Here is a 69336-nt window from a genome sequence, read left to right as displayed (position 1 = left end):
AACCAGTTACATAATGGCTTTGCCAAGAACGTGTGCTCCCCCCTCCCGTCACAGGTGAAACTTGAACACTGCCCCTTTGATATTTTCTCCCAATGAGCCTTCCCAGGCTTCTTGTCTTTTTAGGATGGAAACAAGCGCTCTGCTGTTATCCTCTTCATATTTATCAGCTCGGTTTACTGGCAGAGTGGAAGAGTGAACGGGCATTGTATACATAAATATCATAAAATCCACAGAGGGCTGGTGAGCCCCAGTTCTTAATCCGGGCTCTGTCACTAACAATTTGCAACTCAAAGAAGTCACTCTCTCTCTGTTTTCTCTGTCTCTAAAGTAAATAAAGGATAACCCATTAGAAAAAAAATCAATTGGTGCTCTGAAGAAAGGAGGGGGTTTAGACAACACTCTAAGTTGGGCTGAAAATATGTTTCCCAAGTTTTTGCTAATGTTGGAAATGGACAAAGCCCTGTCTCCACCTCACCCCATCAGTTCTCAGCCAGAGTACTGTGATGTCTCTTACCTGATCTCCAAGCTCCATGTTCTTGTTTGTCCTTCTCCCCAGCTGTCACCTGCTGGGCGCCCCTCACTCCTTGCCTTACCCTGCATGCACAGTTTCTAAGAGGGGCCCCAGCCATGCGCCTCAGGGCCTTTGCTTATGCTCTTCCCTTTGTCTGGAATGCTCTTCCCCAGCTACCATCAGGTATTTCCCTGTAAGGTCCCTGGAAACCCTCCCTGCCCAGCAGACCTGAGCTCCTCGAGGGCACACCCTCAGTTATCTCCAGGATACAGCCGGCCCTGCGCAGACACGGATGGGAACGGGGCGGGCAAGGGCAAAACCGAAGGCTTCTCTCTACGTCTCCAGGATGGGCAAAACCTGTCCCACAGATTTAGGTTAGAAGAGTACTGTTTCCATCCTGGGCTCCCTTGAATCTGCGTTTACTGCCACCCCAGTTTGAGACAAGAAGTTTTTCCAATATTCTCTTTTAAAAACACAACATTTAAGCACCCAAATGAATGCATTTTTATATAGACACTGACTGCAGGAGGTTACCTCTTGCCCCTGAGCCCTTGCAGAAGATGGTCTAACCAAAGCACCTGTCTCAGCCTGGAAAACTGCGGGGCTGCCTCTTAGGGCAGAAGCGTCATGGCGATCCAATGCGTCCGGGGACCACCTGCCTGGGGGCTGCCTCCCACACCACCCACATAGAAACGAGGAACCCTTCCGTGGTGGGACCCCTGCAAAGGACTCAGCAGGGAAACTACCTGAGGGTCATGGTCACATCACGTTTATGTTTCTGGACACTAGCTCCAAAACTCTACCCGCCCGTGGGTCCCTGCCCTCCCACTAGCCTGCGCATCCCTGCCCTCTCGGTGGGTGAATCCCAGCCGTGTCAGCAAGCAGTGGGGACAGTCAGCTTCATACAACCAGGGAGCAAACGCTGGGGCCAGGCCCCGGCCTCAAGCCACTCCTCAGAGAAGGAAGGCAGCCATGGAGGGCAGTGAGAACCTTCCCCTACAATCCTAAAGGAGATGGGGGAGCACCTGGCTCCTATGCAGGTGGGAGACCCTGGCTGGGGTGCTTTTTGGGTTTCACTGGGGTTTAGAAGTCAAGTGTTGCTCAGCTTTCTCCTCTCTGGATTGTAGGTGATTCTAAGACAGGATCCCATTCAGCGTGGCATTCCCTCCCCACCCGCTCCCCCCGCCCTGCTGCCCCGAGTCCATACACATGGGCTGTGCTCATCTTGAGTCCCAGTGCTGTGTGCCAGGGACAGAAAGTGGGACATGGGCCACCACTGTCACGTTTCGTCTCTGAGGGGCCAATGAATGAACTAGAGGGTGCCAATCACTCTGCTCTCTCTCAAACCTTGCTGAAACCTCGGGAAGGTTTCTCCTGACCCCCTAATTCATATTGCCACTCCCCCTTCCCCGGCACCCCCTCTGCGCTCTCCTGCTCTATCACCATATGTCAGATGGTTACTTTCCCCGCTTAACTGGACCTCTCTCTCTCACTCTGCTAGACGGAGGGGAGGGATTTTTGTTTTACTCAGTGACAAATCCCCATTCCCAGAACAGGGACCGACACATAGTAGGTGTTCAGCAAATGTCGGATGAATACATCTGCAGACTTGGCGTTCGTTTCATAAATGTCTGCTCACTGAGAATGCGGTCTCCAGGCAAGTGAAGACGTTAATAACCACTTACTAGATTCCCCAAATAGTGTGGGGCACTGAGTCCATAAAAGGTACACTGTTTTCCATTGGCTCCCTGTTGTCTTTGCAGTAATCCAAATTCCTTCCAGAAATGGTCTCTGTCTGCTTCACTTCCTTCTGCTCTTCCCAGCACACACCAGACTCCACCTCCTGGACACTCTGAGCTCGTTCACACCTCAGGGCCTTTGCATTTGCTGTCCTTGCTGCCTGATGGCTCATCCCTCAGGGGGTCACATGGCTGTGGGGCCCTAGCTTAAATGTCACTTTTCCTTAGAGTCCTTCCTGCCCACCCAACCCAGTTACCCCAGCACCCATCACAGCTCCACTTTATTATCTGCATAGCTCTTAGCAGGGTCTGAAATGATCTCAATCATTTATTTGATCATAGTACGTTTATTGGAGAATCTCAACCACCTTACTTTCCCTAATTGCTTTATTCTGTCCCGCTCCGTTGACCCCCACTTCCCCCTGGGTCTTCATGACAGCGAGATCCCACACAGTGCAGGTGCTCTCGCTCATTAGAACTCAGACCAGGCCAGTTCAAAACCCCATCCTGGCTCAGAGCTCCTCTACAGAAGGGGCAGGAATGGGGAGCAAGGGCTTTGTCTTCTCCTCTCTCTGGGGTGCCTCGGAGCAGAGGGGTCAGGGGTGGGCTACTTCCGTTTCCCTCGCACGCCTCTCTGGGTCTGCTTCTATCTGCCGCTGTCTCTGTGGAGATGGGTGTCTGGTCGTTTTGGGGCAGAGACTCCTTCGTGGCGGGCACCTCCTCAGGAGGTGGCAGGCATACCCCCCCACTTCAGCACTGCCAGCAGAATAGGCCCCAACCTTTTCCAGGTGGGAAGCAGCTCCCTTTGCCCACGATCCGTCTGGGGGGCCCACTGACTCTGCTCTATGTGAATCCTTATATGAGCCCTCTGGGGGTCTTGCACAACAGAGTTGGGGGCACCTGCTCTTCCTGCCGGTGACACAGGCTTCTCCCCACCAGGTCCCCCTGGAGCAGGCACAACTCCGGGGCATGCGTGCCGAGCTCCCCCCAGGGCACCCTCAGCACCCCGCGCCTGCAGCCGGCATGAGGCTCCTGCACTCAGCGGGCACCCAGAGGGGGAGGGAGACGCCAGCCTCTTGTTGGCAGTGCCCTCGGCTTCAGGAGCATTCTCTGGGGCTGGGGCAGGAGCTGGGGGGGCACCCACTCACCAACAGCCCATCTCCCCGCACTCCCTCCTCTCGACCGCTCAGCTTTCTTACACAAACGGGGAGGGGGCAGTGGCGAGGAGCACAGGGGCCCCGGGGCTGGTTCCTGGCAGCAGGGCCAATCCTGCCCCAGGGAAGGTGTCTGGCCCCAGCCTTCTGGGAGCTCTTAGCATCTCTTTGTCCACAGCAGCGGGTCCCAGTAACCAATTCTGGGGCAGCTGGAAATGCCCCCTCCGTGGCTCCTTGGTTGTTTTTTGTAGGTTTCCCGTGTGGGCCACGTGACACGAGATCAGCACCGCTGGCGCCTAGAGAGAAGCCTGACACACTGTAGGTCCTCGGGAACCGCCGTCCGAAAGGGTGACTCAGCAGGAAGCTTGCTGGCTACTGTGAGCTCACGTAGAGAAAGGACCAGAAGAGGAAGGGGCTGGACAGGGCCTGACGGGGTGATGCCATGTGCCCCCACCGATGCCTTTCACCCGTTAGCTGACTTCTCATGATGGCCTCAAGGGGCAGCCTAGCCATCACCCTTCGCAGATGGAAAGACCTCCACCTGCTCCAGGCCAGGCCGAGCTCGGGGGTGGGGGGCGCGAAGGGGCAGCGGCTGTGCACAGGGCTCTGGTGTCCGTGATCCTGCTCTGCGCCCCCTTAGCTCAGTTACTGGATTCTCGGACTCCGGTCCCTCGTTTGTAGAAGCGGATGGTAAGACTACGTTGTAAGGCTTGAGTCAGCCCATACAGGTCATGTGCTTAGTTCAGGTGGAGACACGGCAGGTCATTAACCACCCAGAGTAATTGTCATCATCATCACTGGCATCGGGACAGACCCAGGTCTGTCCACCCCAGAAGCTGACGTGCTGCATGAAGCCCCCCGCCCCCACGAAGCAGGAGGGGGGGATGCCTGACAGTGGGCGAGGGGGAAGCCCTCGGGGGCACCGGGGCTGAAAGCAGCCGAGGCCCCCAGCAATGGTGACTGGCGGGCCTTCCGTGCCAGACCGTGGCGCACAGCCCTGATGTAAAAGGCACTGAGAAACCTCTGTGGTCTTTCATCAGGGGAGCGAAACGATGAAAGTGAGGTTTTAGGAAGATTAATCTGGCAGCAGCCACGGGATGGAAAAGAGTCAAGCTTAGCGCTAAGAATTACGGCTGTCGCCCGGCTCTGAGAGGCGGGTCATTAAAGGAAAGTGGCCTGGTTCTCGGCTCCCTGGGCACTCAGGGTTCCTGGCAGCTGGGAGGGGCTGGGCGCCGTACTCCGGAGGAGGCCCCGAGGGGGCCGGCAGAGGGCACCGTTTGGTCAGTGACCGTGGCCACCGCAGGGGACGGCAGAACAGGCAGCAAACCCGAATCCGTCAGGAGGAGGCAGAGCTGTGGGCTCCTCAGCTGTGGGGCCAGTTCCGAGCCGAGCATCCCACCGTGGGCCGTGCTGTCGGGGCAGGCCCTTCGGGGCCGGCAGGACCACCCACTCTGACAGGTGGCGGCCCCCGCAGGTGCCAGGCCACCAAGGCTCTGAGCGCCGCCCTGGAACTGGCAGCCAAGGGGCAAGACGGAACCAGGGCCGCCCCGGCCAAGAACGGAAGGAGTGGCGGCTCCTACATCTTCTCATTTTATTTAAAGCTGTCAGGATACATTGGAAGTCGTCTCCCCGAGGAGCCTGAGTCCCCGCCAGCTCCCCAGTGGCGCTGTGCCGTCGTGGGGCACTGCCCGCCCCCGGCCCTCACAGCAGCGCCTGGAAAACCTCCACCTTCTCCCGGTACAGGTGGTGAAACTGCTTGGCCAGGCAGTGGAAGGGGGCTTCGTAGTTTTCCATCTCCTTCTGTAGAGGCAAGGTGAAGCAGCCCGTGTTACCACCTCATCAGGACTCATGCTCCCCTCACGTCGGGGGCCACACACGCTTGGCCTCCTCTGGCCCGCACACCAGCGCGGCTGGCTACTACCGCGCCCTCGGTACAAGAGGGAAACTGAGACACGCACAGGTTAAGTAACTGGCCCGTCAGTGGTGGGGCTGGGTCTGCACCTGGGTGTTTCTACAGAGCCTGGGCTCTCAGCCACGCTCGCCCCACGTGTGACGGGATGTTACGGTGAGACTCTTCTCGCTTGGTTTTCACTGGGGCCCTCGAAGGCCAATGCAAAATAACAGATGGCAAGGACGCCCCCCGCCCCACTCCGGAGGGAGGGCCAGATGGGACGGGCCCACCCTGACCTGGAGTCGGGCAGAGCCGTGGCACAGACCCCCGTCTGGGGAGGCTCTCGCTCACCTCGAACTCAGTGAGAGGCTCCAAGGGAAAGCCCGAGGCTCAGGGGCTCAGGCCAGGGCTGGAACCAGGCCTGGGGAACATCGAGGGTGGCCCGGGGCTGGCGGTGTTGACGACTGAGCCAGGAGAGCCAGCCTGGAGCTGCCCTAAAGGGACTCTGCAGGGGCGGGCTCCAGGAAGGGGGATGGGCCCCGGCCAGAACCGAGGGCCAGGAACCAAGGCTGCAGGACAGGTGAGGAGGACTGACCTATGAGCTGCAGGGGGAGGTTCTGCCAATGGGCCAGGGAGAGGGCATCACAGAAGCGCTCCCAGGGCGCCAGCCTGAGACTCCCGGCAAGTCCAGAGGGGCTGCGGCGGGTCCCAGCCCAGCTGCCTGAGCTCCCCACTGAGCTCCCTCTCCCGCAGGGGGCGGGCTGGGTGGGGAGGGGCAGGTGCAGGACCAAGGACTGCCGGCCTGGCCCCGCTTCCCACAGCAGGTGTGGGAGGGGGCACTGACTGGAAGTGGTGAGGAGTTTTCAGGCATCCAGCACGGTGCATCTTCATAACTTAGATGAGTGTTTTGTGACTAAAGGTGCCCAAAGGACTTCCTGTTCTCTGAGAGATTAGCCAAGTTCTGGAACTGGCCCTAGATGTTCTCTACGGGGTGGGACGAACCGGCCCCCCAGGGTGAGCATGGCCAAGCTCTAGGGGAAGGAAAATGGTAGCCTCTCAGCTCAGCTAGTGTTCTCTCACTCTCCGTTTTTTTTTTTTTTTTTTTTTTTACGAAGTAAGTTGGCAGAAGAAAGAACCCGCTACTTTGAGCACAGAGGCTCAAGCTACGCACGCACAAGAAGCCGTCTTCAGACGATCCTTGGGAGCTGGCAAAAGGGCAGCCTTGACAAGAGGCAATGATATGCCCCAACGAAAGGGAAGGATTTCCAAACTGCAGAATGTCCTGAAGTCATCGAGCTCGGTGCTCTCGCTCTGCAGGCGAGCAGCCTGCGGCCCAGGGGTGCAGTGGCTCAGCTGGGGTGCGCGGAGCCCAGCCTAGGATTTGAGTTCCCCAACTGGAGAAGAGCAGCCTTTCCACCCTGCCAGCCGGGGAGACAGAAACACACAATGGAAACCGGTTCTCATGGAGAACGTTACCTGGACTTTCTCACAAGGGAAATCCCAAGAGGAAACGGGACAAGTTAGCCAAGAGCAGAAACAGAGGTGGCGCTGCTGAGGAACGAGGGGACAGTTTGTAGTGAGACGAGCACCCGCACTAAGTGCACGACTGCCGAGGACCATCAGCTCCCCAGTCGGACAGAAGAGAACTAACTCGGTCACATCCGCAAGGCACGTTTGGTGGTACAGAACATAATGTCCCAGGCAACGCCAATGTCAATGGTAAAACGTTACACTGGGGGTGCCTGGGGGGCTCAGTCGGTTGGGCATCTCTTGATTTCCGCTCAGGTCATGATCTCAGTGTTGTGGGATCGAGCCCTGTGTCGGGCTCTGTGCTGGGCGTGGAGCCTGCTTAAGATTCTCTCTCTCCCTCTCCTTCTGCCCCTTCCCCTCCTCCCTCTCTAAAAAAGAATGTTACACCAGTTGAAAGCATAGTTAAGTGATGAGTAGACAGAGAATGAGGCCTGCAGAGGACACACACGAGGATTTCCAAATGAATTTGAAAGCTCCTGAAAGCAAGATCTGGGGAGAACACAACACGAAAAGTAAAGAATTCAGCGGAGATGAGCCTTTATATATGCCACGGAGCACTCCTGAAGTAGCAGATGTAAACCAGACCATTTTCTGAATGCATTACGAGAATTTGCCGATGACAGGAATCCTTTTGCTAAATGACTAATCACAATCTCACTGACACACTACAGAGTACGTTTGCTTTGTGTGAAAAGATCCTTAGAACAGGCTCCCAGACTAGCGCTCAATCTGGCCTAGAATTCTGCCCCTGAGAGTCCCAAAGTAGGTTCCGTGGGAGGCCAGAGCTCCCTCTAGAAGGTTCTCAAGCTTAGACCGGCTTTCTGTTCCTGGCTTGGCTGCTCACGGGCTGAGCGACCAGAGAGAGCCACACACCCTTTCTGAGTCTGCTCATCATCTGGACAGCGATAGCACTGGCCGTCTTGTAGGGCTGCTAGAAGCTTCGGCAGATAATGTCTGCAGACAGCCAGCACACAGTAGGCGCTCAAAAAAGGTCAGCTCCCTTCCCTCACCCGGCTGCCAGAGGAGTCCCCCCCACAGATCCTTCTTGAACTTGCTTGTGTTTAATACTGTCCCACAGTAATAAACTTTTTTTTAACATGCTTCAAAAATGTTTTTTAATTTTTTGGTCTGAACATGTCAAATATCAAGGGGTATTAGAAAGTCCAAGAAAGGGGGGGGGGGCGCCTGGGTGGCTCAGTCAGTTAAATGTCTGACTCCTGATTTCGGCTCAGGTCATGATCTCAGGGATCGAGCCCCCACATTGGGCTCTGCGCTCAGTGTGGAGTCTGCTTGGGATGCTCTCTCTCCCTCTTCCATTGCTCCTCCCCCCACTCACGCTCTCTCTCTCTCTCTCAAATAAATAAATAAAATCTTTAAAAAAGTCCAAGAGGATCTACAAAAAATGCCAAATAGCCAAAGCAATCCTGAGAAAGAAGAACAAAGTTGGAAGCATCACACGTCCTGATTTCAAACTATATTATAAAGTCATAGTCATCAAAACAGAATGGTCCTGGTATAAAAACAGACACAAAAGCCAATGGAACAGAATCGAGATCCTAGAAATAAACCCCTGCCTACATGGGCAACTAGTATTTGACAACGGAGCCAAGAATACTCAATGGAGAAAAGCTAACCTCTTTAATAAATGATGTTGGGAAAACCGGATATTCATATGCACGAGAATGAAACTGGACCCCTATTTTATACCATTCATAAAAATTAACTCAGAATGGATTCAAGATTTGAACTTAAGACCTGAAACCATAAAACTCCTAGAAGAAAACATTGGGAAAAAGCTCTTGGACATGGAACTTGGCCATGATTTTATGGCTATAACACCAAAGCACAAGCAACAGAAGCAAAAATCAGTAAATGGGACTACATCAGACTAAAAGGCTTCTGCACAGCGAAAGAAACCATCAACAAAATGAAAAGGCAACCTATGGAATGGGAGAAAATATCTGCAAACCACACATCTGAGAAGGGGTTAATATCCAGAATATGTAAGGAACTTGGGTAACTCCACAGCAAAAACATCGATAATCCGATTTAAAAAATGGGCAGAGGAGCGAGTAGACATTTTTCCAAAAAGGATATTCAGGCGGCCACCAGGCCCATGAAAAGGTGCTTGACACCACTCATCAGCAGGGAAATGCAAATCAAAACCACAATGAACTATCACCTCACACCTGTTAGGATGTCTATTACCCCAAGGACAAGAGATAACAAATGTCGGCGAGGATGTGTGGAAAAAGGAACCTTTGTGCACTGCTGGTGGGAACGCAAGCCGGTGCAGCCGCTGTGGAAAACTGTATGGAGGTGCCTCACAATGTTAAAAATAGAGCTACGATATAATCTAGCAGTTTCACATCTGGGTAAATAGCCAAAGAAAACGAAATCACTACCTTGAAGAGATACCCACACCCCTACATTCACTGCAGCATTATTCATAATAGCCAAGACATAGAAACAACCGAAGTGTCCGTCAACAGATGAATTAAAGACATTGTGGTTGGTATGCATATGGCCATGATGGAATAGTATTCAGCCACGAAAAGGGGGGCATCCTGCTATTTGTGACAATGTGGATGACGCCTGAGGGCGTTATGCTTGGTGAGACAAGGCAGACAGAGAAAGAAATATACCGCATCTTCTCACTTACACGTGGAATCTAAAAACGCCCTAATCCTAGAAACACAAAGCAGACTGGTGGTTGCCAGGGGTGGTGGGGGACACGGGTGAAGGTGCATCGAAGGGTGCCAAGTTCCAGTTTTAAGACGAGGGAGTTCTGGAGATGGAATGAAGAGCGAAGAGAGAAGGTCAGACGACCACGTGGGCCCCTCCTGGTCCGCAGGACCGTGGCCGCCGCGAAGTCAGGAGGGCGGAGCCGGGCACTGGGTGTCAAGGCTTGGCTGCGTCTCAGGCAGCGTTGGGTTATATTTCCTTTTTAATTACAGCTTTCTTAACCGAGCTGCCAGTGGTGCTTCTGTTAGCATCAACTTGGGGGACTAGTTAACTTACACAGTTAATACCGAGTGCTTAACTGCAGCCTCCTCCAGCGTAATTTACCAGCGTAGCAACAAACACCTACACAGAATTGAAGCGCGCAGCCGAGGGGCCTGTGATGACTAATGTGTTGGGGGTGGGAGTTAATTTTTGAGCTCTATCAAAAGTTCTGGGGACCATGGGATACTGGGGTGGGGAGGCAATTTCACAAATGTGAATGGAGGCAGAGGGAGTAGTAAAATATGGCTTGATGTGGGTAGCACAGCATATGCTTGGCTCAAAGGCGCGCCACGTTACGAGATGAGAAGCCGTCTGTCCCGTAACCCTGAACTTCGCTGTGAACTTCATTAGTTTAGCATTTGTGATCATTGGGTGGAGGCAAGAGGGACATCTATCTTTGTATAATCTATGAATACAAAACACTGAAGTAACAATAGTATAAAGAAAATTGCTGGGGGAATGGTCATCCGTCAAAAGCAAACATTTATTGTTTACTGTGTACCAGACTTTGTGCTGATGTTTTCCCATTTACCCTCTGACTGAATTCTCACATTTACCACTCGATGAGGAATATATTTTCTCATTCCCATTTTACAGGCGAGGCGGCTGAGGCACCAGCATGTTGATGAACACGCCGAGGGTCCCACAACTAGTTCTGCGCCTCACCCTCAGCCGCCAGAGTGTTGGCCTTTACCCGCTTTACTGTCTCAAGAAAACACGCCACTATGGGGGATTTAAAAAGTTCACATCCACACAGCAATCGAACAGCAACATTTGCCAAGTTTTGTAAATGCAACAACGGAAATGTCTGCAGCTTGAGTAGAAAACCACCTCCAGGCTATTTCTTAACTAGCCCACTGACTCTTTTGGAGGGTCAAAGAATCAGGCCCGGGGGCGGGGCGGGGCACAAGGCCCGGAGTGAGGTCCGAGCGACAACCATGGGTGTTTCAGGCTGGCAAGTCTCCCCAGCAACCCCGGGGAGGGGCACTGCAGCCAGGACGTTGGCCCCTGGGGCTGCAATGGATGCTTCTGGGTCGCTCCTGCAGGGGGCGGCTTGTCCCTTTACTCCCTTCTGGAAAGTCTGATCCGAGCGTGCAGATGGGGTCGCACGCCTGCAGCCGGCTGTGGGGAGGCTGGGACCTAAAAGGTCTCGCGCAGAGGAAGGGGGTCCCCCAGCGCCGCACAGCCAGAATCGGGAGACAGCACACTCAGGGTGGCAATAGCAAATCCCGCTGGCTGTCCCCTTTCCCAAGAGCTCCTGCTGACTCTAAGGAGGGTACTTTGTGGCCTGGCATCACCCTGGGGCTGTGGCAAGGTGGGACAGGGAGCCAGGGATCATACTCCTGGCTCGACTCTTCACTAGTCATGTGACCCTGGGCAAGTCCCTTCACCTTCTCAACACGGAGATGGGAATTATGGGACCAGCGCCCAGGGTCACGGTACTGACTGGGGGACCCATGAGATACGCTCCAACAGCACTGTAACCCACCCTATCTCATGCGAATGCCAAGGGTCGCTAAAGTCGAACCCGATGCACTTGTATTTCTCATTAACTGAGATACAACTATGTCGGCGCTGGCCGGCTGATCTGCTTTACTGTAAGTACATGAGTGACTCTGCTATAGTGAGAAGCGTCTTGGACTAAGAATGTGCACGTCAGTTCCAAATGAGACTCTGCATATGGTGGGAGAACAACTCGATGCCCGTGAGGTCCTGTGAAAGACCACTTCCAGCAGAGGCCCACTCCAGACTTGGCTCCGGAGTGAGCAGAGCCACTTACCACGGATGTTTCAAAACATTCCAGGCCTTGGCCCAGGGCCCATGCCCGGGCCTGAGCTGAATCCACCGCTCGTCTGCTGGCCAGGTCTGCCTTGTTCCCCACTAGCACACCTACTCGAAAGAAACAACCAGAGCATCACATTTAACTGTGGCGGCTTGGGAGGATCGCTGGAGAGATGAAAGGGCAAGCACGCTAATTTTGAGGGGTATAAAACGTTGTCGGGGAGAAGCCGCCCGATTCGAGGTGCTGAGCACGGGGGGGCGGGGGGAGAGAGAGGGAGAGGCTCCAGGGCTGCCCCCCCTACCCCCACCCCAGCGGGCTTTGCTTTTCACATGCAGCTTTTGCTTGGCCCTTTTTCCAGATTTCAAGCGGATCTGTCCGCCCTGTCTCCTTCAGGCTGCAAGGCGAGGGCCAAATTTATGTGAGCATTTGTGGTAATTCCTAGCACATGGAGCAAACGTTAAAAATGGTCATTAATACTAATCTAAGGACTGGGCTCAGAGTCAGGGACTCAGAGGTAATTTAGAGCCGTTCCCAGCTGCATCAGCTGCAGCTAATTTCTGAGCTCGTCTCTGGAGATCGCTTTCCCTGGTCTCTAATGAGGGGAATTTGTTGATCTCACATAGGGATGAAAAATAAACTGATTTAAAGCATTCAGAAGTGACAATAGGACTTGAATGTTTACTTGCGCCCCACATACAGGAGAAAATGAGGAATTCATCCCCGGGGCTAGCTTTCAGAAATAAAAACTCATTCATATCACAGCACCTTCCCCATATTATTCTTGAGTCTCCTCTCCACAACCCTGCAGCGGGGTGGGGGGGGGGCCGGGCGTCATCGTGCCCATTTTACAGACTCACAGAGGTGTGTGCGGTAACTCACTGAGGTTTCCGGGGCTGCTAAGAGGCAGAGTCACTGTACAATGCAGGCCACAATACTCTAAGCCGGGGACACCGCACCCTCTTTTCTACCCGTAGCCACCTCTGCAATGACCTTGAGCTCGTGAACTCGAGGGCAGAGGTGCTGGAAGTCCCACAGCCGACGGCAGCTCCTACCTGGGAGGGAGGTGCCTGGAATCTGTGACCGAGCCTTCTCCAGCCACTTGCTACAGTTGGTGAAGGACTGCTCGTTGGTCACGTCATAGACGAGACACAAGACGTTGGGACTCTCCCACTGTGCCAGGGGGACAGGACGAGCACATCAGTAACAGTGAAAGCGATTTCTAGGCTGGCCTTCTGAGGGAAGCGATGGGGGGGCGCGGTGGGATGAAAAACTATAATGGGGATGGGAGTCAGGAACCTGGGCCCACCCATAGGAGAAAGCAGTTCACCCACAGGCACCAACGGGAGGGCTGGGCTGAAGGCGAGGGTGGGGGCTCACCTCTGCACCAGGCTGCTGGTTGGGCAGCGTGCTGTGTGTGGCTGAGAAACCTCCCAACTTTGCAGGGCTGGTCTCAATATCCCTACTGAGCTCGGAGAGGGAAACTGACTTGCCCAGATCAGACATGCTTTAAAAACGGGTAGGACTGAGGCTTTTTCTACCCAGAAATGCTTTTGCCTGCCACTGGTTTCATTCATTCATTCTCTGTTGCATTCCTCTCGAGGGCCCACTCTTAGGCCAGTTATTTCGTTTTTCTGCTTTGCAGGCCTAAAAAAGCATCCTTTCTTCCATTAGCCAGCCCCTGGAAGCTTGTTTGCTGGCATCTCCTTAATAAGGGCTGGCTTTTCAAAATGCAAAGAGCACTTTCTGCTTCTCCTGCAGTGTATCAGCCCTAATCCAAACCAGACTGACAACTGGACAGGGCTCGCTGTCCCAATTAAGAAGCAGGGCTCTGCTCTCAGAGGCTGTGGCCTTCAGGGGCTGCTCAGAGTCCTGGGACATCCTGCTACATGGCACAAGGCCACAGGACGGCCCTGCTCAGAGGCTGTGATGCTTGTCGGAGGCTCTTGCCATGCCCCAGTCTCTGGGGACCCCCAACCTGCACAATTACAGCCTGGTTTATTTCTGGTGTCAGTAACCTCCCAGGGTGTGGGGAGGAATCCTTTTCCCTCCAGTTGTCCTTGGAAGGCTGGTCTAGGATTGGCTCTGGAGGGCTCACTGTACCCCAAGGCTATGCTGCCACTTTGACCGAACTGATGAACACCCCCCCCACACACACAGCTTCACTCTGCAGACTAACTCAAGAACTCTTGCTAGAACCACAATGACCTCTCCTTTGTGCATGCAGGGGACACCTCCTCCCTCTAGGCCTCAGTGAGGGCACCCAGGAGAGGCCTGGGATCAAGCTGGAGCCAGAGCAGGCACCCAGCGTCAGGGCTGGCTGGAAGCAGGGGCTGGGCTGATCGGTACTGCTCTGGCTTGCCCAGACACACCCTTCTGCCCAGTAGGGCCTTGCCCAGTGGGAGGCCATGCACACAGCGGGCATGTTGTAAGCATCACAGACGGATGCGTGAAGCCAAGCCCATGAGAAATGACCGTCATTACATCTATTTCTCTTAGACAACAAAAAAGGGGCAGAAAACAGTTTCTATTAAAATGTAGCCGTTCTTGGAAAGGCAGGGGAGGGCTCTGGAGAGCTCAAACCTTCTAATTAGCTCACTGGCCCAGATTAGTGGAACTGTTACCTTGGAAGGTACATTGAGCTGGATCCTGTGAGGATGGCTGGGTGGGCCAGAGAAGCCCCTGGTGGCCGCACGCGCAGGTCCCAGAGCAAACCCCAGGCTGGGCCCAGGAGGTGGGAGGGGAAGGTGAGCCTTGCTATGGGGCCTCCAGGGTGCCCCCTAGAGGGGAAGGAAATGTTTGCTTCCATCCTAGGAGGTTGGGGAGTGCTGACTGTGCACCAACGGGAGGGAGCTGGTGAAAGAAGGGGGGCCCAGAGCGCTGCAGGGACTGAGTCACACAGCTCGGGCACATTTGGAACCTGGCCATTCCGGAGCTGGGGGGAGGGGAATCACGTGCACGAGCCAGTCCTCCTGGCCAAGGGGCCGTGAGTCTCAAGGCTGGGAGGACTGCCCCTGAAATAATTCAGCCATGGTAGCTTCTCTTGGCAGCCAGACTGCAGTGACATTTCTGGGAGAGCATGGAAGGGGGAAACTTTGTGGTGGAAGGTGGTGGTGGTGGTGGTTAGGAAAAAGATCGCACGCTACTTGCCAGTTTATCCAGCATTTCAGAAAACAGCTCCTTGCCGGCAGAGTCAAAAATGAAGAGTTCCTAGAACCAGAAAGGCATGTCCCGAGAAAGTCTACATGTAGGGAAATCGCTGGCCGTGAGTCCCGAGGTGACACTCGGCTCCCCGCAGACCTTAGGGGTGAGATACGCCCATTACCACAGAGCCTCTCTCTCTTCCCCAAGGCTCGCGGAAGATGATGTGGGAAAGGAACGATCTTGAGAGCCAGAGACAGGCAGCGCAACAGTTTCCCACACCAACTAGCACTTTCTGTGTGGCAGCTCACCTCTCCTAACCCCGAGTGCAAAAATACCAGGAACAAGCTGACTTCCCACCTGGCCGAACAGGATGCTAAACAGGCTGACAAGTGCTCTGGTTTCCAAAAGGTCATTCTGCACTTTGCTAACCAAATTGATTTTCAAATCTTAAAACCATTCTTTTTAAAGCAGGTCACTGAGTAGGCCTGGAGAAGGCGTTTAAAGTAGGACAGCCTGCCATCCTTCCCCGATGGTGGAGGGTGACCCTTCCTGCCCCTCGACCCAACCTTGGCCAGCCCACGCGAGGGCCCCTCCCCGATGTTGCTGCTCTGGGAAGTCTCCCCCTTCGGCTCCCCTGGGCACTGGATGCCCCCCGGCTGGCTTCTGACCCCGGCACCCACAGTCTGAAGGTCAGTGCTGTAATCTGTGCTCATTTCTGCCTGCATCGGGGAGTACTTAAAAGTTGTGTTTTCTCATAGACCTCTTTAAGAAGGTGGTGATTCTTCAGCCTTCTCTCCAGGACAGTACTACAAACGTAATGCCTTGCAATTCAATTTCCAGAGTTATGGATTCCAAAAAAGGGACCCGGGTTAAGAACCCTGATACTATGCTAGTTCTGCGAGCGCAGGGCCCCTATCCCCGTCTTCCTACTCCCTCTTCTTCGGCCTGGGTCAGCGACGCTTCCCAAGTGCTCAGAAAAGCCTAGGCCAAGTCCTTGCACCGCTTCCCTCTTAGGGAGGATGACACTGACCACGGAGACTCCGGGCCCAGCTGGAGGAGCACTGAGCTCTCCGGGGTCAAGGGTACCACTTACCACACTGTCCCCCGTGTCAGAAACTGGCACCGTCTTCACCACCAAGTCCACCCCTGTCGTCTGCGGGGGGAAAACCGAGAGTTTGCACGTCAGAGGGTCCCAAGAGATGTGTTGCAGGACACGATGAACACCCGATGCCCGGAAGGTACAAGCACTATGTTCTGGATTTGTTGGTGCAGAAGTCAGACAGGACCGACCAGCCTCGTTCAACTTCCTGCCCACCAGGAGCGGTACATGGGGACCAAGCCGACCACCAGCTGGTCTGTTCCACAGACAGCCTCGTGCCCTGTGGCTTGTGGAAAAATGTTCTTCACGTGGCCATGCTCTCTTAGGGCTTCTTAAGGAATTCTGGAAAGTCACTCCCCTAGGGTTAGGGGATGACCGCTGCTCTTTAAGCCTGGGCCAGCCCATGACTCCCACATCTCACCAGGGTGTAGTTCTTCTGGAAATGGGCCCCGTCGCTGCGGAAGATCTGCGCCAGGGCGGTCTTGCCCACTGCTGGATCTCCTGTGAGGTCAGAGAAGAAAATCATCATTGCCATCCTGCTCTGACTGGAGAATCTCGCACTCCACAACACTAGTTAGAAACCAGAAACTTCAATGACTTTTCAGAGAAAATGTACTTGATTCTCCTGGGGACTTGTGAGGTGGCTGGTGGGGCCACGGGTCCAGGAGAGCAATCTTCAAAGCCCAGTTGCGTTTCTTCAAGGGTAATCCTTTCATCCAAAAGAACTGACCCAGAAGGTAACAGAGCTTAAGGGGGGCTTTCGAGCACTAGAAACAGAACTAACATCTGCCACTGAACACACCCCATGGGGAAAAACTCTCACTTTCAAACTTGAATTTACTTTGAAGTCTTGAAGGTAAAGGGGTGTGACCCGGCTCAGTCTTACGGGGCTCACCTGCCTAACAACCAATTCGAGTTTAGAGCTTCCATACTTGGGTCCCTGCACGCTTCTTTTAGGACAGGGTGGGATGGAAGTTGGGAGGGCTTCTGTATTTACAGGAAGCAAGAGATCAGGTGCTAAATTCATCAACCTGAAATCCATTTCCAAGTGATACGTCTGCCCCCGCCTTCCCTATGCCTGAGACCACTGCGGATCCATCTTTCCAGGGGCCTCTCCACGTCTATCCGCAACGGCCACCGTTTCCTCCAGCTCGCCTTATACCTACGGGGGTTTATCTCCCCGGCCTTCCTTCATGAGTCCACAGCCCCATAAATTGGTATCTCCAAACTAAAGGTTTATGGCATAGTTTCGGTCTGAGATCTGGACCTTTCGCAAGACTGTCGGGAGCGATTTAATCTGGAGGTCCTCCCTGCCCCCAAGGATGCTGAAGGCTCTCCATGCCCACCCCTAGTCCCTCTGTGTGCACCACCCCTCCCCTTCCCCACAGATGGCTCTGCTCAGCTTCCTGTGACTCCACGCTGTTCTCATTTGCAAGATCTTCTGGGCCATGGGTCTGACATGGACGCTCCTTCAACCTGTTTCCTGCTCTCTCACCCCCTGGCCCCTCAGCAAAACCGCCACTGCGCTCGCTGACTTGAATCCTTCGGTGTGATCACCTCACCTTCGCTGCTTACGGTCGGCCCCCACGTGCCTCTTCATTTGACTTCTCCACAGCCTGCTGCTCTGTTCACTTTTCAGTTTTGACTTTTCCCACCTATAATTTTCTCTTGTGAGACAATTACTTGACTACTTGTGGCATTTCATTTCCTGTGAACTCCTCCGGGACTGAGTGAGCTATTCAGTCATGCTTTTCTATTTACTGCCACGACTTAGAAGGGAATCACGCACGAGATTCCCTCCTTCACAGCCCCTACCCCCTACCGTCACCATCATTAACCTCATTTGGCAGATGAAGAGTCCGAGGCTCAGAGAAAGCTGGGTAACTGGCCCAGACTTCCAACATCTCACTCTTCCCACCAGACCCCACTCCTCTCCTAGAGCTCGGGGACACTCCTGACCCATCTCTAACACTGCCCCTCCAGGTCCCCATCACCGCAGCCTCGCCTGCCATCAGGGGCGACCGCGGGCTGGACTGTGGCCGGGTACCCATCCATCTCCAAACAAACAGAGCGTATCACTCTCCTTCTTGCGCTCTGACTGCATCCACCCTCCGGACTCCAATTTTGCTTCTGAATCCAGTTGGAAATTGTCTCTTCCTGCTCGTGAAATTCCCCACGGATTTATTTGTTCTAGTTAATTTCATAAATCTTTCTTCCGACTGTCAGTCAGAGTCACCCACACTTACGGAAAGCCTCGCGTGCCGGCTGAGGAGGGATCCAGCACAGGGAAGGGAAATGCTGATAAACACATTTGCAGAGCAACACGATGACAAAGTGCAAAGGCAAATAGCACAAGCTGAGAACCAAAGTGTCTGAGGGCGCATCGAGGAAAGAAACGAAGGCGCAGTTTCATCAGCGAGCAGACTCCCCCGGGGCGAGGCTGAGCCTGGGGTGATGGCAGGGAGGGGCACTGCTGGACAGAGACGGTGACATGGGCAAAGGCATGATGCAAGGTCACCTGTGACCTCCTAATTGCCAAGTCCGATGGCTTTTCTTAGTTCTCTCACTCCTTGACATCTCTGAAGGATGAGTCAGCCCAAAGCAGCCCCCTCTTTCCCGAGCCCCCTGGCTCCGTGGCCCTGGTGTCCTGGCGCTGGTCTGGTTCTCCCACCTCCGAAATGTGGGCACTCCTGTGGGTCTCTCCTTGGCCCTCTGCTCCCAGTTGCTGTCCCGTTTACTCTCTGTCCCCTGTCACCTCTTGGGTCAGAATCTCTCTCCCATGCTTTGTCTGTATCTCCAACAACGTGTGGATGGTTCCACTAGAATGTTGGACCTTCACCCAATCTGTTTGTTGACAGCCAGGCTCATGTCGCACCCCCAGGTCCCAAGTGCTCTTGCTCACGCATCTCACTGGTTCTGCTCCCGTCTCCATTTGCCCACACTTCCCAGCTGTACCCAGTCACCTCAGACCGCATGTCCCCACCCCTCCCACGCCCTGCGCTCTCCTCCCCACTCCTGATGTCCTTTGCTGAGTCTCAAGCCCGCATGGCCTTTGTTGTCACTGCTGATACTGCACGAGTTACCTCAGACCTCAACCTGGGCTCTGTGCCCTGCCTTGGGATGCGGGAGCAGGGACTCTGCAAACATGCATCTCCTTTGCCAGGGGCTTCCTGTCCGGCTCTGCCAGTGCGAGTTCTAGAAAAAGACTGGCAGCTGGGAGAGGGGGGATGGGCTTGCCCCTTTCCCACCTGCCTGCTGCGTCCCTTAGCAGCACCCTGGCAATGGCCTTCATCCCAGCAGGAGGTAGTAACTTCTCTCCAGTTTGTTTATTTTTTTTGTATTCCCAGACCAGCCTTATTATTCCCTCTCAGAGATGCCAGCATCGTGGGGCAGTGCCCCCTTCTCAGAGATCTACATCTCCGCTCCCCAGGGCCCTCCTGAGCTTCTGATGTCCCTTCATCCTTCCAGGCCTCCAGTACCTGTTTGATGGACATCCTGCATGAATTCTCACCGGTGTAGTACCTAATGCAGGTTCTGCTTTTTTGCCTGCACCCTGACTTCTGTTGCATTGGTAGCAAGAGTGGTCTCAAAACCCAGACCCGCAGCATGGTCCGGAATGGATTTGGTCATGTCTTGCCTGAACATGGGGCCCAGCTCCCTGCCAGTGGGGAATGGGGCCTAGTGATCCATGGCATCACATGGTGGGCGACTGAATTCTTGAGGTCCCATCCCAGCAGAGCTGTGCCCCCTCCTCAGGAATCTGGATCCCAGTTCTGTGGGCTTCTTGCTCAAGCCTCTGATAACCCAACCTCTATCTACCACTTCCGTGTCATCTCAATGTTTTCTTCTTGCTTTTCCATTCTCCTCCATTTGGAGAAATGGAACCGTTTAACCAATTCCGTGGAATAAAATGCCTAATGTTATTTTCTGTTTTCTTGACCGGGTCTTGCCTGAAGGACTCCCCACCTGCCCCTCTCTGCTTTTCATTTTTCTCTTTGTTCTAACCTCCCTGTCGGCACCAATAGATGGACCTTTCCAAGATCGAGTTTGATCCTGTCACGCTCTCATGAAGAAGATGCCTTCTACTGCGTACCCCTCTCTACCGTCAACCCTGAATCCACCTCCAATTAGCTCTCTGACTATCCCTTACACCGAATCTGGACCCTACACTCCTACTCTCTTGCCCTTTGAGAATCCCTCAAAGGTAACTTCCTTCTAGGTCTCCCCGCCCAAGTCCAGATTCTCTGCCCGGCAAGGCTCCGTGTCCTTCCCCCACTGCCTCTGAAGGCCATCCCTCCCTCTTGCTTTTACCTGTGAGGCTCACTGCTGGTAGCATTAGACTTGATGTCGGAGCCACCTTCTGGCAAGGCACTATTATCATCCCCACTTCCATCACGGGGGAGTAAACTGTGGTACTTAGGGCACACCCCAGCTCTGCCACTTACTAGCTATGGGACCTTGGGTCAGCGATCTCCCTCGGGGCCTCAGTTACCACTTCTGCATAAAGGGAAGAATAGCACCTGTCTCGCAGAATTGTTAGGAGGATTTAATGAGCTAATATGTGCAGTACCTGATATTTTTGAAGTTATATTTAAGTGATTTTTAAGTAAATAAAACAGATAAATGCCAAGGGTGTAGTCCCTCCTCATCTCCTCGTCTGAGCCAAAACAATTAGCAGCCATGCCCTGAGGCATTTCTCTGGTATCTGGCACACAAAGGGCATTCTATTCGTGTTTGTTCCATTATAAATTATTCTCCCCAAATCTCAGCACTGCCACGAGTGTAGGGGCTGGCCTGGTTCATCCCTGCATTCCCGTTATACCTTGCACGGTGACTCACACAGAGCAGGTGCTCAGTTAATATCTGTTGAATGAATGAGCACTTGAACTGAATATCAGGCCCCTCAATGACCAGCTATAGGAGAGAAAAAAGACAGATAAACTCAATTTAAACAGTAGGCCTGGGAAGAGAAAGGAAAAATAAACCCAGTGAGGGGAGTGTATGCGGTGGGGGCGGTGTGCAGAACGAGAATTTGGTGGGTGGTGGTGAGGGGGTGGGGACCTGATTCATTGTGCTGAGGTCTTTTTGGTTTCTGGAAACTACCAAGAGGAAATGCCCTCAAGGCCCTGAAAGGAGGCTGCAGTTGAGGACTAGACTGGAGTTCAAGAATCACTTACTCAGGCAGTGGCTGAAATCAGGTGAAACAGTGCCCGAGGGAGTGCGCATAAAGAGGGGCAAAGAGTCTAGACTTGAGGCTGGAGGACAGAAGAGCTGGGGGGCTAAAAACAAAGCCCTGGAAATCAGACCACCCGGGTCTGGATGCCAGCTCTGCTGCATCCAGCTGTGCGACCCAGGGCTAGTGTCTTAACCTCTCTGGGCCTCTGGTGCCCCAGCTGTAAATGAGGATGACAGCAATACCGATCCCACAGGGTTCTCGTGAGGATTCACTGAGATACCTGTGTTGAGGGTTCCTGTGCAGTGTTGGCAAACAGAAGGTGCTCAGTAAGTGAGTCCCATGATGGAAGCTGAATTAAGAGATGAGAGAAAGAGATAAGAGAAAGAATAAGAGAATAAGAGAAAGAACAGTTAGAGAGAGGAGCGCACATAAGAAAATGTACAACTTCAGAAAATAAAAAATGTTCTCACCTTATCTGCAAGGAAACTGAGGCTCAGAGAAGTGCTGTGTCCAAGATGACAGAGCCGATCAGAGGAACAGCTGAATTACTTTTGTTACATAATACTACCTCCCCTGGGCTCTGGAAACTGGAGACCTCTCCTGAGAACCACTGATCTTTTTTTTTTTTTTTTTTTTTGCTCCAGTATGATCTGAGTTACTATTGTCAGTCATCTTTCTGTGTGGGCCTTTTATTTTCAAATTAGAAAAGCCATTAAAAATAGCATCAATTTCAGTCTGGAAGAGAGGAAGCCCAAAAGGCATCTCTTTTTCCTCCATATAGTTTCTTACCATTTCTTTCCTGAGCTGGTCAGGGAACCCTGGAGAGAGGGCGGGGTTCAACGGTAACACAAGTGAAGAGTTTTGGAGTTGGGCAGGTCTGGGGGCTGAAATCCTGCCTGTGACTTTCCTTCGCTGCGGGGCGGGGGGGGGGGGGTGACCTTGGGCAAGAGACTTGACCTCTCAGTGCCTCAGTAAGAGCAGAACAATACAGCCCCTATTCCAGTGTGCTCTGGTGAGGGGACTGAATGAAGTGCCCATGCCTGACATGCACTAAGGACTCAATAAAGTACATCTATGTTCAGGGGCCCCAGGTCAAAACCCAGGCAAATATTTTCCTAAATGTGCAGACAAAGGGAACACCACAAATGTGAATGTCACATTGTCATGCATGCCACACATAGTTACTGAGTACCTCTTGGGTTCCAGATACTGTTCAGGATGCTTGAGATATAGAAGTCAACAAAACGAAGATTCCTGCCTTTGGGGGATTCAATATTCGTGTCCTCCTGAGAGGCGGCACAATAACTCTGGGTCTTAAAGACAACACACATGGGCCTGTTGCAAACTCTGGTCAATTGTACATTACTGTCTCCAATCCCTGTTATCAGAGGGGATGGGATCAGGAAAAAAAAATCCCACAAGTAAAGACTTCCAAAGTCAGTGATACCTGACTTTGGGATACAGCACATAGTTTAGATGAAACACTTATGGTGTGTTTAGCCTGACTTTTTTTTTTTTTTTTTTTTTAACGAGTCTATTCCTCCTGAACACAGCTCAAACACTGGTGAAGGTGGTCTCAGAGTATGGCAGGGATTGGGGAAGTCAGCTGGAGCTACAAATGTGCTCTGGAAGATAATTCTCCCACCCTAATGGAGTTTACTCTATCAGTAATTACATTAACTCGCTTTTGGAAGAGACAAAAAAGGGAAAGAGGGTAGGCAATTTAGGAGAACAAAAGCTCTCAATAACTTACGAAGTCTCTGGACTCCGGAGACTGTAAATTTCAAACTCACCTGCCAGGATGCATTTGGCCGCCAGCTTCACCATGGTAACCAACCACCTCCGCGGACGAGACAGGGGAAGAGCGGCTGCTAGAGGCGTTGGGGGGCTTGCCTGGGAAGGGAAGTGGGGAGAGGAGAGGCTCAAGGGGCCTGTGGCCGCGGTGGGGACAGGGACAATGGGGCCCGGACCTGCTGGGCTGGGCTGGGGGCTGCTATCGGGCGCTAGGACTGGGGCGGGGGCGCGGAGGAGCGCCAGATGGGGCTCGGCTCAAGACCTCAGAAGACGGCCTTGGAGGTGCGAGCGAGGCGACGCGGCTCCCGTTCCCAGCCCAGCCTCGGCAGTGGGGACCGAGAAGTGTGACCCTGCAAGCCTGCGGCCCCAACCCAAACACAGTGCCAGAGGCGCTCCCGCTCACCCACCGCCCGCCTGCCCCGCCTCCTCCTCCTCCCCGCTGACCCGCGATTGGCTGCCACCAAAAGCTCCCGCCCCGAAGGCTCTCGGAGGCCAGTGGGAGGAGGGGGCGGGGCTAACAGGCCTCCCTTGACGGACAGTTCTTAGTGGTATTTGTGTTTCAAGCTCATCGCGCTTGACGAGTGGTTATGTCAGACGTCAATCATTACTATTCCCGCCCCCGGGCCGCCGGAAAGTTTGCGGTACTGAAGCTCCAGTCTCCGTAGCCAGAAGCAGTGATAAGAGAAGCTTTCTGATTGGCCAGAAGTTGGCTTGGACCATCTGCGGGTGGAAGGGGGATTCGCCGCTCCCCCCCCGCCCTTTCGGAAGTGAGTTCGCCCACGAGGGGCCGGTCGAGCGCGCGGGAGTTTGCAGCTGCGCCTGCGCAGTAACGAGGTCGCAGTTGCCGACGCGGAGCTGTGAGCAGGTTACGCTTCGCAGAGAGTCTTGTGGCTCAAGTTCGCGGGCACCCGGGAGCAAGGCCGCGTGGTGCATCAAGAAATCCGGTTCTTGCCCCACATCCCGCAGGGAAGTCCGATTTTTTAAAGCGCAACGATATTATGCGCTGTAAGATCTAAAATAGGACCGTGTTTATAGTGATGTCTGTGAACAAGAGGGAGAGCAAGTAAACTTTGCCCCGGGCGAGGATTGCTCTCCGGAATGTGAAGTCCTCCTTTCCGCTGAGCCCACTTCCTCGCTTGTACAATGGAGAACGTGTGACCACCCCCCTCCCCCCCCAACAAAAGCGGGCCTCGAGGACCTTGCCTGTCGCTCAGGAAGGCTGCGCCCCTCGCCGCACGCTTCCCAGGGAGGTCCCTCTTGCTGGGCGGTCAGAAAACCAGGCTGAAATCCGCACCGTCTTCCTGGCATGGCGCGTCGCCTCACCCTGAGCCTCTTCGCTCATCTTTGAAGATCGGCCAGCAGAACCCGCCTCTGGGGTTGTCCTGAGGAGTACAAGAGGGGAAAGATGTAGGGGCCCGGGGCACAGTAGGTGCTCAACAGTGATTGTCGAATGGATGAAAGAGAAGAAATTTATCTGGACAGATTTGGCTTAACACCATCACGGTGATGACATCATGGCCAGATGCACCCCCGAGGTCACTCCTGCTGACTCCCCCCCCCCCCCCCAGGGTGGCTGGCGCTGAGAGGGAAGAGCAGGCCCTGGGCGAAGGTGCCTGTGCTTGGGGTTCCCATCACGAACCACTCCTTCACCAAGCACTTCTCTCAGCTGCCCTGTGACTTCGTGTGGCTGCCAGCCGCGTGCAGGGCAGTGATCACATGCACACTCATCAAATTGCTAAGAACTTTTTAGTTCCGATTCTGGAGTGAAACAGTGCAAGTTGCCTGGAATTTTCTTTCCTTGGGAATCATTCCTGGTATTATGGTTGAGGCCTCTCTGCCTCTCCCTCGTTCTTTTTACCTGCTTTTCTTTTTTGAGGACATCATGCACAGCTGTCTCAGGCACCTCAGGCCTCGGTGAGTCAGAATGCCTCTGCCTGGTCTTCCTGCTCCCCCTCCAGGCTGTCCTGACCATCGTCACCCTGCTAAACCCTTCGAGGACCCCTTGAGTGAGTCCCCCTCCTGAGGCAGCTGCATGGAGCTGAGACACTGAGCTACATGTGAGGGGAGCCTTCTAGAGCCCCCATTTCCTCCAAGGGGGTAATGGCACTTCCCTCATAGGCTGTTGTCCTCTGCACCACATCCACTCTCCCTCTCATTGTCACTCTGTGATTTGGGTCAGCATTTTGGATTTTTCCAGCGAGGTGCTAAACTGTGTATAATGAATTCTACCCCGCTTACTCCACAATCCCAAGAGCCTTCTATATATTCTTTTGTTTTTTAAGATTTTATTTATTTATTTGAGGGAGAGAAAGAGAGAAAGAGAGAGAGAGCACAAGAGCGGGGAGGGTCAGAGGGAGAAGCAGACTCCCTGCCGAGCAGGGAGCCCGATGCGGGACTCGATCCCGGGACTCCAGGATCATGACCTGAGCCGAAGGCAGTCGCTTAACCGACTGAGTCACCCAGGCGCCCCGAGCCTTCTATATATTCTTAATGACAAACGACAGCTGCCTGACTGTCCCTGGTTTTAAAGCGGTCAGAGAGTTTTGGAGCCATGAGGGCCCTTGAAATTCTAGTCTGACCCCTCCCTGAGCTGCTGCAGTGGCTAAAGCTGGCACATGTTGAGCACATGATGAATGCTGGCCTCATCCTGAGCACCGTAAAGGCGTAATTAATTTAATTTTCATGTTCGTATGTGATGTTCATAATAACCCCTGCGAGGCTGGTATCATCCCTGTGTGATAGATGGGGAAACTGAGGCCCAAATGAGGAAAAGGCTAACACCCAGAGTCACAAAGACAGTGAATGGCTGAACTAGATTTTGAACAAAAGGAGATTGTCAAGCCCGTGGTGTCGACAGGAGCCTGTCCTTCCTCCACTGCCTCTCACATTTCCTTCCATCCTAGAGAATAAATTTATTGAGTTCCTTTGCAGTAATGGGTCATGTCAGTTGAGCCTCCTATGCCAGGCATGTGCAAAACACTTCACATCCTCTCTCGTTGGCTGCAACGACTCTGAGAAGTGGAAACTGTCATTACTTCAGTTCAACAGGCAAGAATCTGAGGTCCATGGGCAGCCCAAGGTCCTGCAACATACCAGCTGGAGTCAGAACGGACCTCAGGTCCTGTTCTTGGGACTGATGTCTTTTTCCATTTCCTGCTGCAATCTTCCCAGTTTCATTAATAAGCTTTCCTTGAGTGCCTGCCCTAGGCCAGGCCCTGGGCTGGTGGCCGGGGCTACGAAGTGAGGGTGACAAGAATCCCAGGCATCTCTGTCAGACTGTGGTCCCGTGGGAGTGCTGGCCAGTGTTGCAGGCCTGTTTTCTAGAGGAGGCCGGAATCTGGATTTTGGGTGAAATCCCCTGACTCTCAAATGATCTGCGCCTGCTTGTGGTAAGTGTTGAGCGGGAAACGATTTGTTGCACGAGGAAATAATACCCTTTGCTGTGGTTCCCGGACTAGCAACATCAGCCCCGCCCTGCAACAGGGACTTGTTGGAAATGCTCATTCCCAGGCCCCACCCAGGCCAACTGAACACGGGGTAGGAACCACAGTCTGTTTTCATAAGCCTTTTTGGTGATTTTGATGCATGCTATTGTTTGAGAACCTCTGCTCTTAGGTCATGGTAGGACCCACCTTTATCCATTTTCTCTGTTTTACTGTTTCTCAGACTCCCCAAGACCCTTCCTACCTCAGGGCCTTTGCACTTACTATTCTCAACGTGGCTGCATGACTCTTTCCCTCAAACCTTCAGATCTTTGTTCAAATGTCATCTCCTTGGAGAGGCCCTCCCAAGCACCCAATTTAAAGAATCACTCCCAATCTGTCGGTCTCAATCTCTTTGCCTTATTTTACTTTCTTCATAGCACTCCCCACTACCCGATATTATATCCTGTACTAGTTATTTGTATAGTATCTGTCTCCCTCCACTAGGAGGTAAGCTTCACGAGGACAGGGACTTGGTCTCTTTTGTTCTCCCAAGATCTTGAATGGTGCCCAGCCTGGTGAGAGACTTGGTAAATATTGTTGAATGAAGGAAGGAGTCTTCTAGAGTTTACCTTTCTGGTCATTCATTTATTCATTCTACAGGTACTGATTCTTGAGTACCAATTCTTGTGCAGGCAACAGGCTTGTTGGCCATGGCCATTCAGATGGGGACAGCCTGTGGCCTGGGTCCTCTGCTGCCTCCCACCCCCTCGTACACCAGCTCCAGATCTGTAGAACCTCCCAGAGCCTACAGACCCATAGGCTCTGTGGAATTGGAGGGGTCAAATAACACTGCTCCCCAAAGCCGGGGACTGGGCTGTTTGGGCTGATTTGGAAGCGAGGGCTTTGGGGGAGGCAGCTGCTGACGAGTTCCCAGGGACTGTTCCATCATCCCGGGGCTGGATGCTTCCTGACAGCCCTGACACACAGCGTGCGCCCAAACTGCGGCTTGCTGCCACAGACAGCCGCAATATTCCACGCATGTGCCCGGGCCGATCGTGCCCCCTGTGGCCGAGTCCTTCCACCGTTGCTCCAGGGGGTTCTCCTCTGCTTGGGCTGCTCCTCAGAGCCCTCGTCGCTTGTAGAGTAGATTATGAGGAGGATTGTGGGTGCAAAACAACCCCTTTGGATAAATAAGAGGCTTTAGGGGAAATTAGTGGGGAAAACCTCTTGAGAGTTACCCAGCATGAAGCTTCGAGAAGAATACGTTTCATGCAATAAAGCAGATTTGCTCTAATGCCCTCATGTTAGGGGGGCAAGGCAAAAGAGAGGACTGGTAGATTTGGGGGAATTTTATGTATTTTGATGAGGGCTTCTTTACCTTGGCACTATTGACATTTTGGAGGATAATTCACTGTTGTGGGGGGCTGTGCCGGGCATTAGAGGTGTGTTGTAGCATCTTTGGCCTTTACCCACTAGATGCCAGAATCATCCCCCTCGTTGTGACAACCCAAAATGCCTGCAGATATTGCCAAATGTCCCCGGGTGGCCAAAATCACCCATGGATGAGGACCACTGATGTGTGAACTCAATGAGTAAGGAGTATTGGTTTTAAAATGGAAATTTGCAAGGGCCGGGACTCAGACTTGTCCGGGTTCAGATCCTGCTTTGCTTCTTAAGTTCTGTTTTGTCATCCCTGCTCCTGTGGGGGCCGCACGGATCAGCCGGGTTAACACCCAGAAGGGGTCTAGAACAGCGCCTGACAAGGAGTAGGACTCACTAAACACCAGCCCTTACTAACAGCGATCGATCGGGATGCTGATGAATCCCCCTTAGGGTGATCTGTAATGCAGCCTTGGCGTCTGTTTGACAGTTTCCTACGATGCACTGTGTCTCATCTGCCTCCTGGTGTGCCGCCTTCTTATGGTAATGACCTTTGCTGTTCGTTTCTCTGCTGTTCACGTGGGCTTGGTTGTTTATGTCTCCACTGATGCAATGCCTGGCGGTGGCCATCTCGATAAAGGGCAGAGGAAATGTGACGGACTCACCTCTTGTGCGCCTGGAATGCAAAGTGGAGCCTTGAGCTGTGTGGCCTCAGAAGTGCACGGAGGCTGCGATGTCCTGATTCCGTCAGCAGGGGGCAGCAGCAGCTGGGAAAATGCCTGTTGCAGGAGGGAGCCAAGGGCAGCCTTCGCGGTTGCGTGTATTTAAAGTGGAGCAAATCATCCCTCCAGAGCCACCCGCGGCCTCCTTTAACAGCCCGCGATAGCTCATCTGCGGGAGCCAAGAACTGCTTTTCTAGAACATTCTACATTTAGCATCTCTGTCCACTTCCAGATGGCTCTGTCTGAACCCAGGCCAAATTCTGCTAGGGGCAAAGTTAAGCTGGTTCCTGTTGCTCCCTGTGCCTTTGCCTCTCTGCTTACTCCACCCTGTCCTGTCCACTTGTCTGAGTTGACACAGTGCCTTATCTAAGGCATCCCGGCAGCTGCACCCCACGCTCAGGCCCCGTCTTAACCGTGTTCCCCATTTCCCCCTCCCACAAACAGCATTCCAGAGTCTCATTCTCTCACAGTTTCCCTGCATTCACTCTGGACCCCCTCCACCGCATTGCCTCCGTAGCAGCCGGGGACATCTTTCCAATTTTGAATAGACAGTCTCTTCTCTATGTTTAAAATGTAAAAGGTGGAAGACAACGGTACAGAGAACGTTCCCTCCCAGCCGTGACCACAGGCCTGCAGTTCCCAGCCCTGGGGCCACTACTCTTAACAGTTTCCTACACTTTTCAGATATTTTATGTGCCTGGCAGCAAATGCACATGAACATTCTTTCTTATCCTTCCCCTCCTCCTTCCCCCTATGAATAGAAGCTGTCACACAACTCTCCTGCACTTTGCTTTTTCTAACAATATACTTTGGAGAGGCTCCATGTCAGCACCCAAAATGCCCCTCATTCCCCCCCCCTTTTTTTTATGTTTGCGCAGAGAGTGGTCTTTCTAAATCTTGTATTTCCACTGCAACTCCCTCAAAGACTTCCTACTGTTTTTCCCAAACAGCTGTTAGGCCTGGTGAGCTGGCCTTGGCCTAGCTCCCTTTCTGTGTCTAGGGCAGGCTGGCTTAATCCATCTTCAAACTTGACCTGCCTCTCCTGCCCCAGGGCCTTTGCCTCTGCTGTCCCCTCCTAACCTAGTTTGTCCCCACTGTGCTTTTCTCGGCTCAACCACTACTTATGCCCTGTGTCCTGTACATCCCAGAGCAGTGGTGACTGTTGTTTGAACACAGTGATTCATCATAGGCTCTAGACCAGAGTCCTGGGGTTCACATCTTGGGCACTTTGTAGCTGTGGGACCTTGGGCAGCTTGCCACACCTCTGCCAAGTGCCATGGGAGCGAAAATAGATCCTTCATCCTGGGCTTTGGTGTTGAGGATTCAGGGACTGGATGAGTAAGCACAGAGCAAGCCTCCATGCCCGTGGTGATTGGAGGGCATCTTTTTCACCTACTGAGTGCTAACCCCTGAGGGCGGGGACCATGTCTTCCTCATAGGCATCACATCCCAGTGCCTGGTATAAAACAGGTATTCTATAAAGATGGCCCAAATCTACTGGGCATACTTACAGATTAGAAGGAGTCTCAGTACGAGCCAACAGTAGTTGGCCCTTGTGCCAGGCTCCTCCTTAGATCGTTTTACCCCATCCCCACAACAACCTTGACAGGTAGGTAACATCACTATCCGCATTTCCCAGGTGAGGAAACTGAAGCCCAGAGAGGTTAAGTAACTTGCCAGAGGTCACACAGGAGCAGAGGTAGGAGTCAAGTCCAGGAAGACTTCTAGGAAACAATAAACGTTTCAAAAATAGCGTCTAAACTCAGAGATGGTTATCTCTGTGAGTGGGAGTGGGCTGTGCCCTGGGGCACCCTTCCCATCCATCTCTGGGATGGATCCCGTTTCAATTCTGGGCCAGTTTTGAGACCCAACTCAAATAACCCCTCCTTCCTCCAGCCCAGCAGTTCATGTCCTGATCTACCTCTGGACCCTCAGAGAGGGGAGGCAGACAGCCCCTTCACCTGGGTTCGGGTCCCCTGCTGTCCTGGCCGGGTCCCGCTCTGTAGTTCTCCTCTGTCTGCCCACTTGTTCATACAGGCACAAGGCCCCCAGCTTTTGAGACACATTCCCCACACCTCCCGTCAGAGCTTGGCTTGCCCATCCCTCTTTCATTCCCTCACCTCCCACTCCTGCCACAGTCTGCTGCAAACAGTCTCCCCCCGTGTCAGAAGTCACCCACGGAGCAGTGGTCCGCTCCAGTGCTCGGCTGCAGGAATGGGGGACACTGCACTATGTGCCAGGCCCGCGGTAAGCACGCCAGCCTCACGGTAGCCTTGTGAAGTGTTGCTAGCTTCAGCCTATAGAGGAGCAGACAGACCCGGAGAGGTTTAGCAACATGCCTGGGATCGTATGCTTGAAGTAGCGGGGCAGGATTCAAACCCAGGAGCCACAGCTGTGGCCACTGAGCTCCGCTGTCTCCAATGGGGCGTGTCTGTCAAGTTGGCATGGCCAACCTCTTCTCTCTCTTGGCTTTCTTCTCTCTTCCTTGTTCAGTGAGGCCCCTTTTCCTGGTTCTTCTCCTGAGCCCCTTGACTGGTCTTTCTCCGGTGCATTGGAGGCTACTCTGCTCCCTGCTCCTGAAATGGTAGACCCCCAAGGGCTTCATGCTGTGCCTCCCTGCCCTGCGGGCGCTCCCTGGTGCCTGCACCTGGGGCCTGTCTGGTGACTTACTGCCCACAACAGGCCGCCCGACACAGGGGACTTGGGAATAATAACACCCCTGCTCGCTCTCTCGAGGAGTGACTGTAAGGGTCAAAATGTTGCCCAGGATATGCTTTGCAAACTGTAAGGTGCTGGGCAAAGGTCAGGGCTGTCACCATTACTGCGATGGGCTCCATGCAGAGGTTGGTGTCTGGTCCCCTGTTCTGAGTGTTCTTGGAGTGTGTCATCAGCACCTGAATGTAGCGCTGGGTAGTTCCTGAGTTGGAACCTGGCAGCCTGCGGACAGGCTGTGAGAGTACCTGATAGCCATTCGGAGTGAGAAGCCGAGAGGCCTTTTCCAAATGGAACCACGGAGATGAAGAGACTGGCCAAGCATGTTACCTGGCTGGGCCGCCTCCGGGCCATCTCCTGAGCCTCTGGCGGCTGTAGATGGGTGTGATTGCTTGGACGGCAGGCTCCTCCACCCTAGAAAAGGGGGCTGGTGAGACAGAGCAGCACAGAGCCCCTCAACTTACCACCACTGTGGGCTTCGTGCCCAAGGGTGCGAGCACCCGGCTCTCGCAGGTGCCGGAGGGGCAGGAGGACAGACGTTGAAGTCAGCAGATGTGGTTTAAGAGGCTGACTCTGAACAGAAAGATGTCTCTGGTCTACCGATGCCACCCTCCATATCCCCGAAGAGAGTTCAGACATCCTGCTTGCAGGGAAAGATTCTTAAAATCTCACACACTTAATCTTTGTCGGGGTGGGGTGGGGGTGGTGAAGAAAACCAGTTTTGGGATATGCAAACTGAGAAGCAGATCCCGGGATGTGGGCAGTCGTCCCTCAGAGCGCTGGCACCTCACCTGTCTGGTGGCTCTATCCTGTCCTCTCAGACTTCAGCCATCGGCATCCAGTTTCCAGAGGGGGAGACTGAGGCTCAGTTCAACGAGTTGACGGGCGTGTCTGGTACAACATGGCTAATAAGAAGGGAGCATGGGATTAGAATTCACATCTCTTTTCTCCAAATCCCGCTCCCCTACCTGCTGGCTGGCTGGCTTTGGGAGAGCTAATGAGCTTGGCTGAGCCTCTGTTTCTCTATCTGTAAAATGGGATGAATGACCGACCTCAGAGGGCTTAAATGTGCCTTGAATGAGGCAATGCAGATAAAACACGTGATACAGGGGCGCCTGGGTGGCTCAGATGGTTATGTGTCTGCCTTCGGCTCAGGTCATGATCCCAGCATCCTGGGATCGAGCCCCGCATCGGGCCCCCTGCTCAGCCAGAAGCCTGCTTCTCCCTCTCCCACTCCCCCTGCTTGTGTTCCCTCTCTCTCTGTCTCTCTCTGTGTCAAATAAATAAAATTAAAAAAATAAAAATAAAAAATAAAACACGTGATACAGCCACAGAGCAAACACTCAGCAAATGCTGGTGGTTATTGCTACTCGAGAGCATGCTGTTATTGAATGAAGGAATGAATGAATGACTTAAATGTACTCCTACCCTCTATGGGGTGATAGGAAGCTTTCCTTGCAAGAAACCCAAGAAATGAAAACAATTTCCTGTAGATGAAAATAAAGTGCCCATGGAAGCAGTTTCTTGTGGCAGAAGAATTGGCCCCCACTTCCTCTGTGTTACTCACACTTGGAAGCCGAGAAAGGGCTGGTTCCCGGCGCCGACCAGCCATCCACGACCATCTTTCTGGCAGTGCTGACAAGGTGGCATTTTTGTGATCATTACGCAAGACACCTTTCCAGTCCCTGACCCTCTGCTCCAGCAAAAAGCTTTGGATCTTGCAGAACTGCTGGGCCATTGGCCATTTCTCATCTGGCGCTGGCTCGCCCGGCAAGCTTCTCGGCCATCCCCAGAACCGTCTGAGAAGCACTCTGCTGAAATGATTGCCCTCTGCCCGTTTTTCGAGAGTGAACAGATGTGAGCATTGGGTGAAAAGTGGCCCGAGACCTGGAGATGCTGGAGCAGTAACAGAGGCCCGGGTGTCTTGCTGGAGCACGGCCAGGTCTCGGTGCCAGAGGCACTGTGGTGGACACAGAAAACCTTCGGACGTTCTCTGTTTTCGCAGCAGGACGTTCAAGAGCCTCCCCAGTCAGAGGCTGGGCCTTCGGCAGCCGCCGCGCCCCTGCATCCTGCTCCAGGCTGCAGAGAGCTGGCTACTTGCCATTTTGGGTCCCTAAACGTGGATGCACTTGGGGGCTGTTCGGCAGATCACCGCACAGAGCGGAGGAGCTTAGTGGGTCTGAGCTTAGTGGGTCTGAGCTTACGCGTCTGCCTTCGGCTCAGGTCATGATCCCAGCATCCTGGGATCGAGCCCCGCATCGGGCCCCCTGCTCAGCCAGAAGCCTGCTTCTCCCTCTCCTACTCCCCCTGCTTGTGTTCCCTCTCTCTCTGTCTCTCTCTGTGTCAAATAAATAAAAAATAAATAAATAAATAAAACACATGATACAGCCACAGAGCAAACACTCAGGGGTCAGATAAACCAGAGATGGGCCCCGACTCCAACACTCTTTCGGTTCGGAATTCTCCCAGAAGCACACCTCGAGCATGGACTTGATTGAATACAGTGGTTTATTGTGAGTCGGTTCCCAGAAGCACTACTTGGGGAGCGGGGACATGAGACAGGGAGGGGACAGGGGCAGGAGGGTGCACAACTAAGCTGATGGCCACTGTGGGCAGCTCAGCCCTGCTGGGGACTGAGGGCTGTCCTGCTGGTACCCTCGGCATGTCTGCCTTGCCCTGGGCGGGGGCTGGGTATCCACAGCCAGGAACAAAAGCCCCTTGGATGGTGAGCCTGGGGTCTTCAGAGGGAGGAGTGGGGGGCACTGCCGGATCTGCTATGATCCCTCCCCTCTCTGGGCCTCAGTCTCCCGAGCTATTAAAAAGGGATGAGGATACCATCATTGGGGTTTGGCATAAAGATCAGGGGGAGGGCATGTGAAGCACAAAGTAGAGGACATGCCTGACAGCCGACATGGTGCTATTCTTGTTGTTATAGTTTGCTGTTCGTGTTTCTGGAAGATTGTTCTCCTCTTAACCAAAGAATTCCTTTGTATCCTTCAGATGCCTGGCTTTGATGTCACAGCTTCTACTTCGCTGCATGTCTTAGTGTCCTAGGGCTACCATAACAAATGGCCAAAAATTTAGTGACTTAAAAGGAGAGGAATGTATTCTCTCATGGTTCTGGAAGCCAGAGTCTGAAACCGAGCTGTCTGCCAGCCATGCTCCTTCGGAAGGCTCTGGGGAGAGTCCTTCCTTGCCTTTCCCGGCTTCTGGTGGCTCCTGATGCTCACGGACTTCTGGCTGTGTCACTCCCACCTCCACCTCCTCCTTCATGTGTCCGTTCTATCCTGGGTGTCTTCTCCTTTTCTGTCTCTTCTGATGACAGCTGTCACTGGATGTAGGGCCCACGCTCATCCGGGAGGGTCTCAACTTGAGATCCTCACCTTAATTATCTCTGCAAATATTCCAAATAAGGTCACTTTCTGAGGTTCCGAGTGGACGTATTTTTCAACCTGCTACACTACACTTTCTGAGTTTTCTTTAATTCCTGCTCATTGGTTAGAATTACGGCTTGTTTTACGTACTAACCACAGCAACTCAACCCGCCAGGGGCTTGTTGCGCTGTTCTCAGAACCCTCCCGAGCTTGGTAGCTTCCAGGAGCCCTCGGGGACCAGGCTCCTCCCAGTGTCCTGACTGACACGTCGCTGGCGTGTCTTTCATGTCTACAGCTGTAGGAAGGCAGCTCCATCTTTGGGCACCAAGGCTGCATCCCAGACAGGGCAGAGGAGGAAAGCGAAGGCCAAAGACTAAGGGGTCTGCTTCTCTGGAAGCTTCTCTGCAAACCCCACCCAGGGATGTAGGTTTACATCTCATGGACCAAAACCGTGTTCCCATTCAGGCATCTTTATCAGGGCACATCGCTATCCTGCCCCCAAATAGGATTGTGGTAGAGAGAAGGAGGTAAGAATTAGGGAAAAATAGACAAATTACAATATACTATAGTATAATGTAATATATAATATAATATATAATAGAGTCACCTATAAACAATTAAAATTCGCATCACAGATTGCATGTTATAGAATATCCACAATGTCTGGCTTAAAGGACACCCCCTAGTTTCTTTGTGGATGCCCAGACTTTTCCCAGACTTGTTCCTCCTGGTGTCATAGCCGCTTCTTTCTGGACACCAGGGCCTGGCCGTGAGGGAGAGCGGGACCAGGATGTGGGCGTTCAGATGAGCCCAGCAGAGCAGAGCCACATCAGAGATGGCAGGAGCCGTCGCTGGTGGTGATGCTGCTGGAAGGAGTTCAAGCAGGGACCAGGAGGTGGCGAGCACACCAAGGGGCCAGCAGAAGCCTGCAGGAGGTTCATTAAGTGCAAACCAGTCTCCTTTGAACCTGGTGAAATCAGCACCTGGCTTTCCCAAGGTGGCGTTCTGAACACTGGGTCGGGTCAGGACGGAGAAAATAAAAAGAATGACCTGGAAACTTCTCTGCCTTTTTAGGACATGGCACCCTCTTTGGGTCTGTGTTCAGTGGCTATCTGGAGAGTGATTGATTCAATAACGTAGCAAGCAGCCAGCAGGAGATTAATGGATTTGTAGTGGCCTGTAAGTTGGCTCAGGTCACAGCATCTCCGAGTTGGAAGGGACTCCCTGTCCAGGGGAACCCGCCTGCTGATTCATGAGTTCTTTCAACAAGTTCCCTCGTCTCTGTTTGCATGCCTCTCATGATAGGGCACTCACTGCCTCCCAGGATAGCCCGTGTCATGCCCAGGAGCTCAAGGGGTAGATAGGTTTCTTTAGGTTTAGGCAAGAGCTGTTGCCTCATGAACCCCCCTAGTCGGTCCTGATTTTATGCCTGTGGAATCACACAAAATAAATGTGATTCCTGTTCAGGCTACGCTCCTGCCTTCGATTATGGAAAGGCTTAATATCCTCTGTACATTGATGCTTTGCTTTTCTTGCTTCTTTGTGAATGTTTTTCTTTGTTTTCTGTGTTTATTTCCTCCACAAGGATATATTAAGCCCCTCCTTTGTGCCAGGGACTTGTCGGGTGCTGGGGGTCACAGTGGTGAGTGAGGTACACATGTTTCCAGCTCTCAGGAAACCTAGCAACCGAATGAGGAACCTAGGTGATCATGATGATGATTGAGGTGAAATTCACGTGACATACAAGGAACCATTGTAGAGTGAACGATTCAGTGGCATCTAGTGCATTCCCAATCTGTGCAACTACCACCTCTCTCTAGTTTCAGAACCTTTCCATTACTCCAAAAGAACACCCTATACCCATTCCCCTTTTCCATCCACCCCCTGGGCAACTTCTAGTCTGCTTTATATCCATATGGATTTATCTATTCCGGATCTCTCATATAAAAGGATACTCTGCGTCTGGCTTCTTTCACTGAGCATCATGTTTGCAAGGTGCATCCCTGTTGTAGTGTGGGTCAGCACTCTGTTCTTTTTTATGGCTGAGTAATATGCCATTGTATGGATGTACCACATTCTGATTATCCATTCAATCACTGATGAACATTTGGGTTGTTTTCACCTTTTGGCTGTTACAAATAGTGCTGCTTATGAACACTTGTATACATGTGTCTGGACACATGCTTTCATTTCTTTTGGATATATACCTAGGAGTGGATTTCTGGGGTATATGGAAATTCCATGTTGAACGTTTCGAGGAACTGCCATACTGTTTTCCATAGTGACTGTACCATTTTATGCTCTCACAATCAAAAGATGAGAGTATTAATTTCTCCACGTCCCTGCCAGTAATATTATTTTCATTTTCTTGATTAAAGCCATCCTAGGGGGTATGAAGTGGTTTCTCAGTGTGTTTTGATTTTCCATCTCCTTAGCAACTGATGATGTTGCGCGTCTTTCCCATGCTTGTTGGCCATTTGTATATCTTCTTTGGAGAACTGTCTTTCAAGTCATTTGTCTGTTTTTTAAATTTTTTAAATTTTTTTATTTTTTTAAAGATTTTACTTATTTATTTGAGAGAGAGAGAATGAGAGACAGAGAGCAAGAGAAGGAGGAAGGTCAGAGGGAGAAGCAGACTCCCTGCTGAGCAGGGAGCCCGATGCGGGACTCGATCCCGGGACTCCAGGATCATGACCTGAGCCGAAGGCAGTCGCTTAACCAACTGAGCCACCCAGGTGCCCCATTTGTCTGTTTTTAAATTGGGGTTTATGCTGGTTAATTTTATGTGTCAACTTGACTGGCCCAGATATTTGGCCAAACATAATTCTGGGTGTTTCTGTGATGACAGTACATTTAAATCAATAGACTGAGTAAAACAGATTGCCTTCCCTAATGAGGGTGGGTCTCATCCAATCAGCTGAAGGCCCGAATAGAATGAAAAGGCTGACCTCCCTGAGTAAGAGAATTCTTCAGCCTGGGGAGGTAGGGGATGTAGGAGAAGAATGTGGACTCTGAATCCAGGCTCCTCATAGTTTGAATCCTGGCTCTGTCCCCCATCAGGCAAAGAGTGGGGTCAAACAAATGGGTTCTGGGGTTTCAACTAAGCTACTTATGCTCCATTTTCTCATCTGCAAAATGGCGATGATGAGGGTATCCTGGCTTGAGTGCCACCACCATGGGGAGCCTGCCTTTGGCCCTTAGGAGCCCCAGATCTGACCTTAAACCCCGAATGTGGATACTTCTATCACTTCCCTGGGGAGGTATAGGGAGAGCAGAAACAGAGGTAAGTCAGGTGAGAGCCCTTTGTGACATGGTTTGGGGTCCAGACTGGCTGCCCATGCCTTTCTCTGACTGGACCGATGGAGGAGGATGCAAAGTCAGAGGGCACTGGACTTCTGTCCCACATGCTGAGCTGCCCCTCGCAAATGGCCTCCTGATTCTTATATAAACTGGAATATCAGATTCAACCAATTTAAATCTTTCCAGGCTAATTGTCCCTGTAGAGTGGCAGCAGAGACACTGGATGGAGGTGGGGGTCTTCACTGGGGAAGGCAGAGCCAGAGAAGGCCGAACTTTGGAAAGAGGTCTAACAGTTACTATGATGATCCAATGAGGTAATGCTTCTAAAATGCTTAGCTGTGTTGGCTGTAAGTAAGGCACTCAAAAATTATTTGTTGACTATATGAGTCTATGTTTGTTATTTTATTAGCTGTGTAATTTGGGCAAGTTCTCTAACCTCTCTGAACCTCTTTTTTTCACCTGTAAAATAGAAATTGCTCCCTTCCTTGGAGGGTTATGGTGGGAATTAAGAGGTGTTATATACAAAACATCTGGCACAAAGTAGGTGCTCAAAGGAGGAAGAGGCAGATTTGGAAGGCAGCTCTGTCCAGCCCCAAATCCAGAGCCCAGCACGCTCCTATTCTCCAAGCCCATGGCTGGAGGAGGAGAGAGTCCACAGCCCCGATTTTTCCCACCCAGCCTTCCCCACCTCTGACCCTTCCTTGCTCCCTCTTCTCCCACTTACCTGCATCCTCTCTGAGCTCTGAGACATTTATTCCATCATTCAGGCCTCTGCCTGCATGCAGGCTGCTCCCTGCTCTTATCAAAGGCCACTCAGGCTCCTCCTCCCAGCCCCGAGCTCCTTCCCTCCGGGTCCCCAGCCTTTCCAGGACAGAAGGGATGTGGAGATAAGGAGTGAGCATAACAAGGAAGAAACGGAAGAGGAGTTGTGTTGAGCTGATGAGCAAATGAAGAGGGTGGTGACCAGGTGTCAATGTGACTCTGGCCGGAGGCTGGCCGATGCTGGGCTAGGAGGACGTCCATCGCCTGTGCCCCACTCCTTGCTGGAGTGGAAGGTCTCTGTGGGTGAGACACCGTGGCAGGGTGGGAAAGCGGGAGGCTGGGGTCAGGTCTCCATTCTGCTCTGCGCCTGTGGCCTTGAGCCAGTCGTTGGCCTCTGTGGCCACGTTGGCATCATGGCACCTTTTTGTGCATCAGGCCCTGGGATCCAGCAGGGAACCCCGCGGACATGACCTTGGGCATCTTACGATCTCTGGGAGACATGGGTGTGAATTAAGTTGTCACACCTGTTTTCCCCATTTCACCTGCAGAAGAAGTTCAGATGCTCTAGCCCTGGTGGGGGTGTCCATCTGGGGGAGGCGGGTTCCCAAGAGGAGTAAGACTGAGGCAGGGAAAGTGGCGGGGAGGGCAGAACGATCTGGGCTGAGGGAGCAGCTTGGTAGGGAGCGGTGGGGACTGAGGGAGAAGGCAGAGATGGGGGAGGGGTGGGAGTGGAGGAGCTAGGCCATCCCCACTGGCAGGGAAGGCTGTGCTTGGATTCGGGGTTCTAGTCTGTGGATGGGGCAGTCACAGGACAGTTTTAGGAAAGAACCCTTGGGGGCTCTGGGTGGAGAGTGGGTTGGGGAGGGATGGGGAGGCTGGGACACGGGCTAGGAAGCCACTGTGGCAGGCCAGGGGCCAAGGGAACCGCCACCAGCAGCTCTCAGAATCAGCTCGGAGCCAGCCGACTTCCAGGTGGTTAGGGCCCCAGTTTATAGAAATGACAACCCTGAGTTACAAACAGCGACTGGACGTATGGCCTCATTAGAAGAGATGCCCCAAGTTTGAACTGGAGGTTCTTCACGAATGTGAGACCCTGGGCACAGGGCTCTGTGGAGGGGTCCCCTGCCCTACCCTGTGACCAGGCCTGGATTCAGGTGGTGGTGGCGAGGGTGAGGGGATCGAGGGAATCAAGAGCTGTGTAGTAGGAGGCAAGAGGAGGCTTGGTGACTGATGGCCGGTGTGGTCTCACCGGTCATCACACCCCCCCGCCACAATACCGCTGTACTCCCCACCCCCCGAAAGGTGCCCTCCATTCACGGGAGCATTTCCTCCTTGTCCTGCCCACACCCCAGACAAATCCTTTCCAAATGGAGGGACCTGGAGCCAGTGTCCTGTGTCCCCTAAGAGGTCGAACAGCCCTGCTTTCAGACGTGCTTAGCTGCTGGGCCACGTGCTGCCCCGAGTCTGAATTGTGATGTGCGGGCTGTCATTCGGGTGTGGGGTGAGAAGCGCTGAAAGCCACCTCAGGCCAGTGGGCCGCGGTGGGCGGCGCTGTTCCTGACCTGCCCGTCCTTGCAGGGCCCTGCTCTGGTTTCTGGGGAGACACTGCAGCTCCCCAGCCCGGCCCCTCCTCCTGCATGACACACGGGCCCGGCATACGGCCCCTCTTCATCTTACCCCACCCTCAGCGCCCACGTTCGGCCCACCTGCCCCTCTGGAGCACCCCTGGTCGAGCCCCTGGCAGGGCGGTCTTTTGGAGCTTGCTGCTTTGACCCACTTCCTAGTTCTGGTCCCAAGTCCCCTCCTGAGCCTGAGTCAGCTGACTCTGCCTGGCTGTAGGGAGGTGGCTTGTCCATCCCTGCTCCTCAGCCTAAACCCGGATGGGGCTGCCTGCCCCGGCCTTACCCTCAGTGAGGGCCTTCCCTGATAGCCCTGCCCAAGACGACAGGGGAAGAGTCAGGAAGCACCGCTGGGTAAGGGGTCTGGAAACCTGACATGAGAGATGAGAACACGCACCAGTTCCCTCCCCTAGGCTGTCGTGGGAAAGAGCAGAAGGCATCCTGCAGGAATGCTGCCTTGTGTCCACCCAGCCTCCGTCCCCACTCCTGATTTCCGTTGGGACACCTCTCCCCAGCTGTCAGACCCTGAGCTTTCTGTGCGCCTGACCCCACCTGTCTTCACAGATGGGTGCCATCCGGAATGTGCCAATCAGGGCCCCCAGTCTTCGGGTCACGGGGACTGGTTCAGGGAGGGACGCAGGCTCTGGAGGTGACTGCCAGGATTGGGGACCCTGGCTCCACTACTTACTGAGAGTGCAGTTTGGGGCAAACACAGAACTTCCCTGTGCCTATGTTTCTTCTTCTGTACAAAGGAGACAGTGATAGTCCTCACTCATGAGGTTGTGGTCCAGATGGAATCATGCACCGGGTTCAGCACAAAGGAAGTGCACAATAAACATTAGTTACTGGTATTAATGGAACTGAATTTGGGGTCTTCTGATGGAGTGATTGGGAGAGAGAAGCTCTTTTTTTACTGACATTGAGCTGCTGGAGGAATCTTGCCACCATGAGGGAGAGCCTGATAATGAATCCAGCACAAAGGAACACAGTCAGAGATGGGGGAAGAAGGACTTAATTCTGATGATACCACTTGATCCAGCTGTTCCTGAAGACCTACCCCTGGACTATTCAGGCATAACCAAATCTTTGTTTTTTCTCCCTTTTTTGCTTAAGTTCCTCTGTGTTGGGTTTCTCTTATTTGTAACAAAGAGTCTTCATGGGTTTACATCCATCCATCCATCCATCCGCAAGTCCTAGCTGTGTGGGCTTACACACGTCACTTACCTCTCTAAGACTTAGTTTCTGCGTCTGTAAAATGGGAGTTTCATCACCTACCTTATGGGGGGTTTCAAGAATTAATGGGCAACCCATGCAAAGCACCCTTCTCAGGACCACAGGCAGGGGAGGGCTCAGTAAATTTCCCACCCATGCAAAGCACCCTTCTCAGGACCACAGGCAGGGGAGGGCTCAGTAAATTTCCCTCCCATCCTACCTTTTCAGTCTAAATCCTACTCCATCCCTGCCCAGGTGTGTCTGGAAAGCCAAGGCAGGTTCCTCGCCCCACCAGGCCCAGGGCCTCCCGAGCAGCAGAATCCGATTGGTACAGCCTTTATTATTTCTCCAGCATTTTTCAGAAGAATTATGTCATTTGAGGGCCACAGGGGACAGGGGAGTAAAAAATAACATAAACACACTGAACAGAAATGCAGGAGGGCAGCAAGAGGGGCTGAGATTGGGTGGAAGAGGGGCAGAGGGGTGGAACACCAGGGGCAGTCAGAGCCTCTTAGCTTTCGGCCACCAGAGAGGAGAACTCTGCAAAAGAAGACAGAGAGGTGAGTCAGAGGTGAACAGTGGGGGAGGACTGGCCATGGCCTGGCTGCTGGGCCGCACACGGGGCTTGCTGTTGGTTCTCCCATCGGCTGCAGGCCTAGAGTGATGGAAGGAGTGAGTGTGGGAATGAATGAATGAGTGAATGAGAAACGGTGAGCCTACTATCTCTCCTTTTCGTTTTACTTTTTAAACATTTTAATTCCAATGTAGTGAACATACAGTGTTATATTCACTTTAGGTGTGCAATATAGTGATTCCATGTACTACTTCCATATACTACTCAGTGCTCATCCAGGTAAATGTTCTCTTAATGAGCCTGCCATCTCTTTTGCTTGATGACGTCATTGCCACCTGCAAATTCCTAATAATAACTACAACGATCATAGCAGCAATCATCTGAATGTTTATCACATTCCAGCAGCTATCCTAAGGACTTGATATTCTAGATCTTGTCTGGTTCTGACAATGGTCCTATGATGTGCACATTATCATTATTCCCATTCTACAGATGAGGAAGCTGAGGCTCAGAGTCCAGCAATCTTTACAAGGTCACACAGCTAGTAATGAGCAAAGCCAGGGCTCAGACCCAGATCTGTCTGAGCCTCTTGGGACCCGAAACTCTTCCTCAGCTCCTTGTCTAGTTGTTCCCCAGCTTCCCACCAGGATCACCAGCAGAATCCTAGAAGACACAGATTGCCAGGCCCTCGCCCTAGGATTTCTGATTTAGGAGGCCTGGGCTAAGGGAGGAGTTCTTTTAGTTGTTCAAAGGTGATTCCGGCGAGCAACCTGGTTCAAGAGCCACTGGGTGCCCTTCCTCCTCAAGGGGCTGAGCAAGACTCTGGAGGAGACCTGAGCAGGTGACATCTCCATGCAGGTCAGACGGGTGAGGGTGTGCAGGTGCTCAGAATGAGCTGGGCCCTGTCTCACACAGCTTCTAATTGAATCCTGACCATCACTCAGGAAACTGGGAGCTAGTCCCATTTTACAGAAGGGGAAACTGAGCCCCAGAGAGGAGAAGTGACTTTTCAGAGCCCCGGGGTCATAAGGGGCTCAGCTGGGCCTCAAGCCCTGGGGTCCTCGTCTCTCCACAGGGCTTGCTTTCAAGTCCATGGTGAGCTCACCGGCCCCTCCCGCCCCAGGAGCATTCACCTGCCCCACTTCGCTGAATATTAATTGATGTCAGAGATTGGTGTCAGCACTAGGTGGAGATCCAGTGTCCCTCTACTGAATCCAGCTCCACATAAATGAACAAAGGGATGGCCCCAACTAGGTAAGCGGAGACAAGGGGAGCCAAAGATGATCCCTGCCCTGAGGGAGCTTCTGGCCTAGTCAGGGAAGAAACAGTACTTGGCAGGACAGGCTCCGTGCTACTGGCCTTTTGTCTGAATCTCAAGCATGCTGAGTACATTCCCACCTCAGGATCTTTGCACCTGCCGTCCTCTCTGCCTGGTGTGTTCTCAGACTTCCCGCGGCTACCTTCTTCTCACTTACTGGGTCCCAGCTCAGACGTCGCTCCTCCTGGGTCCTTCTCTGATCACTCGTGACAGTAGTGACCCTCCCCTACTGTGATCCTCTTTGCTGTCACCATTTTTATTCTATCCACAGCACTTACCACTCTCGAAATACTTTTGAGTATGGTCTTGCTTATTCAATATTTATTTCCCCCCCCGCCAACTGGAACAAGAACATCTCTCTCTGGAGAGAGCCCACTCCCCTTCTTTCCTGCCCCATCCCACCACCTGCCTCCAAGCGTGACACTGAGGGGCCATGTGTGTTTGTGACTGGATGGAAGGCCCAGAGACTTCGCTGTCACAGGGAGAAGGGGTGCCCTCTATTTAAGGTATCAGCAAAATTTCAGAGGGAAGGTGGCTTCTGATAGAGTCCTGTGAGAAGGTGCAGGATTCCCACAGGAGAAAGCAGATGGTGGGGAAGAGATCACAGGCAGTGGCTTTTCACGGGGCAGGCTCAGAAGGCAGGAAACAAGGGGGTGGATTTGGGAAGGACCCAGTACCCATGCTGGGCTAGTGTCTTGCGTGATAGGGCGAGTGCCGCAAGAGGCCTGCTCTGCTGCTTATGGGCTGTGTGACCTCAGACAACGCCCCTGGCCTCTCTGAGCGCTGCTTCTTGAGTTGGGAGATAGTCAGAAGCGAGATGCTGGTGCACAGGAGGTCCTCGGCTCCCCTGCCACCCCCAGCTCCTCTGTCCCTGTTCCCCGCATCCTCCCAATGGCGGGATCCTTGCTGTGGCAGTCACAGGGGCTACTGCTCAGCAGCCAGGTCTTCTGAGACCTTTTTTGGAGTAAAGGGGGCCCAGGGAATGTCTGCCCTGTTGATTTTCTCTCCAGGAGACCAGAGAGGACAAGAAGGAGTTTGCCACCCTCTGCCACGATGCGTCTGAGATGCTGTGTCCCCAGCCTGCCAGAGAGTGTGGGCCCCAGGTAAGTCCTCATTGCATCTAGAAGGGATTGAGAGTTAGGGGTCCAGGCCCCACCTGGCGTGTTTGCTAGGAAATGCGCATCTCTGGGTGAGGGTCCAGGTGTCTGTGAAGGCCGTGAAGGGAGGGGCAGGACCAATTCCTTGGGAGAGACCAGTGAAAACGGAACGTGAAGTGGCCTCAGAAAGGCTGCCAAAAGGACCGGGGCTCCTTGAGGTGAGCACTGTCCTCCCCAGACTTGGTATGAAGCACATGTGTCCCCCCCACCCCCCAATCCCATGCGAGCTCTTAGTATTATTCATCCTGTGCTGCGGTCACATGAAATGTTAGCCCTGGGGGACACCGTGTGTGGGGTGCACAGAACCCGCCATGCTATTGTTGCAGCTCTTCTGTAAAGCGAGCGTTATTTCCAAATAAAAAAGCAAAAAAAGTAAGATCAACCAAGCCAAACACAGCCTCCCACCATGGGAATAACGGGTGGGATCCCTGCCAGGTGGAGGGACACGTCCCCGGGCTCCTCCTCTTCCTGGGGTGTGAGCTGGGAAGTGGACAGCACCTTCTCTTGTCCCCAGGCTGTCCCCGAGGGCAGGAAAGGCAAGTGACCTGGATGTGGGGGCCTAGGTATCGACTCGAGGTGGGAGAGAGAGAGGGTCCTCCAGCTGGTCCTGAACACCCACGGGGCCACAGGCTGAGTGGTAACAGCTAGGGGCAGGGATGGAGCCCAAACACAAATACTCCAAAAACCCCTCCCAGGGGCCGGGGTCAAAGTGTCTGCTCCCTTAGCCAGGAGCTCCTGTGACCCTACGGCACCTCCGTGAGGCAGGTGGTTCTTCTGAGATGTCTCCGATCAATACTGTCCATTTTTATAGAATATAAGAATCCTTATTTGTTGAATGCCAAATACTGTCCATTTTTATAGAATTTAAGAATGCTTATTTGTTGAATGCCATTAAATTCTCACTACTCCTCCACGGGAGAGATGCTTTTGTCTGCATTTTACAGATGGGGAAACTGAGGCCCAAGAGTTAAGTAGCTTGCCCAAGATCACACAACAGACGTGAGTCAAGCTCCTGCTTTTAGGCTCCCTTCTCTACCCCGGAGCTTTCCGACCTCCTTTGACCTAGGTGTAGAGTGACCCACGAGCCAGCTCAAATATCGCCACCCCCATGACTCTGTCATATTAGCCCTGTTTTATTTACTTCGTGCTACTTAGCACTCTCTGAAATGAGCTTATTTATGGACTTACTTCTTTCTGTGGGTCTCCCCCTCCTAGAATGTAAACCCCAGGAGGGCAGGGAGCCCTGACTTGTCCACCGCTCTTCTAGCAATAGAGTAGAACTTGGCAAACAGCAGGCGCTAATAAACAAATGCAAATGGGTGGATGGACAGACGGATGGATGGATGGATGGATGGCTCATGAGTCTTCCATGGGGTTCAACAAATTCCAATATGCCTCATATAATTCTCACATTGGGTGGTCAGTGGGGTGATTCCCATTTTGTAGATGGAGAAACAGAGGCCTGGAGAGGTGAAGAGTCAGGTCATGCAGAAAACAAGAGGCAGAGAAAAGATTTGGCCAGTGGTCTCAGGCGCACCCCCTGCATGAGTGTGGAGAGGCCATTCCTGATTGGGCCAGCATCCCAGATCGGGAGCAAGCAGGGACTCTCAACCCGCCATTTAATCTGGAAAACTGCCCAGGGCCGATGTATCCTGTCCTTGGGCACAGAGTTTGCTCTGTGCTGGGATAAAGGAGAAGCGAGTCTGTCTGCCAAAGCCATCTCACGGAGAGACTGTCAGGAGGGAAAGTTGGTCCTTACAGTTTCCTGACCTCCCTAACCCTCACCCTAGAAATCACGGGTCCTTGGGCTGCTCATCAGCAAAGAGCCAGTTTACCACCTTCACACTAGATGGCATTTGCTGCGGTCAGCATGAAGGGGACCGGGAATGCCAACCAAGAGATGCTCCCAGGGTGGAAGGTCAGGCATTTTGGAGCCTGACTGGGAGGTGCCTTGGACCCATGGGGTTTTCAAAAGCCTCTGGAAACAGACCCCTCTGCCTACCCGGGGATCTACCCTGAAGCAGCCCGGACGTCACAAAGGCCGCGTGCCCTGGTTTTTTGCAGAGAACGCTGCATTCTAATTTTATCCTTCCAGAAGCTGGAGCAGGGCATTTTGTAGACAAATTGAGGGCAGGGGTCACCTCTTCTGGACCTTTCGTGTGTGCCTCAGGGCAGAGCTCTTAGCAATCAGCCAATTAACAAACAGCCCTCTTATCAAAAAAAAAAAAAAGTCTCCTCTAAAATGTTCAGGTTTCTCCTTAAAGAAAAACCAATGAGCAAACATACAAAGTCCTGCAAAGTCTAGGTCAACTGATTTGGCGGTAGGATGCTAGGATGGGGAACGGGGAGGGGGGAGGGGGTTCTGACCTTGGTTCTGCCTCCTGCTCACCCCTCCAGGTCTTGCTTTTATCCTCTGTGCAATGTCAGGTCTAGAAGATGCCTTGCCAACTCTCCCACCGTGCTTGGAGCAAGGGCTCTGGGAGTCAGCTCCCAACTCCCATTTTTGCTTCCATGACATTGGACTAGAAATACTTCACCTCACCACGCCTCAGTTTTCCCATCTGTAAAATGGAGCTCTCTGGCTCGTTCAGAGGAAGCCCCACTAAAGCTCTTGCGCCTGGCCTGATACATAGGCAGCACTCAGCATTTGTTAGCTCTTGTTATCAAGCTGCCTCTACAGCTCCAGCTACCCGAAACGAAGCCTGTGAAGTGCCCGGCCGCTGCCTGGCACAGAGCGAGTGAAGGCCTGGCAAACGGCACCATAACATTTACTATCTGGCATGGGGGTTGTTTCCTGTCCCCATGCCTGGCACCTGGAGCGGGGTCTGATTCTTGTTCCTTCGCTTCCTGGCTGGGTGGGCTTCGCTCCCCACTTTACTCTCGTTTGTAAAGGGGGCGTGATAATGTCTGCTTGCTCGGCTGTTGGGAAGGCCAAATGAGCAAATGCAGAAAGACGCCTGGTCTGTAAGTGTTAGTTTCCCCCGCCCTTGGAGCTTCTCTCCATCTGACATAGGTTGGAGCTTCGAAATGTCCACAAAAGTCCTGAGACAAAGATAGGGAGGATGTGAGCTGCAGAGGGCAGGGGAGGGTGGCCTAAAGAGCAGGCAGCTGACCTGCCCCAAGTTTCCAGCACCATCTATCCCATCGAGTTAGGATCCCACCTCCAGTGTGCCCATCTGTGGAAACTCAGCCTCTGACCCTCAGCTTCCGCGTCTGTCAAATGGGGATAGGACACTGGATGAGAAGCGCCTGGCACAGGGGTGCCCGGCACACAGAGGGATCGCATCTAAATCAAGTTTCACTGTGGAGATGCGAGGGACGGTGTTCCTTTGGAGGGACCCAGATTCCTGCCCTAGCTCTTGAAGGGGCCCCTGGGGTGCGGTGGAGAGGGTCAGAGGATGGGAGGGCTCAGTCCTCCCCTTCCCACAGGAAGCTGAAATTAGCCTAATTAGGTCTGTCCCAGTCCCAGTGCCGTGGGGATTGGGCAAATTTAGAAGCTATTGACAGGTGAACCAGCACATGCTGACAGCCCCGAGTGAAACTGAGACAGACATTGAGTCAGCGCTTGGACACGTCTTCCCTTCCGTCTGTCGTGAGGACCAGGATGGAGGCACTGGCCTCCTGGTTTATCACCTCGCCTCTAAATAGCTCCTGGGCTGGGTTTCTTATAAATTGGTATTGCAAACAGGGATCACTTTCCCACTCCAGAGAACAGGAGGCGGGGTTATTTGGCGTCAAGCCAGACGGCCACGAGGAGCGGAGTAAACAGTCCTGGGGGCTCACTCTGTGCCAGGCGCTGCCCTGGGTGTCATCCCATTCCATCTGCGCTGATTCTCTTGTCCCCGTTTTACCAACAGGGAAACTGAGGCTGCGAGTCACTCAGCCACGAAGATTCTAACTCAGGCGTGGCTCATGTGGGGTGCCTCTCTTTCTCTCTTAGAGGCTGGGGTTCCAACTCACGCCCTGACCCACAGAAGCAGGAGAGGGATCGATGGAGAGGGGATGTCTTTCTGCCTTCCCCACTGCTCCTCCTCACAGGAGGGCAACTCCATAAGGAGTGCTGCTTCCTCTCCCTTTGCTCCATCATATCTAGCTCCGCACAAGGCCGGAGTTAGGGAGCGTCTGTCCACTCGCGAATGAAAGCCCGCATCTCGCTAAGCCCAGAAACCATTTATAACCCGAATGTCTCCATGAAGCCCCATGGAGGGGGTGGCGGAGTCAGGAGACACGGGTTCCCTTCCGCCAAGGATTTCCGTGTGACTCTGGCACAGAGCCCACCGGGCCTCAGTTGCCACAGTTCTCAGTGGGGATCACAGACTCTGTCTCCCCGACCTTATGGGGCCCGTGTGAAGACGCAGGGAGATGGGACAAAACGCCGTACACCTTAGGGCTCTGCCACCAGGACCGCGGCTGGCCTTGATGTGCTCATCCTGCCTTCCCCGGAAACCAAATCCCACAGGGGCTGGAGGGCTGGATGACCTCTCCTGCGGTCCCTGTCACTGTCCTGCCATCTTCGACCCCATTTCCCTTCCTTCGAGGACTGGTATTCCACAAGGGTTTTGAGCGGCTTCCGAGAGAAAGCACACATATCAAGTAGGAGGAAAGGAATCATTTCCAGAACACTCACTTCATGCGAGCAACACCCTTTGAGGTGGGCATTTTTGTTCCCACTTTGGGATGAGGAGGTGGTTGCCCGGGGAGAGAAAGGGGCTTGGCTGTCCACACCACCGCATTCTGTGGGTTGGGTTTTCAGCCTGACTTCAGGTGTTTGGGCCCAAGGGCTTACTCCCTCACTCCCACCCGCCTACCATGTTAAATGGGCTGCTTAAGGATAAAAGAGAACAGATTTCACCAGAAGGAAGCAGAAAAGGCAAATGCCTCGAGGCACGTGATTGGAGCAGACCACAGTGGTTCAGCGATAATTATGACTAAATTTTTTAGCATCAGAAGCAAAAAGCAAACCACAGGCTCTTGGGCTGGAATAGGCTGGAAGCCTTGGAAACAGGACCCATCACTGGAATCAGGCTTCAGGGAACCCATAACAAGGATCTTCTCTGTGTGTGTGTGTGTGTGTGTGTGTGAGAGAGTGAGAGTGTGTATGTGTGAGAGTGTGTGTGAGACAGTGTGAGAGAGTGTGTATGTGTGAGAGAGTGTGTATGTGAGAGTGTTTATGTGAGAGTATGTGTGTGTGTGAGAGTGTGAAAGAGTGTGAGAGAGAGTGTGTATGTGTGAGAGTGTGTGAGACAGTGTGAGAGAGTGTATGTGTGAGAGAGTATGTGTGTGTGAGATGAGTGTGTGACAGAGTGTGTATGTGAGTGTGTATGTGTGATTGTGTGTGAGACAGAGTGTGAGAGAATGTGTGAGACAGTGTGAGAGAGTATGTGTGAGAGTGTATGTGTGTGTATGTGTGAGATTGTGTGTGAGACAGTGTGAGAGAGTGTGTATGTGAGAGTGTGTATGTGTGAGATTGTGAGACAGAATGTGAGAGAGAGTATGTGAGGAGTGTGAGACGGAGTGTGTGCGTGCGTGTGCGCGTGTGTATACAGGGCGTGCAGATCTTGTCCATGGCACGGTGGGGAGCAGCGGGATATCTGGAGCCAGAGTGTCAGGGTTTGGAGTGGCCCGGTGATCCTGGGTGATCCTGGGCCCCACTTGCCGGAGTGTCAGGTTGTGGGTCTGTACAGTGAGGGTGTATCTCGTGGAGCTGTCGTGCGGGCTGCACGAGCTCTCAGAGCTAAGGCCGAAGTGCAGTGCCCGGCACACAGGACGTGCCCCACGGGTGGCAGCCGCTAGTCCTGTCAGCCTGCACGTTCCACATGGGCAGGCATTGCGAGTGGAGAGCCCGGGCTGGGGACACATCTGTGTGAGAGGCAGGGGTGTGGGGGGGGGGGCCTGGCTGGACCTCTGAGCCTCCTTCGTGGCTCTGTGACTGAGTGACCCTGGACACTTAACCCCTCAGTGCCTTGTTGTCCTCATTTGTAGAAGGGGAAGAGTGATGGCACCTACCTTCTAGGATTATTATAGTAAGTTCTCAGAGTATGGTCCCTGGGGCATCAGCCCCACCGGGGAACTTGGTGGAAATGTGAACACTTGGGCCCCACTCCAGACCTAAGGAATCAGAAACTCTGGGGTTCGGGCACAGCCATCTGTGTTGTGAAAAGCCCACCAGTGATTCTGATGTTGGCTCCAGTTTGAGACCCACCAATGGGAAGGGCAGACACTTGAGAAGGAGCCTGTCACTTAGCAGACTTGCCTACTATTTGTGCCTGGGTTTTGAGACTGTGGCTGGGGCTGCCTTCCACCTCTGTCCAGCTTCTCTCTCCTTTTTTGCCTTAAAACTCTCCTTTACCAGCTCTGCACCAGCCTCTCAAGGGTGGACTTCGAGAATCAATCGACCACATCTATAAAAGTCTGAGCTTCCTGGAAGTAGTTGCCCCAGAGATGGGAATGCAAAGGGTTATTATTAGAACTCTTTCTATCCCCTCCCTTCAATCTGGGGTCATCAAGGACCTGGTAAGCATCACTCACCTTGGGAGGGCAAACGGTCGGAGATGAAGGTAGTCCTGCTTCTAGAATCTCCCAGCACCTGCTGCATGCAAGCCCCCAGCCCACACAGGTCTCCAGCCTTTGCCTGCAGACCTCTCCCTACACACCACTCTTCCTCAACACTGTGTCCCCAGAGTTGGCCATTCATTCATTCATTCATTCATCAAACTTTCCTTGTGCCCCTACTGTGTGCCAGGCCCTATTCTAGGTGGTGGGGTCAGAACGGAACAAAACAAAGTTCTTGCTTTTGTGGATCTGGATCACAGTGGGGGAGAGAGAAGCAAGCAGTAAGTCAGTAAATAAAATCATCTTAGGGTAGATGCTCACTGAACTCCATGAATGAACAGAGCACGCAGCACCGGGCATGTGCTTTGGATCCAGCAGACGTGAACTCCGATCCTGACCTTGCATCTTCTGAGACATGAAGTTTAGGCAAACCCCTAGCCTCTCTGAGCCTCAGTGTCCTTGTCTATAAAATGAGAACAGTAATAGTATCTACCTCAGAGACAGCTAGGGAGATTAGGGGAGTAAAATACTAAGCACAGTACCTGACACACAGTGAGTACTCCGTGAAGTGAGATGTTACTGCTATCATTATTCGAGGTGGCAAGGGCTCAGCTGGTCCTCTGCCTAGAGGTTTATTCACTGGGGCATCCATGGAGTCCCGGGCCTGGCAGGGACCCCAGTGATGGGCTAGTGATCTGACTCCTGATTGTAAAGATCAGGCACCTGAAGGTCAGAGGGGGTTCTGTGACTTGGCTCAGGTCCCACCACAAGTTGAAAGCATCCTCCTGCTGATGGGCAGGGCTCAGGACCTTTTGCCTTTAGAGGAAACAGGCAGGCAAGCAGATTGCCTAAAACAGAACTTCCCGGGGGCCTGCAAAGTCTTCTGCCTCCCATCTCAATACCTATTGGGCATCATCACCCCCATCCTTCCTGGCACCCTCCAGAAAAAGTACCGTGTTTGGGGTGGAGATGGGGAGGGGAAGCATCTGTATCTTCCATCCTCAAAAGTGCACTGTGTGCGGTCCCGCTGACTCAGGGGATCGGATCTCACTGCCCCCCACTTCTTCTCCTGCCCCACTCTGTTTTGTTCTGCGCTGACCCCCAGACCTTGCACCAGGTCATCCTGAACTAGAACTGCGCCAGCAGACAGACCTGGGTGTGCATCCAGTGTACCTCGGGCTCTAGCACTGCTCTTTCTCCATCTGCCCCTCCGTCCTCTGTCGTAGGTGACCGCTTGGGCAGGCTTCGACACACGTTACCACCCTGCTAACAATTCTCTCTCTCTTCCCACCCCCAGCGAAACAACCTTCTTGTCCCTTTCTAGACATCCCTAAACCTCCCAGCCTTGTGCCTTTGCTGAAACCCATGCCTTGCCCCACGCTCCCCCAGGAACACCCCCACTCCCTACTCCGGCCAGTGGCTTCCTGTCCCCAGCCTCCCATATGCCTACACACCACGGTCTCTCCCTCTCCACACCTCTCCCGCTCCTCCACACCTTCTTGGTATTGCCATTCCTTTGTGTACATATACATAGAACTGTAAGCAACTTGCTGCTAGAATAGAAACAGGATCATAGCCGCTGGTGGCCGAGTACTTGCAATGTGCTGGGCGCTGCGCTCAACATGCATCGGGTCATGGAATCCTCAGGGATGCCAGTGGGCCGGCCATATGTTGTCATGGCCAGTTTATCGATGAGCAACTGGGGCTCAGGGTTGCTGAGCCACTGCTCTCGGGCACCCAGCCAGGAAACAGTGCCTCTGGGAGTAGGGTTGAATTCATCTTTACCTCCCTGACAGCCTGGCACAGGCTTGCTACTCAATAAACGTCTGTTGGATCTGTTGGAAGAGTTGAGTTAGCTCTTTAAGATAGGAGATGGGCAGGGAGGGAGGAAGGGAAGCAGCCTAGGATCTGGCCTGGTTTTTCTTTATCGTGAGGTTGCTTGTGAGCAGCCAACCATGCAGACCCCGCCTCCGGCTTGCTTCCTAGCTGTGGCATACTGGCTGCAAATGAAAATGGGAAGCAGGTCCGGAGGTTTGGGATGGGGTCCTAGGAGGAACCCTGGTCCGGGGTGGAGGTGTCTCAGTGGATTGGTGAGGAGGGGCTGTCGGGAGATGTGCCACTCACCACTCACCGGAACCGCCAAGACCAGCCACCCACTTCTCTCCAGCATTTTCTGCTCCAGCTCCTTTAAAATCACCTCCCCTCCCTCGCAGCCGCAGGAGACATGGCTGGCACTGGAAGGCCAGGCGACTCGCTGCATCTGACCTTGCTCGAGTTTCTCCGTTTTGGTCTCGGGCATAAAACTTTAATAAACTACACCCACATTCAGAATCCTTTTAACTTTCCCAGAGCAATTTTGTGTCGATAGCCACTTAATTTTCACAATGAGCCCAAGCGGGTCTTAGGATTAAACTGTGCACCTCATTTGGCGGGCACGGGAACTGGGTGTAGAGAGGCGCCGGGGCCAAGGTCATAGCTGGGGAAGCGCAGAGAGGAAGCAGAGCTTGGGGGGGCTGGTCTTTACACTCGGGCAACAGATGTTTATTAAGTGCCTGCTTTGGGGCAGGTGTGGGGTACATACTGGATATAAAAGGGTGAAGACAACCTAGTCCCTGTTTTTTAAAAATTTAGGTGACAGACACATATCATATACAGTGCTGACTCTGTGCCAGGCACTATTCTAAACCCTTTACACATTAAACATCTAATCCTCATTACAATCCCATGAGATAAGAGCTATCATTATCCTCAGTTCAGAGATGAGAAAACTGAAGCCCAGAGTAGTTACTTGAGTTGCCCAAAGTCACACAGCCAGAAAGTGGTAGGGATTTGAGCCCAGAGGCCAAGCACCTGCACACAGTTTTCTCTTAGGTTGATGGGAAGGACCATCACGAGGTGCGACACAGCTTACTGGAAAGAGCTATTCTAAATCCCTGCTCGCCCACTTATGCCCTAGCTCTTTGAACGGGCTAAGCTCCCCAGCCTCAGTTTGCCCATCTGCAAAACCGAGGTCATTCTCAAGGCTGTTGGGATGCTAAGAAAGATAATGCTGCTGGGGTGTGTTCTGTGAATGTTAGTTCCGAATGGAGAAGGATGTGGGATGGTGGACTGGCCACCATCCCCTCACCTGTTCTGACAGCAAAGCTTGAAAAGCAAGTCAGGGCCAGATATTTCTTTTCCTGATTCCCAGCTGATTGCTGGCTGGCTGTTTTTCCTGGCTCTCCTACAATGCGGGAAGGGTATATTTGGGTGAAGCCCAAACAGGCTTTTGAAACCTGAAGTTACAGGATACCAGGACAAGATGCTAAGGAGGATAGAAGATAAGGAATTTCCATCCCTGGAATTTGAGAACATGAGAGCCCCCAGAGTCCTTGGGGATCAGTTGGCCTCATCTCCTCAGGTTACGGTTGGGAGACTGAGGCCCAGAGAAGGACAGAAATGGCCCAAGGTTACACAGCCAATGTGGGCAGAGCTGGGACCGGAACCCAGGCAAAAGTACAGGCAAAGTTCAGGGAAAATCCCGAATTCTCCTTGATTCCCTACACAGTAGGGAGGAAAAGAGAGTCTATTCCTTTTGGGTTGTTCAAATTTAGAAAAAAAAAATGTCCCAGGTGTTTTGTGTGTGTGCCTGGCTTATGTGATAGAGCTCTCAGACCTAATGCATTGCCTTTTCCTTCTAATCCTGGGGAGTGGGGGACCCCTCCTCTCCCTCTCAGGTGACAGAGATAGCTCCAAGCTTTTAGCATCCAAACATCCCAAGATCCACGATGTGCTCTGGCCCCAGGTCATGGCTACTCACCATCGACCCCAATCTTGCCGTCCCCATCCTTGTCTCCAGCAGCCATCAGCGTCTTGGTTTCTTTCATCGACAGGTCTCTGGCATCTGGGGAGAAGCTCTTCAGGATGAACCTGGGGAGAAAAGCCAGGGAGGGAGTCAGGCGGAGGTCATCTTGCAGGAACAGCGTCCCGATGGTGGGCCGGCACCTGCGCAGCTGCAGTGGGCGACTGGGGGAGGCGGCAGGCAGCGGGCCTGCACGCAGCTGTGCTGAGCTGGGCAGCCGGGGCTGTGGCTGTGTTTTCACGGGTGGGTGTGCAGGGGAGGGACGGGCCGTCCTCAGCAAAAGGTCGACCTCACTCCAGGCAGGGCACCTGCATTTGTTTATTTATTCAGGCAACCCGACAAACGCAGAAGTGTCTTCTCTGCACCGGGGCCGTGCTGGAAACCGGGGGCACAGAGAAGGAAGCCACCCGAAAAAATGAGGAGGCAGTCGAGTACTCAGAGAGAGACCGCACAGGGTGATGGATGCAATGATGGAAACAGAGAAGGGTGCTCAGAGGATGCATCCAGCCCACCTGGAGTGAGAGGAAAAGCTAGGGAGGCTTCCTGGAGAAAGTGATGCCTGGAGGACAAGTAGAAGTCAGCCTGTGTGTGTGTGTGTGTGTGTGTGTAGGTAGAAGGAGAAGGTTCTAGACAAAGGGTACCCTTGTGAGATGGTTTGGGGAGAGACTGGATGGATAGGGAAGTCCCTATGGAAAGGTCTGTCTCCACACCCTCCCCCTTCTCTTTAGGACGAAATTCAAGGCCATCTTGGCCAGAGGGTAACTTAAGGCACAGCTGGGTGGGCAGACATGAGCCAGGTGCATTTTCCTAGTCGTAATCTTCCCTTCCTCCGCTTTGTTCCCAGAACTCCTGACCCCCAAAGTTGGTTCTGCATCCCCCACCTGTCCAGACACTGCTTAAGCTGCACTGGTACAGAAGTCGGGCTGGGGGGGGGCTGTGTCTGCAGGATGATGGATGGTGCCTTTGAGATAAATGACAAATCAATGAAATAAATACTCAAGCTAGTGCTCCCTGTCTTGCACATGGCGTTAGGCATCCAGAAAACCTGCCTCTGTGTGTATTTAATTATTTAGTAGCATCATCCCATTAGCAATATTAAGTGGCTATAATTTAACCTAGTTAGTTGCACTTTCTGCTGCCGATTTTATTCTTCCGGAAGCAACCGGGTGAGGCACGCACAGCTGTTTTCTGCCAGTGGTGCAGAGAGAGGGCCAGATCTGATGGGCACTCGGAAGCAAGAGTCCCAACCCCCACTCCCTCTCAGGCTGGGCAGCCCTTCTAGGCCTCAGTTTACCCCAGCTCATCCTCCTCGATGAAGCCGCTCTTGTCTTTATCCAGGATGTGGAACACCTTCTTTACGTCATCCGGGCTCTTTTTCTTCAGGCCAACCATTTGGAAGAACTTTTTGTGGTCGAAAGAGTCGACAGCTGTGGGGGCGGGGTGGAGAGGAGTGGGTTAAAATGAGGACAAAGACGGGGCAGTAGGGAGGGGCAGGAGAACGGGGTGTCAAAGCATTTGTTGATTGAGCCCCCTGTGCCAGTGCTGGGGGCTGGGGGGTGCCTCTATGGGAGGGTTGAAGGAGCCCAGACCAGCAGACGGTGCTTGGGCCAAGGTCACACAGCTAGAGGTAGAAGAGGTAGACTTGCCCCCACTCTCTGCTGTACCCTTCACTGAGAACAGGGCAGCCTTTGAAGGCAGAGGAGCTTCCTGGGTTCCATGAAGGCTTTGGGGTGTTGGGGGTGGGCAGGGGAATTGGAAGTGGTGTGAACATGCGGTGTGCATGTTGGGGGGCGATCGACCTTTTTTCTGGGCCACATAGATAGTAATGCCAGAAAATCGACCGACACAGGGAAGACAAGTTTCTCTCAAGGTCATACAGTGGGAGGAGGAGGGGGAGGACCCAGGAACCCTGGCTTTGCCACAGGTATCAATTCCGGTGGGAGTTGGGGGAGTGTTGGAAGGCTCCCCAGAATTCCCACTTAAGTTTCTTCTCAGAGGGAGCAAGCTGGGTCAAGGAGTTGTGGGTGGGTTATCCCAGCACCCTGGGAGGGTAGCCTCCCAGAGCTTCTTCATACCCTGAGGAGGGGATGCCAAGCAGAGAGGAAATGGGAGGCCCCTCCCCAATTTTCTGTGTGCTGAGCTCCCTTTCAGGAACACCCGGAAAGGGTACAATGTTAGAATAATATAGGTGTGTGGCAGGGAGGGGTCCTGTTGAGAGTCATGTTCTCCCCTCAGCCTTGAGCTGAGGGAAGGACCGTTCCTCCGTCCACCTCTGACACTAAGGAGGGGGACCAAGACCTGGAGCTGACCTTAGCTCTAATCCCCCTTCTGCTGTGCTAGGTGACCTTGGGCAAATTTCTGGTCTGCTCCCAGCCTCAGTTTCCCCACCTAGGTGAGGGAAGGGAGGAAGCAGGTAGGCAGCTAAGCACTCAAGTCCAGGGCAGCTCAGAGAGGTTAGACTGCCCGCTCCCCTCCCTGGGCCATCTACCGAGGCTGGAAGTTGCAAGCTGAGGATGCTCCCGCAGGATTGGGCAGAGCAGAATGCCAGCTGTGGGAAGGTCACCGCATTCGTTCGCTCGATGGTCGGTGGTGGTGGTGGGGGGGGTGCTCTGAGCCCTAGAGAGGGGCTTGGACTGCAGGGGAGCCAACCACCGACAGCTGAGAAGAGTCCCGTTCTGAACGGGGGTCTCCGAAAGGGGCTGCTTGGAGAGGAGATGTGCGCACCCGCACCCCTCCAAGTGCCTTAAAGGGGAAGTATCAAGCGCCCACAAGGACCTGGGGGTCCCGCTTTGGACCCCGGTCTTTGCCCTTTGTCCGAGACCCCGAGTCCTCGCAGCGCGGCCACCCGGCCTTTGGCCCCGACAAGTTTCCGCTGTCGGGCAGAGCACGGGGCCTCCCCACCCGCTCCCCGCGCCAAGTCCCGCTCCGGAGGAGTTTGGGAAATGCCGAGGAGCCCCCTGCTCCGTCCTGCCAGCGCCCCGCCGGATGCTTGGGCAGAGGAACGCTCCGGAGGACTGGTCAGCCGCGCGACCCGCGGGGTGCTGGGGCCAGGGGAGCGGATCGGGGGAGAGGGCTGGGGAGGGGAGCGCGCTGCTCACCGGTAAAGGCCCCCACTGCCTTCTTGATGTCCTCAGCGTTGAGCAAGTCTGTCATCGACATCCTGCAACTGTTTGAGCGGGCAGAGCAAGTGCGAAAAGATTAAAAAGTGCTTTTCTCATCATTTCTGCTCATATGACCAGCGCTGCAGTGCTGCGCGCCGGGCGCACGCCCGCGGGCCTGGCGCAGAGCCAGGGGGCGCGGGGCTGGGCGCGCAGCCAGAGCCGCTCACTCCCCCCGCGCAGACCCGCTGCCGCTCCCGCACCGCCCCCGCCGGGGGTCCTCGGGATCCTAGGGGCCGCGGCCAGGGCGCCCGGGAGGGGGCGACCTCTGGAATTTAGGGGGCGCCCGCGTCACCAGCCGGGGCTGGAGGGGTCGCCTGCCGTCAAGGGCACGCAGGAGGCGCCAGCCTGGTGCGGCGCAGCTTCTCCGGTCCGTGCGCCTCGGAGGATGTCCCGCCGCTTCGGGGAGGATCCCGGGCCGTCAGGGGCCAGACCTACCCCCTGGTGGGCCCCTGGGGGCGGGCGGGGGGCCCTACTCGCATTCTGTCTCCGCTCCTACCTCAGCCTCCGCTCTTGTCTGTCCCCGATGCAAATTTATGCTGCAAAATCTGAGCGCCGAGGTCTGGAAACCTGACCCTCGGGACGCTGGGAGGAGGTGGCACGGAGAAGATAGGCGGCTACCTCTCAGGCCCTCTCCGGATGCCCCATCCCACATCTGGCCAGAGATGCACTGAAACCATTTTTCTTTCCTAGTCTGACTTTCCAAAGAACTGTTCTCAGATCTCCACTAACTACTTGCTTCCCTGGTCTCCTGAGCCATGGACTATAGGGTGGGTCCAGGTTCCTGCCCCCACAAACCTTTTGGGAGAGGGTAAGGTGGGAGAGGCTCGCTGAAATCTTTATGCACCCTCTCCTCACTTGGCGACCAGAAGACCCATGTTTGGGGAGAGGTTGGTACCTTCAGACCACACTTTCTAGACAAGCTCAGCAGGTTTTATGGCTTGAACTTCATCTCTGGGAAATGTGACACTTCCTAATCTTAGGCAGCCAGAGACCAGTTGCATTCTTTCCCACGGTCTCCCCAGGATTCAGGCTGCAACCAGCTGCCTCTATAGTTTGCAGAGCCATGGACGGGGAGTCAGGATGCCTGGGTTCTAGATCTGCGGCAGTGCTAAGTCCCTGAGTGACCTTGGGTTATGACCTTCTCCTTTTCTGGTCCACATAGACCAGACCTTGTGTTGATGGTGTTGATGGTCCTTTGTGGTGGGATCTTGAGACTCCAACGGAAGGTGTAGGCAGGTGGGCTGGGGCTGAGTGTGGCGCCTGTTGGTGGGCGGCTGGGGAGGGCTGTCCAGCTGCTTGAGTTCTGGCATACTCGCTGTCAACACTGTCTCCTCAGCTCAGCCCTGGACGGCTGCCCTTCCTGGAAGCCTTAGGACGACGCTGCTCGGGCTGCCCCCTCCCTGTGAGTCAGCTCCTTCAGTCCACAGCCCTCCAGCTGGCTTCCAAGGAGCAGAGGCTCTAGCTCCTGACCCGCTGTCTCTTGCTGCACAGCCTTCCATGGACCCCTCAGCTGCCCCTGCTCTCCCGGCCCCCAGCCAAGCTGTTCACGTGGACGTGCTGGACTTCCGTGCAATCATTTCAACCCCCAGGCCCAGCTCATGCCAGGGGCCTAATTGGAGAGTTTGTTTCCCTAGCTGAAGGGTCGTTATGCTATACTGGTGGGGAAACTAGGCCAGAGAGGGTCAGTGAATGGTCCAAGGACACACAGCAAGGCAGTGGCAGAGAGGGACCCCCGCCTGGGTCTGCTAACTTGGAGTTCAGTGACTCTCGTCCGTGGCGCCCGTACCCACTGCCCAGGACCCAGCCCTGTCAAATCCCACCCGTCTGAGCCACAGACCATGCCCAAACACTGACCCCCGTGGCAAAGGCAGGAACCTCAACACAGGCCCATCCTCCCTCCTTCCTCCCTGCTAGAGAAGACTTCCATCAGCTTGACACCTTCTCTGGGCCAGAGTCCACCCAGCCAGAGCCCCAGATGATGTTATTGGGGTTGGCCTGCCAGCCCTCCATACCCCTTCCTCCTCCTCCTCTGCCCACTCATGGGCCTCCTATGATGGCATCACCAGAGTCCACAGATGCCTGGCTCCATCCCTCTCGTTGCACAGGTGGGGACCCTGAGGCCCAGCCAGGGGGAGGGATTTGTCCCAGGTCAACACCGGTAGTTTGGATGGAGAGCCCAGGAATCCGTGCTCTCAGGGCTGGACCACAGCTGCTGACCTCTCAGCACTTCTTCCCAGCCCCGTGTCACTGGGGACAGGGGCAAAGTGACTGTCCCTTCCATCTGGCCTCCTCCCCACTGCATCCAGCCTCCAACCTAGTAGCTGCCACTCACCTTGGGTACGGATGGAGGGCTGGAACTGCACAAAAGGGCCGGGCCGGTGGGAGGTCCTGCAGGGAAGTGAGCCTGGCAGTGGGATGGCCACCTATATAGGCTTCTGCTCTAGCTATTTTGGGAGGTGGCACTACCCCCGGCCCCCGGCCCCCTCCCCTTCTGGTGTCAGGTACTTCCCAGCCACAGTGCTGGGTATCTGTATCACATTCACCCTCCCTGGGCCCATCAAGCCAGGTCTATTAATAACCCCTGGCCCCTGGCTCCCTCCGGCACCCAAAATTGAGGCTCAGGCAGGGCTCTCCTCTTCCATGAAGCCTTCCGTGACCACATTAGATGGCAGCACTGTTTCCATCCTCCAAAATCCTGCAAGGAAAGGAAGAGAACAGGCGAGCACATGAATGGAACAGGATCTGTCCTCTGTGCACGGGGATGGCCTAGGTTCTTATCTATACACCACCTCCTCACTACAGCCTTGCTGTGTGGGCCTGGTCACTCTTGCGTGGATGAGGAAATGGCACAGAGATGCTAGGTGTGATGGGAGTTATCCTCAAAGCCATGAACCTGGAGCTGCGTGTGGGCCCGGCCCTTGCAGGACATGATCTAGTGCATGGAGGTGTGTTCTGCGTGTTTTCTGACAAGCCCCTTCCTCTCTTTGCATTCCCATCTGTAAAATAAATTAAGGGCAAACTTTGCTCTGTAGATGGGTTTGGGGGTCTAAGAACCCCCCTGAAATTATATGGAAAAAGTCACATGCAAATATGCTCTTGTGAAGTTAAGGCCCATAGCTTTTATGAGATTTGCAAAGGGATCTCTGGAGTGATCTATCTGGCACTGGAGATGACCATCCAAGGGGTCATGCTTGAAAAGCATGAATGAATGAATGAATGAATGAATGAATGAATGAATGAATGAATTGAACATATGTTTATTGAGTATCTACCATGAACACCATGAAACTTTCCTTTCCTCATTCCCTAACCTTAAAAAGAATCTCCAGGGCATTGACATTATCTGCAGCGAAGTTCAGTTCTTGATGGTGACATGGGGAGGCCCAGCGTATATGCAGAGTCTGTTTGGGAAAGAGGCTGCACTAAGTCCCTCCTTGACTACTGGACCCACGGATAGAAAGAGCAGAGGGTGAGCTGGATGGGGAAGTCGGGGCTAGAGCCTGGATGTGGAGTCCATCCAGGATGTGCTGATGTAGGGGTCCAGACAGCCGTGACGGTAATGGCAACAGGGAGGAGCGAGAGATAGGGAACATCTTGAGGGAAACTCTCCCAGACTTAGGGGCTGTGATGAACATGATGGACAATCTCAAGTTGACTCTAAGTTTGCAAGCTGGGTTTCACTGGAGGATGGCAGTGCTGCTGTGGAGGGTGGTGAGTCTGGGGGAGATGACACAGAGTTGAGAATCCTAGGATGTTAGGGCTGAGAGGGGTTCCATAGTGATCTACTACAACCTGCTCATGTAAAGATGAAGAAACCAAGGCCAAGGTGACAGACCCAAGTCATGCAGAGAGTGGTGGACCAGCCAAGTCATCGTGTTGGATCTGGGATGCCTGGAGGACATTGTGGTGGAGATGCTCAGAGATCTGCATTCTGGAGAGAGGCTGAGACTGGACACAGAGCTTTGGTGGTCATCAGGGAGGTCAGGGATTTGAGGTCATGGGCATGGCTGAGCTCTGTGAGGCAGGAATGAGACAGAGCCGTAAGGACTGGCCCTTAGGAGGATCCCTGGCTAGGGTCTGGGAAAATAGTCATACTCATTTGTTGAGCACAGTGTTGAGCACAGTTACACTGCATCATGCTTTTGTCCTTGTACCCCGTTATGAGGTAGGCATTGCCTTCCCTATGTTACTAATGAGGGAGCAAGGCTAAGAAAGGTTAGGTGAGTTGCCTAAGGTGACTGGCCTAGCAGGGCTAGCACTCAAACCCAGGTCTCTCTGACCCCAAAGCCCTTGCTCCTCTCCACTCTAATAGCTTGCCTTTTTTTTTTTTTTTTTTAAGATTTTATTTATTTGCCAGAGAGAGAAAGAGAAAGAGCACAAGCAGGGGCGAGGGGCAGAGGCAGAGGGAGAAGCAGGCTTCCAGCTGAGCAAGGAGCCTGATGTGGGACTTGATCCCTCCCCTGCAGTGCTGTAAACTTGCAGGTCTGAGTCCTGTGGGGAAAGGGGAGTCCACTGCCCCAAGATCTTGATCAGAAGTCTCAGAACTGAGTTTCTTTGGCCGTGGTTAGCTTGGTTCGGTCATACGCCATCCCTGAACCGGTCACTACCATTTAGCAAGGGCTGCTTGGGCCTGGGCCACAAAGCAACTTCAAGCCCGGAGGGTGCAGGATGTCAACACCATTGGAGCTACCAGAGGAGGGGGCCTGTGCCTGGACTGAGAGGTAAGGGATTTGGGTGGTCAAAGCCCATGGACTGTTCAGGGACGGAGTCTCGGAGGCAGCCAAGTATGCCAGGCATAAGGGAGGTTTATGCCCTAAGTCCTTGGTGAGTTTGATGACGGTATGCATTAAACTTCTGTGATGATTCATTCTGGGGTCCGAAGTGGTCTTTCTGGACTTGAGATCCCAACCACTTCCTGTCCCTAAAGGCAGCTACTCCCATCCCCTGGGGCCTCTGCTCAGAGGCAGAAGCCCTGCCTGGTGCAATTTCCCCCTCACTTCTGGGTTTCTTACTGCAAACAGCCATGAGGCAGCTGGGTGGGTAGGTGGACATCATATCCCCACGTTGACCCCACCTCTTCTATCCTCTGGGTCCCCACACTGTGCCTGGCCTTCAGCTGGACACGTCCACCTACATGTTCCCAAAGTGGATCCCAATATCCCCTTTTACAGATGGAAAAACCAAGTTTCTGAGATGTCAAGTCACTTGCCCCAGGTCACACGGCACACGGAGGCCAGAGCCTGGTCTGTCTGTCTTCAGCCCCGTTTGCAGTGTCCAGCGCTCTCCCCGAAGCCCGCTCCGGCCTCCCCGCTGGTGGAGGGGGGAGGCCAGTGTGTGAGGGTCAGCAGTCTCTGAGCTGCTCTCTGTCAGGAGACCAGCATTCAGCTGTTCACTTCACTGTTGCTGTTGCATTAGTTCACATTATTTCCACCTGCTGTGGCCGGGAACAGGATACAGAGTTCCTCACGTTCAGAGCCCTGGCGGGCTGGGCGGACACTGCAGGATCTAATGATATGTATGAGGTCAGCCCTGTGATATGACGTGTATCAACTCCAAGGAATCTCGGCCCCATTCCTGAGAGCTAGATCTTGGGCCTGTGGCCCTGTTTCTCCTCTGGCTTCTCGCCTGTACTGAAGTGCAATGTCACCACCGAGACAGAGGCCAAGGGGCAGAGGGTCCTAAGGGAGGTAAGGGCACATAGGCTCCCTACAGTGGCACTGTGTGACCTTGAGCTAGTCGCTTCACCTCTCTGGGCCTCCGTTCCTTCCTTGTGTAGTGATGCTGAAGAGGAAGCTATGGAGGATACCGAATGGATTGTGTCTGAGTAGGGGTCTGGAGGCTACGATATCCTGCACAAACGATTAGGGTGGTTATCATTGTGATGAACTTACCCTCGAGCCTGTCCTGCCACTGGACAAGGGGACCCTGGAGGGGCTTTATGGAAAAAAACCAGGGAGGAGAACCCGAGTGCCAGCCCCTTACCTTTCCCAGGGCGGTCCCCAAGACCAGGATGCAGGTCCTTGCTGGGGAGGTCAGGGTGACAGATACTCGGGGAGGTGGGGGGGAGGAACTGCAGCATGTGAGGGTGGGAGGGGCTGCGAGCGGGGTCTCCCCCCCAACCCCAGTGCCATCCTAGATCGGGCTGGGATCTGGAAAGTGAGCCAGGGATGAGCCCATGAGCCGCGGAGATTGTGGCTCTCGGCCACCTGGGTGTGTGTCCTTCCCTTGAAGACCCCATTCTGTCTCAGTGATGCTCAGGGAAATGAGGGAAGAGTTTGGTCCCTCTGTGGGCTGGAGCTACTCAGGGGAGCAGGACGCCCCACGGCCATGGCTATGCGCATTGGAAGACTTGGTGGCAATTGGTAATGGGCAGCCTCTGGGGTTCTCCCTTCTCTCCTTGTGCTGGGTGATGGATGTGGAGAAGCAGACAGACGACGGTCTGCAGAGTTTTTAAGAGCTCTCTTGGCTCCCAGATACCTACTGACATCAGGGGAGCAGACGACATCAAATCTTGAGCCCAGCTCAGATCAATACAGCCGGCCGAGGTTACAAAGGCAACGGGTTTTCTCACATTATCGCCTCTTCCTCAGTCCACCGCTACCTCCACCGCTCCTTGCCCCCATCTCCATAACAACCCACATCCCATAGCACAGTTAGGATGGTCAGGAGAGGTGTGTGCATGTCTATGATGTGTGTGTGTATGTGTTTGTATACGTATGTGTGTGTCTGTGTGTGTGTTATGTGTGTGTGTGCACGCATGCTCGTAGGCACGTCGGTAGCTGCAGGGGGCAGATGCTGAGTCTCTGTGTGTTTGTGTGGGACTCCGGGCCAGCCCTTCTTCCTGACTCGGGGGGCCCTGGGGCTCTAACAGTGCACATGCATGCTCTCCAGCATCCAGCATCTTTGTGTCAAAATCAGACAAGCTCTAATATTCTGAACTCTCCCATAGCCAACGGGAAAAACAAAGGACTCATCTGGAGACATTTATCTGTACCCCAGTATTGTGGGCTGAGTGTGCCCCCCCAATTCATCTGTGGAAGGAGCCGCAGGACCTCAGAATGTGACTGTATTTGGAGACAGGGTCCTTGCGGAGGTGATGAAGTTAACGTGAAATCATTAGAGTGGGCCTAATCCAATGTGACAGTGTCCTTCCAAGAAGAGGACACGGACGCATACGGCACCGAGGGAAGCCCTCCTGGGTTTCTTTCCCCTGAGCTCGTGCCCCTCCTAGCGCCTGCATTTACCTCCATCACTACCTCAGTAATGGTCCCATTATTCCGCATCTTCCCTGTTTCCAGCTGCCTTTCCAGCTGGGACTTGGAGGCACGAACACCAGCGTCCAGCTTTTCTCTCGGAGAGCCTCCAAGGAGAATAAATCAAACTAATGTTTTTATTTTTGGTTGTATGTGGACAATGGTTGTTCTCTACAATATTCTTGGACTGCTACTTATAATGCCATCTAAATCCATTTATTCCCCTGCACTTTAGGGGCAACTGCTGGTGTATAATTAGTCTTTCAGGAACTGTGGCCTCCCCTTGGGGTTCCAGACTCATCCACGGCGCTCTCCCTTCCTCCTGACCTGAAACTGCAGCTCATATTCTGATAAGAGCAGGTGCTCTGGGGAACAGGGACCTGGATATTTGAAACCGTGCTAAGCAAATCTAGAATGTGTGGTCCCCATACATCTTGGTGTCCCTTCAGCCTCTGGGGGGAGGCTTGACATTGGCACCTAGTGTGAAAGTCCTTGGTGACATGACCCATGTATTTTAAGAGAATGGCCGAACCATTGCTTTTTCTTATCAAATATTTACTGCTTTCATCCTGATTCTGGGTTGGATTCTTTTGAGGAAAAAAAAAAGTTTAAATCACAGAAGCTGAATTGGAAACCCAATGGTTCCCATCTTGCTCCAGGACTGCAGACGAATCTGTAGGTTGTGCTGGAGGGGAAAGCTGAGGTTTGAAGAATGACAATGATGAGAATCGGGAAATAAACACGTGGGCATAGGGAGGCAGGGAAGGACTGCTGGTTGGGACTACCAGAGGGTCCTCCCTCTCCCTTTCCCTCCTCCTCTCTCCTCCCTCTTCCCTCCTTGTACCTGTCCTCTCTCCCTCCCCCCTCCCTCTTCTTCCCTCCTCTCTGTCCTTCCCTTTCTCCTCTCTTTTCCCCTTCCCTCTCCCTCCCCCCTCCATCTCTCTTCCTTCCCTCTCTCACTCCCTCCTCCTCCCCACTCTGTCTCTCCTTCCCCCTCCCTAGACTTTCCTTGCCCCCCTCCCTCTTTCTCTCCCTTCCCCTCCTTTTCCCTCTTTTCCCCTCCTTCCCCTGCCCCCCCCCCCCTTCTTGGCTGGATTGCTCCTTTCCTTTCTTTGTCCTTGGCCTGCCTTCTCCCTGACTCTCAATCTTGAGTCCTTGGTCTTGTTGGTTATAGGATGGCTGGGGGGGGGGGGGAGGGTTGTAGGAAGGGGGGGTCCTTAGTGATCAATGTATGGATTTGTTTGTTTGTTTTCCCCTTATATTGCTTTTTTAAAAAATTGGGATAAGAACATATAACAAAATCTACCATCTTATTAACCATTTTCCAGCATACAGTCTGGTAGAGTTAAGCATATTCACACTGTTGTGTCAACCGTCTATTTTACACATGGGAGGCCTGAGGCTCGGAGGGGCAGAGCAAGTCAAGGAGGTGCTGAGTGAGGACTCACACCCAGGCCTGTGGTTCACCTCTGGGCCCCTGAAGGAGGGTAGGACTTGTCGAAGGGAAGAGCCCAGGATCGGTCCGGGTGATGCTGGCTCATATTTAAACCATGGTCTGAGCTATGCTGCTCTTCCCCACCTTTCTAGAAAAGTTATAAAATATGAAATGAAGCCTGAAGACATGACATTAAGTGAAGAAGCCAGGCACAAAAGGTCACATGGTGTGTGATTCCATTTATATGAAATGTCCAGAAGGGGTAAATCCACAGGGACAGAGATCAGGTTGGTGGTGCCAGGGGCTGGAGAGAGGCAGGGCTGGGGAGTGCCCGCTTAATGGGCACGCGGTTTTCATATGGGGTGATGAAAGTGTTTTGGAGACAGCTAGAGGGGGTGGTGGCCTAACACTGCGAAATTACAAACACGGCTGAACTGGTCACTTTAAAATAGGTAATTTCTTTTCTTTTTTTTTTTAAAGATTTTATTTATTTATTTGACCGAGAGAGACACAGCGAGAGAGGGAACACAAGCAGGGGGAGTGGGAGAGGGAGAAGCAGGCTCCCCGCCGAGCAGGGAGCCCGACGCGGGGCTCGATCCCAGGACCCTGGGACCATGACCTGAGCTGAAGGCAGACGCTTAACGACTGAGCCACCCAGGCGCCCCAAATAGGTAATTTCTGTTATGTAAACGTCCCCTCAGTTAAAAACATTTTTTTCCACAAGATTATTAGTAGATCTTGTAGATGACAAAGTATCAGACAATGATTGTTTTTGCTGATATAGTCGTGTAAGGCACACGCAAGGGAGACATTACCTTTGGCTCGCCCTGAAGGATAACCCGGACCACAGTCCTCATGGCCGGTAGAAATGGCTAGAAGGGACAGTGTTCCCTTCTCTGGGCATTTTCTTGTTTTTTTCTCTCTTGTAGGCTCACCCCATGTACTACTCAGCGCTCTTGGCTTAGCTCAGGCATCCCCTCTTTCCAGAAGCCCTCCTTGATTCCTTCCCCCTGATGACCTGCCACCCACATGTCCCCTGCATTTACTATGATCACTACTGTGGAGCGGTTGCCCTTGACTTGTCCGCTCCCATCCTGTCTATGAGTCCGTTGAGGTCAGGGGCCCTGTAGAGGCAGAGTGAAGGAAAACCCGGTCGTAGATCTTGGAACCACATCGACCTAGGTTCCAAACCCTGCTCGGCCAACTTACTGGCCGGGTGACCTTGAGGCAACAAGCTTAACCTTCAGGAACATTTGGGTTTCACAACCCAAACAGTGACGATGATATTTTCTTTATAGGGCTGAGCCAAGAAGTCTTGGGTATGTAATCTCATTCCCTATGAGACTTTCAACTTCTCCTCCCCTCCCCCCCCCATTATTATTACATTGTTTCAGCCCTTTCTGAATATTTCTGAACTAGTCACTGACCATATGGACAAGAGAAGGGGCAGAATAATGTCCAGGAGGGAGGGTGGCGGTGGTGCAGGAGGGGTGAGCTCGGGTTGCTGAGGCAGCAAGGAGGTGCGTCCCAGGCCCCCGAGGGTGTGGGGACAGAGATGCCTGCTACTGTTGTCTGGTGGACAGGAGAAGATATTTAGGTTGAGCGGCTAGCTCTAGCTGTGTGATGCAGCCAAAGACTCACCCTCTCTGAGCCCCCTCTTTCACGTCTGTTAAGTTGAAAGTCGTGAGAGTTCTTCCCTCGAGTGTGGCGGGGACAGAATGAACACACGGATGCAAAGCGTGGGTCCTGGGAGGTACCAGTCACCACAGACAAAGCGGGCCAGTATGACTTCCAGCTTGTGTCATATACACGCTAGGGTGGAGGAGAACGCCAAGCAACAGAAATATAAAATATTCTCAACTCTTTGCCGGATTCGGAACAGATTCTTCAGTAAGAGAGCTTTCAAGGACCCCAGGCTCCTGCCCAAATTCTTTTTTTTTTTTAAGATTTTATTTATTTATTTATTTGACAGTGAGAGACACAGCAAGAGAGGGAACACAAGCAGGGGGAGTGGGAGAGGGAGAAGCAGGCTCCCCGCGGAGCAGGGAGCCCGATGCGGGGCTCGATCCCAGGACCCTGAGATCATGACCTGAGCTAAAGGCAGACGCTTAATGACTGAGCCACCCAGGCACCCCATCCTACCCAAATTCTTAAAATGACTTGCAGACAAGAAAATAAGGAGAGTTCCATTCCTATTGGCATGGATGGTGCCTGGACTTGTCAGTGGAGGGGTGAGTGGGCAAGGGGCAGGGGAGGCCAGAGACAGGAAGTGATGCCCCTCCTTGAATTCAGACAGACCACAGGTGTGGGTCCAGTTCCCTCCGATTTCCGATTTCCGAGGGTAAGAGGTAGGGGTGTGACCAGGATTAGTCTCCAGGGCCAAGTGAGAGTCAGATCTCATAGTTGAGTGATCTTGGAGCAAGAGGGTAGGCAGGGACCCTCCCCCCTCCCCAGCTGTGGAAGCCAAAGCAAAAGGCTCCCCAAGGACTCCCGACTCCAGGGCAGAAGTGAAATTAAAGTCTTGGGCCTACCTCAGAACCCAAGGAAATGCTCCAGCTACTTGAGCTCTGTTTCCATATCTGTCAAATGGGCACAGTCCACCCACTTGGGCAGATTCCTGTCTGCGATTCTCGGTTTGGTCCCTAGCACAGGTGATTTGCATGTGCTCCTTCGGGCTGCTCCCCCACTTCTCTCTCGCCCCCTGTGTGATCACTT

General features: G+C 53.4%; 2 protein-coding genes across 4 annotated transcripts; both read right to left on the bottom strand.

The window, feature by feature from the left end:
- Positions 1 to 4974: 4974 nt before the first annotated feature.
- Positions 4975 to 23222, bottom strand: IFT27 (intraflagellar transport 27). Its single transcript, XM_034987594.1, has 8 exons — positions 23087 to 23222; positions 22824 to 22923; positions 16276 to 16355; positions 15849 to 15908; positions 14762 to 14821; positions 12667 to 12784; positions 11612 to 11721; positions 4975 to 5204 (listed from the first exon to the last, which is right to left on the bottom strand). Exons 2-8 carry the CDS (start codon positions 22855 to 22857, stop codon positions 5106 to 5108), a joined length of 561 nt encoding a protein of 186 aa, XP_034843485.1. The 5' UTR covers positions 22858 to 22923; positions 23087 to 23222; the 3' UTR covers positions 4975 to 5105.
- An 18383-nt stretch (positions 23223 to 41605) lies between these two features.
- On the bottom strand, positions 41606 to 60316 carry PVALB (parvalbumin). Of its 3 annotated transcripts, none has more exons than XM_034987592.1 (5): positions 60266 to 60316; positions 57871 to 57938; positions 56067 to 56199; positions 54731 to 54840; positions 41606 to 41870 (listed from the first exon to the last, which is right to left on the bottom strand). In XM_034987592.1, the coding sequence occupies exons 2-5, from the start codon at positions 57929 to 57931 to the stop codon at positions 41842 to 41844; spliced, it is 333 nt and encodes a 110-aa protein (XP_034843483.1). In that variant the 5' UTR covers positions 57932 to 57938; positions 60266 to 60316; the 3' UTR covers positions 41606 to 41841. The 3 variants fall into 3 exon arrangements, with proteins under 3 accessions (XP_034843483.1, XP_034843482.1, XP_034843484.1); XM_034987591.1 differs by lacking the exon at positions 60266 to 60316 and adding an exon at positions 58430 to 58543; XM_034987593.1 differs by lacking the exon at positions 60266 to 60316 and adding an exon at positions 58197 to 58234.
- Between the last annotated feature and the right edge of the window lie 9020 nt (positions 60317 to 69336).

Source organism: Mirounga leonina, unplaced genomic scaffold (genome assembly GCF_011800145.1).
Source record: "Mirounga leonina isolate KUSES-001 unplaced genomic scaffold, KU_Mleo_1.0 Mir_418, whole genome shotgun sequence".
NCBI classification, from domain to species: Eukaryota; Metazoa; Chordata; class Mammalia; order Carnivora; family Phocidae; genus Mirounga; species Mirounga leonina.
This window is presented reverse-complemented; position numbering and strand designations above follow the sequence as displayed.

What these genes read in the sequence shown, in the direction of transcription:
- IFT27 (XM_034987594.1), bottom strand. Translation starts at nt 22,857, where the DNA reads ATGGTGAAGCTGGCGGCCAAATGCATCCTGGCAG. An exon ending in TCCAGAAGAACTACACCCTG is followed by an intron (nt 15,909 to 16,275) that starts GTGAGATGTGGG and finishes TTCCCCCCGCAG; the next exon opens with ACGACAGGGGTGGACTTGGT. An exon ending in CTGAAATGCTGGATAAACTG is followed by an intron (nt 12,785 to 14,761) that starts GCAAGTAGCGTG and finishes CCCCTGGCACAG; the next exon opens with TGGGAGAGTCCCAACGTCTT.
- PVALB (XM_034987592.1), bottom strand. Translation starts at nt 57,931, where the DNA reads ATGTCGATGACAGACTTGCTCAACGCTGAGGACATCAAGAAGGCAGTG. An exon ending in GGCAGTGGGGGCCTTTACCG is followed by an intron (nt 56,200 to 57,870) that starts GTGAGCAGCGCG and finishes CCGCCCCCACAG; the next exon opens with CTGTCGACTCTTTCGACCAC. An exon ending in ATCGAGGAGGATGAGCTGGG is followed by an intron (nt 54,841 to 56,066) that starts GTAAACTGAGGC and finishes TTTTCTCCCCAG; the next exon opens with GTTCATCCTGAAGAGCTTCT.